The sequence below is a fragment of the Eublepharis macularius genome, chromosome 5, assembly GCF_028583425.1.
Source record: "Eublepharis macularius isolate TG4126 chromosome 5, MPM_Emac_v1.0, whole genome shotgun sequence".
NCBI lineage: Eukaryota > Metazoa > Chordata > Lepidosauria > Squamata > Eublepharidae > Eublepharis > Eublepharis macularius.
Genome location: NC_072794.1, coordinates 114360556 through 114432644, shown reverse-complemented (window position 1 = coordinate 114432644; position 72089 = coordinate 114360556). Strand labels below are relative to the sequence as shown.

The 72089-nt window shown below is 44.7% G+C and overlaps 1 protein-coding gene across 4 annotated transcripts; it reads left to right on the top strand.

Moving 5' to 3' along the window:
* Window positions 1-12494: 12494 nt before the first annotated feature.
* Window positions 12495-63871, top strand: KLHDC8A (kelch domain containing 8A). Of its 4 annotated transcripts, XM_054979238.1 has the most exons (8): window positions 12502-12551; window positions 35859-35904; window positions 49891-49943; window positions 50289-50704; window positions 53483-53647; window positions 60843-61058; window positions 61851-61952; window positions 62382-63871. In XM_054979238.1, the coding sequence occupies exons 4-8, from the start codon at window positions 50329-50331 to the stop codon at window positions 62573-62575; spliced, it is 1053 nt and encodes a 350-aa protein (XP_054835213.1). In that variant the 5' UTR covers window positions 12502-12551; window positions 35859-35904; window positions 49891-49943; window positions 50289-50328; the 3' UTR covers window positions 62576-63871. The 4 variants fall into 4 exon arrangements, with proteins under 4 accessions (XP_054835212.1, XP_054835213.1, XP_054835214.1 ...); XM_054979237.1 differs by lacking the exon at window positions 35859-35904 and having other exon boundaries at window positions 12495-12551; XM_054979239.1 differs by lacking the exon at window positions 12502-12551 and having other exon boundaries at window positions 35772-35900.
* The last annotated feature ends 8218 nt before the right edge of the window (window positions 63872-72089 follow it).

Genomic DNA, 72089 nt, shown 5'->3' with positions numbered 1-72089 from the left:
CCGGTACGGTCATGCTCCACACTAGTATGCAGTTCCTGCCCAAGGTGGTTTCAAAATTTCACCTGCGTCAAAAGGTGGTCCTTCCTTCCTTTTTTCCTACACCCTCTTCCCCAGAGGAACGTACTCTACACACATTGGATGTGAAACGTGCTTTATTGTTTTATTTACATCGCACCAAGTGTTTCAGGAAGTCTCCTGCCTTGTTTTTATGTTACTCTGGCCCTCGCAAGGGCTCGCCAGCTTCTGCCCAGTCCATCTCTCGCTGGATTGTGTCTGCAATTAAACTTTGTTATCAACATGCTGGAGTCCGGTGCCCGTTGTCGGTTACTGCTCATTCTACTCGAGCACAAGCTGCCTCTGCTGCCTTCCTGCGAGGAGTGCCACTCCAGGACGTCTGCCGAGCTGCAACGTGGTCTACCGCTGACACTTTCATTAAACATTATTCTGTAGACGTGAATGCACGCCGTGAATCCGCTGTTGGCACGGCTGTTCTGCATTCTTTGTTCACATAGACACTCACACCCGCCCCCATTGGTGAGATGCTAGCTATTCTCCCAATGTGGGGCTGCACAGAAGGACGACGACGATAAACAGGGTTTCTCACCTGTAACTGTTGATCGTCGAGTCTCTTCTGTGCAGACACACATTCCCTCCCGCCTGCCCCGCTGTGAGTGCTTGGTTTACTCCATTGTTTCTCCGGCGGCTCAGGTGAACTGAGGGAATGCCGGGGACGTTCGGGTACTTGTACTTCAAAATTGGCGGGAACACCGGCGCGCATGCGCGGTGGGCCCGAACGTCCCCGTCACATTTCTAGAAGCTAAAAGAATCTTCTCCGCGGCTGGCCTGCGCCTGCGCAGTCCCAATGTGTGTCTGCACAGAAGAGACTCGACGATCAACAGTTACAGGTGAGAAACCCTGTTTTTCCTACAGGTATTTTAAGGTATTCTGTTCCATTGCTTTTGTACACTAAGCAGAGAAGCTATGCCAAGTCAGTAAACTTTGTATGTATAACTGAATCTTTTGAGTTTATAACAGGAACTGTAAAATTGGATTAAATCCAAAATTGGGTTAAATTCTAATCTAAGGCCATTACTGGTTGGATCCAGCAGTCCATGGGTGCAAGGATCACCAGCCTTTCCCATTTGTTTATATATTTAGGGAATTTATATGCCACCTTTCCAGACACCTGCTCAATGTGTCTTACAAAGTAAAAAGAAAACAGAACAATCATAACTTTAGAATGATCAATATTAAAACATGGGATAAAAAATTTAGTAGCCTAAAATGATATTCATAAAATAGTCCTCAGGCTTGAAGCAGACCATAAAAACAGCTCAAAAGATGGGATTCCTCAGCTAAAAACCAGAGTTTTAAAAAAAGCGGGTTTGGTCTGGTGCTGAAAAGGCAGTAAAACTCTTCTGTTCATTGTCCATCTTCTGTGCAGTCTCACATGGTACTGTGCATGTGCAGGCCCGCTGACTGGTAGATTTTTCTAGCTAAGTCCACTAGGGGGCACTCACCTCACAGTGTGCATGAATGAGCTTTCCCGCCAAAACGGCACTAGGAGGTGATGTCCCCAACCCTCCAGTTCCTTTTTTGCCGCCGATCAGGAAGGTTCTAGTTTGTTCTGCTCGTGCTGAAAGGAAATTGCAAGACATCACAAATGAGCTCTTTTCTTACTAAGGCTGATATGGCTTTATTCAAGAAGTGTGCTACGTGTGTGACTAAAATGACAAAAACAGACAATCATTCCATTGGTCTGGAGTGCCTGGGGGAGGGACATAATGTCCAGGCCTGTGAGCATTGTAAGAACTTCACCCCCAAGGCCAGAACAGAGAGGACCAAACGACTTAAGGCGCAACTCTGGGAATACATTATGAAAGCTTCTGATGCCCCAAAGATTCTTTCCCCTTCTTCCTTGGGGATGGCAACTGCCTAGGCCCTGGATAGGGCCTCCTTGACACCTATTGACTCGATCCAGATCTGACACCCGTCTTGTCAGTCAACGGCTTCTTCGGATCCGTCTCAGCTGATCTCAACTCCAAGGATCAGAGTCGCAGAGTCTTTCGGAGGCAGCTCGAATCCACGCTCCTGTGAAGTCATCTATGGAGTTGGATCTTTTGGCATCGAGCACCCCTGAAAAGAAAAAGAGATGGTTAGACTTGGTTCATGGGGAACCTCGAGAGACTCTGAAGTCGGTGGCCTTGGAGCCGAAAAGACCTGGCTCCAGTAGTTTTGATCCGAAGAGAGTGGACCCAATGAAGTTGGACCTGAAGAGGTTGGATCAGAAGTGCTCAGATCCGAGAAGCTTGGATCTGAAGCGCCCGGATCCGAAGGAGTTGGATCAGAAGGAATCTACCCGCCCTTTGGAACCCCCTTGGGCTCTACATAAGAAGGCTAAGTGTAAGACCAAACATATTGAACCAGTTTGGGAGGACAGACTGTGTATACCCTCTCTACACTCAGGTTTGCCATCATACCATTCCTCAGCTGAGGAAGGTGAGTTACAAGAGGGATTTCTGTCAGATGAGCCTTGGCACTCCAAACCTGAGTATCGTCAGCATTATTCTTCGAGGTCTGAGTAGCCTCATCTAAGACTATCTCAGTATGGCTTGGACTTAGGAGAGTCTTGCCGCACACAGTCGATAGCCTCTGGGTTTGAGGCTTTTGAGGAACGCAGAGGCTCTAGATCTCCCTACGGGATTCCTGATTCTGCTACGTCCTATCAGCTATCGGACAGAAGTAGAGAACAGCGCCCCATCCCAGTATCTGACTCCTCTCCTAAGGAGATCATCATTGGATCCAGCCAGGTCTCTCCCAATGAAGACTACCACCTTTATACCGAGCAACTCCTATGGATGGCCCATTCGCTGGAGCTTGAAGTGGCAGCAGTTGATCCTAAACCTAAGGATAAAATCCTACAGCATATTTACTCGGGAAACCCTTCCACAGTGGTGCTCCCAATTATCGAAGGGTTCGTTGACATCATGAACGCCATCTGCGAGAGACCTGCTTCTGCTCAACTGACCTCTAAAAGGTCCAAGGGCCTCTATAAGATTAGGGAGGATATTTGCGCCTTTGGGTTCCAGCATCCTCCCCCATCCTCACTTGTGATGGAGGATATGCAGATGCACCAATGACAGGGCTCCTATCATACCCCATCTGACAAGGAGAGCCAAAAGCTCAACACTTTGGGGAAGAAATCCTCAATATGTTTATCGAGAGCAACAGCCCCAGCAGGGACAATTCCAGAGAAGATGGTCCAACAACCACAACTGGCAAAGTCAACAGCCCTCCTCCAACAAGGAGGTAGCCAGACAGAAACAATTCTGACTAGGGCTGGAGCAACCAATCATTTTTGGGAACAGATTGGCTAACTTTCTCCCCGCATGAGAGGAAATAACCTCTGACAGATGGGTTTTGCAAATCATTCAATTTGGTTATAAAATTGAGTTTGAATGTTATCTGACTCAAACTCTCCCTAATTTTGATGGTTGTTGTGGATTTTCTGGGCTGTGTAGCCGTGGTCTTGGCATTGTAGTTCAGGAACTACAATGCCAAGACCACAGCTATACAGCCCAGAAAATCCACAACAACCATCGTTCTCCAGCTGTGAAAGCCTTCTACAATACATCTCCCTAATTTTGTGTCACGTCCCTCTTTGGAGGGATTGCAAACAGAGATAGGAGAGCTACAAGCCAAGGAGGGGGGGGGGGTGATACAAGAAGTCCCCTCAGGGGAGCCACAATCGGGCTTCTATTTGAACATGTTCTTGGTAGAAAAAAAGGAGGGAGGTGTGAGACCCATTCTGGATCTCAGGCAGCTTAACAAACACATACTAAAGAAAAGGTTTAAGATGGTGACACTGAACATGGTGTTGCAGTTGCTACCTCAGGATGCTTGATTTGCAGTGTTAGACTTGAAAGACGCCTATTTCCACATCACAATACACCCCGCACATAGGTGATTTTTATGTTTTATATGCAATGGCAATTCATACCAGTACCAGATCTTACCCTTCAGCCTTTCCACAGCCTCTAGGGTATTTAATAAATGTATGGCCATAGTAGTTGCCCATCTGAGGAAGCAGGGTTGCTTTCTGTACTGCTTAGCTTCTAACTGCCTCATCTGGTGAGACCATACAAGAGTACATAGAATTAGTACTTGCTACCTGCAACAGATTGGGTTTGATTGTTAACTTCAAGAAGTCTTCCCTAACACCATCTAGAAGGATCTAATTTATTGGGGCAGTCTTAGATGGGACTGTAAATAGAGGTTTCCTTCTGGTAGACAGGGCAAGACATATCTGCTGCATGGTGAAGCGTTTTCAACAGTGCAGATTCCAATCCGCCTTGAAAGCCAGACATTATTGGGGTTGATGGCGGCTACCACCTTTGTGTCACCCCCTGGGCAAGGCTGCACATGCCTGAGCTTCAATTGTGGTTTCTATCTGTACATAACTTTGAGACTCAAGATTTGAGCAGAAGGTATTCTACCCCTAGGAGGGTGGCCAGTTCTCTGTCTTGGTGGATTGAGGATGAGAATTTGCTTAGGGGTGTAGAGTTTGGAACCACACAGATTGACGTGTCTATATCTACTGATGCCTCCACATCTGGGTAGCGGGTACACTGTGGGTCTCTGAATGTGCATGGGAGATGGCTGACTCATGAGAGTCAACTACACATTAATGTACTGGAACTACGTGCCATTCGTTATGCCCTTATGGCCTTTTCAGATATTATTCAACACAAAAGGATCCTGACAGACAATTGCACAGCCATGTTCTGTTTGAACAAACAAGGGGGTGCCACATCCAGGACACTGTGCAAAAGAATTCATGAGGATATGGGAGTTGGCCCTTGTGAGAGGCATTTCCTTACAGGCCATTCACGTTCCAGACACCGTGAATGTGACGGCAGACATGCTGAGCAGATTAAGATCAGAAAACCACGAATGGTCCTTAACAGACACTTATCTGGAGCCTGTGTTCAAGGAATGGGGCTATCTGGATGTGGATCTTTTTGCAAAAGAAGGGAATCAGAAGATATTAAATTTCTTTTCCGGGGGATAGGGCACAACTCCCTGGGAGATGCCTTCTAGATAACCTGGAGGGGACATCTTTTTTATGCGTTTCTCCTCTTTCTATTGATTGCTTGGGTGGTCAGCAAAATTCAGACAGACAGGCCACATATTATATTAATAACACCCTTTTGACCCATGCAACCCTGGTTCCAACATGTATTGCACCTGTCTCAGGGTCAATGTCATCATTTTGGATCGGAACCAGATCTACTGACACACAACGGGGTATGGTTTCATGACCTACCCAGACTGAGGTTTCCAATTCCTCCATAGAAGTTTATCTCACCCCAGGGTTGATGGGAGAACAGTTCTGTGCAGGCACACATACCTTCCCTCCTACCCTGCTTCTTCATTACTTACCTATTGGAACCGGCAGCTCAGCAGAACTGGAGGGTTGGGGGCATCGCCTCCCAGCTCATGTGCACTGAGAGGTGAGCGCATGCAGCAGACTTAGCTAGAAAAATCTACCGATCAGCAGGCCTGCGCATGCGCAGTCCCATATGTGTCTGCACAGAAGACATCAATGAACAGCAGTTACTGTAAGTGCAACTCTGTTTTGTCTTCTGCTCTTTTTGCTGTCACCACTAGCAACTATTAACTACATACTATCTGTAACCAAGCTATGCTTGGCTATTCATTCTGTCTGGTCAACCACTGATCAGTATGTCTCAAGCCCCCACAGTTCATTGGTTCTTAACTAAGGAACAATGAGAAATGATAGATTGTCCATTATTTGGCCACTTGTGGAGGATGAGCACATATGCCATCCATTTGTGGAGGTGATATGAGTGCATACGCTCCCTGTGATCGGGAATCTTTAGAAAGCAACATCACTCATCATGGCAATGAAGCATATATATACAAGCTTTCTCCATGTCTAGGCACAGTGGTGCTGAGGTGATCCCTCTCTGCTGATCACAAGGAGGTAGGGGAGCGAGCTGAAGGGCTCTTGGCCTGTGGCTCTTAGCCTGGGGATCTGCCTGGGGGACCCGAAACTCTGCTGAGAGTACTCTAGGTATATATTTGGAAGGCAATCATGTCTACTGAAGCCCCCTTTGCAGTCACCTGCATGGAGTGTGCCATGTTTGTTTTCCTCCCAGAAGAGAAGATGTTCACTTGCTAGAAGTGTAAGCTGGTCAGACTTTTGGAAGAAAAGATTCAGAGCCTGGAGGAGAGGATCACCACCCTTCAGGAGATCAAGGAGGGGGAGGATTTTATTGACGAGCCTGGAGGATCTGCACAGCCAAGAAGAGGAAAGTCAAGGAGAAGAAGAAAGAGTTGATCTCCCTTCTGAGCCTCCTCTCAGATCTATGGTACAAACCCAAAGATGTCAACGAAGAAGACGCTCTGGTCCACTTAACCTCAAGAATTGTTTTGAAGTGCTAGAGATGGTGACGGAGATGAGAGTGGAAGGAGAACCTCAAAGACCTGGAAGAGGGTGTGCAGAGGACATGGGGCCACACGGAAGTGGAAAAAAACGGAAGGTGGTAGTCGTCGGGGACTCTTTGCTCAGGGGTATGGAACACCATGTCTCTGGGCCAGATCCCCTATTCCGAGATGTGTTGCTTGCCAGGGGCCAGAATTCAGGATATTACCGACCGGCTGCCTAAACTCATCAAGCCTGCTGATACGTACCCATTTGTGCTGATTCATGTGGGAACAAATGACATGGCTACGAATACTGTTGCAAGAATTAAAGAGGATTATGAAGCTCTTGGAAGGCAGTTGAAGACATTGGGGGCTCAGGTGGTATTCTCTTCTATCCCAGTCACAGGAAGAGGAACGCGCAGAGAGCGGACCATACTTGAGGTGAATCATTGGCTGAGATGGTGGTGCCGGCAGGAGCGCTTTGGGTTCTGGGACCATGGGATAGGTTTTCTTAGAGAAGGCCTTCTAGCACATGATGGGCTTCACTTCTCAAGGGCAGGGAAGAAAACATTTGGCATGAACCTGGAGAACTTCATCAGGAGAGCTTTAAACTGATGCCGCAAGGGGAAGGGGATGATTGACATGGCGATTTCAATGACGAAGTGAAAACAGTGGGGACTCACCTGGGTAGGACAGGTCAAACAAAGGTACAAGGCTACAAGTGTCTATATAGCAATGCCCAAAGTATGGGTAATAAGAAAAAAGAGCTTGAGCTTCTATTGAAACAGAGGGCTACGATATAGTAGGAATTACTGAGACTTGGTGGGATGATTCCCATGACTGGAATGTGCTAGTGGATGGGTATGAGTTGTTCAAGAAAAACCGGAAGGGTAGAAGAGGAGGTGGAGTGGCGTTGTATGTGAGGAGAGGGCTTGATTGTCAAGAAGTTATGGAGAATGGGGTGGACAGCCCGGTGGAAAGCATATGGGTAGAAATAAGGGGAGGAAGGACAAAGGGTATTATTGTTGGAGTCTGCTACAGACCACCTGACCAGCGAGAAGAAACGGATGCTGCCCTCTTTGAACAGATTGGTAGAGTATCCAGACATCAGAACCTTGTAATTATGGGTGACTTCAACTTCCCTGATGTGTGCTGGGAGACAGGCTCAGCAAAGCGTCATGATTCACGCAATTTCCTGACCTGCCTGGCCGATAGCTTCCTTTTTCAAAAGATGGAGGAAGCTACAAGGGGCTTGGCCATACTAGACTTGATATTAACCAACAGGGAAGAATTGGTAGATGAGATGAAGGTGGTGGGGACCTTACGGGTAAGTGACCATGTCCTCCTTGAATTCCAGTTGCTGTGGGGGGCCAAGGAAGTTCGTAGCCAGACTCGTAGGTTAGATTTTCATAGGGCCAACTTCGATGAACTCAGAGGCTTGATGAGAGTCATTCTGTGGGGGAGTGTGCTGGAAGGGAAAGGAGCGAGTGAAGGGTGGGCCCTTCTCAAACACGAGCTTTTGCAAGCTCAAGCCCTCACCATCCCAGCAAGATGGAAACATGGCAAAGGCTCCAAGAAACCAATGTGGATGTACAGAGAGCTTCAGAATAAGCTAAGGGAGAAAAAGGAAATGTTCAGGAAATGGAGAGAAGGACAGACCTCTAAAGAGGAGTATATGAGGGTTACTAGGTACTGCAGATCAGCCATCAGAGAGGTCAAAGCTCAGTACGAGCTGGGTCTGGCCAGGAGGGCTCACTACAATAAGAAAAACTTCTACAGATATGTGAGAAGCAAACGCAAGGTAAAAGAGGCAATTGGACAGCTGTTGGGAGTAGATGGAGAAACTCTGATGCAGGACAGAGAAAAAGCAGACAGGCTTAATGACTTTTTGCCTCTGTTTTCTCCCTGAAGAACTCAGGCACATCTAGAGATAGTAGAAAATGTGGCAGGACACCTGAGCGACTAATTGACATTGACAGAGAGGTTGTGGAGAGGCATCTGGCTGCACTGGATGAATACAAATCCCCTGGGCTGGATGGGGTGCACCCAAGAGTGCTGCAAGAACTTTCTAGAGAACTTGCAGAACCCCATCATCTTCAAGGCCTCCTGGAGGACTGGGGATGTCCCACAAGATTGGAGAAGAGCAAATGTTATCCCAATCTTTAAGAAAGGGAAGAAGGATGACTCGGGAAACTACAGGCCGGTCATTCTGACTTCTGTTGCTGGGAAGATATTAGAACAGATTTTAAAGGGATCAATCTGTAAGCATCCGAAGGACCGCTCAGTGATTCGGGGAAGTCAGCATGGTTTTGTCCCTAACAGATCTTTCCAGACCAACCTGGTTTCCTTCTTTGATCAAGTGACCAGCTTACTGGATCAGGGGAACTCTGTTGACATGATTTATCTGGATTTCAGTAAAGCTTTTGATTAGGTCCCCCATGACATTCTGATGGGCAAACTGGAAGACTGTGGACTGGACTACAGGACAGTTCGGTGGATAGGGAACTGGTTAGAGGACCGCACCCAAAGAGTGGTGGTCAACAGCATTTCATCAGATTGGAGGGAGGTGTCCAGTGGGGTGCTACAGGGCTCAGTTTTGGGCCCAGTACTTTTCAATATTTTTATCAATGATCTGGATGAAGGAGTGGAAGGGCTGCTCATTAAATTTGCTGATGATACCAAATTGGGAGGAGTAGCAAACACCCAAGAAGACAGAATTAAAATTCAACAAGACCCGAATACTCTGGAAAAGTGGGCAGCTGTGAATAGGATGCAACAAAGAAAAGTGCACAGTATTACATCTGGGCCACAAAAATGGGAAGCACAAATACTGGATGGTGGATACACTTCTGGGCAGTAGTATATATGAAAGGGATCTTGGGGTAAGAGTGGACTGTAAACTAAATATGAGCAGTCAGTGTGATGTGGTGGCAAAAAAGTCTAATTCAATCTCGGGTTGTATCAAAGGGGCCATAGCGTTGAAATCGCAGGTCATAGCCCCTCTCTATACTGCCTTGGTCAGGCCACACCTGGAGTATTGTGTGCAGTTCTGGAGGCCTCATTTCAAAAAGGATGTGAACAAAATCGAGAGGGTGCAGAGGAGAGCGACGAGAATGATCAGGGGTCTGGAGACTGAGCCCTACGAGGATAGTCTGAGGACCTTGGGAATGTTTAGTTTGGAGAAGAGGAGATTGAGGGGGGGGCATGATTGCTCTCTTTAAATATTTGAAAGGCTATCATTTGGAGGAGGGCAAGGAGCTGTTCCAGTTGGCAGCAGAGGGTAGGACCCGAAGCAATGGGCTTAAATTACATGCAGAAAGGTACCGGCTGGATATTAGGAAAACTTTTTCATGGTCAGAGTAGTTCAAAAGTGGGATCAGCTGCCTAGGGAAGTGGTGAGCTCCCCTTCACTGGCAGTTTTCAAGAAGAGGCTGGATGAATATTTGTCAGAGATGCTTTATACTGATCCTGCACTGGGCAGGGGGTTGGACTAGGTGGTCTGTATGACCCCTTCCAACTCTATGATTCTATGACAAATGTGCTCCCACCCACTCTCTCTCTCCATGCATTTTTTGGGATTATATTTATATATTCAATAAAGTTCAGCAGAATTAACTAGCCAGAGAAGCATGAACTGAACATGCAGCAATCAGTCTTCAGGCAATTAAATGTAAAAAAAGAAAACTTACATTTATTGAGGTAGTTTCCAATTCACAACATTTCTTGGAGAAGAAAGAATTCTAGTCTAAAATAAACTTTCTGTATACACATGGCTGACTTGTCCAGCATCATGGATAAGCACATGGATGTATGTGGTCAAGCCTCCATGGCAGAAGAGGTGCATCTAGCATCTTTGGAAGCCATGAAAAGAGAGACAATCTCTTTCACAATGAGGAGAGGAGAAGTGAGAGAGACATTCCCACTTTAGACAAAGAGGTATCTTGCTCATCAAGCAAATAACACAGACACGTAGTCCCCCACTGCCATGATGTCCAAGCATGCTGAGTTGCCTATTCCAACAGCATTGACTAAACATGCAGAGGGGTCATGCACTCAGGGCTACTGAAAACCTCAGAGAGTGAGTCATTCCCTTGATCAATGAGGCCCCTCTCTGACTTAGAAGAAAGCCTAGAAAGACATAAAATGATATTGTCTTGTAAGTCTATCCTAAAAGCAAGACTGCCTCACATTTACCTCATAACCTCACTAATTCTTAACTGTAAACACCCTTTTCATACAAAAATATTATTTATGCATTTTATATATGTTTCATAAACTCTTATTCAAAGAATTTTAAGTTTTCTCCACAAGTAGTCCTAACAGCCTTAATGACTTTCAGCAATAAAAATTACTTTAGCCCCCCCGGGGGGGGAGTTTTGGTGGTGGTACTCACTACTAGTACTAAATACTGGCACCTTTGGTAGTTGTGGTGGCTTTCCCAAGTCTTGAGGGAAGAATTTTTGGAAATCAGTGCAACCTTATACATGTGTACAGCAGCTTAAAAAATAGCACTGCTCTAGCCCATTGCTTTTTTAAAAAAAACATAAGGCTAGGGTTTTTCCTCTGCCCTGTGGATATACCCAGCTATACCAGGATTATGTAGAACTCAGCATTAAAATAAATAAATAAAACTATGCACATAAGAAGTCCAGCTTCTATGATCTTTATCAATTATGCAATTGATCATATTTGAATAAGTCTTAGTTTGCAATGCATAATATATTCTATTATATACAGTATACTCTGGCTTGGTTAATCACTGAAAGAGATATTGAGCTCAAAATGTGTTGTAATTTATGTTTCAAAATTAATAAATTTGTCTCTCACTTGCACTTCCTGTATTATTGTTTTATAGTGCTGCTTGTATGGTGTGTTTTATTCACTTAAAATGCAGGCCTTTCCATGAGAAAATAATTATGACAATTACCATTTATCTATGTGGCACCTCAAGGGTTCGAAGCACTTCATATCTATTATTCAATAAGCCAGAATGCTCTAAATAAATAAATAATCAATTCTTCAGGAATTTAGCTGGAGTGGGGAACTTATGACTGTATATTAAATCCTGCCCATTAGTTAGCAGCAATTAAAAAGGGAAATAATTTTTTTGTCTGCCTCAATTTGTATTCTAGAAGCTAACTGTACTACTAAATACAACATGTTCTGTGGGGAAGAAATGTGCAGCAGTCAACCTATGTTTAAATTACAAGTCCAAAGAATTCTTCCATTCCTGTTCCCATGGAAACAGATGCTGGTCTGTAAAAATCCTTACAGTAGTCAGGTTTGCTCCAAATTAAATACACAGATATGAATCTCTAATTTAGCTTTATTTTCACAAATCCACAGCCTACTTTGCAGACATGAGCTAACAAGACTGCACAGCCCTTTTGGTGCTGCCATAGCATCTTGGGTTGTCACACATTCAGCTTCAAGCTCATTACGGAGCAAAGCCAATCTGTGAGACCCGAGTCACAGCTGGAGTCAACGGAGTCTGCCCTTTTAGCAGCACACGGCTTCTCTGATCATATTTCAGCTTAACAAGCAGCTATAGACAAACCTCTCCCCACCACATACTATATTCTCACTCTCTTTTTCTCTCATTTTCCTTTCCTTCAACAGTCTGGCTCCTTACATCTCTTTGATGAGTTTGTTTCCATGGTATTAACTGTGACTGTCTCTTTTTACACAAAGCATCCCCCCACCCACGCCCAGCGTTTACTGAAGGTACAGGAAGCTCTAGAGACTGTCATTTTGCTGTGAGTTTTTTAAAAAAGAATCTTTAGAAAAGGACCTGCTAGACAAACCCAACTTCTGCCTTTTTGTATTAAGAGCCTGATATTATATAAGCATGCCTCTTAAACAGCAATTGTTATCTAGCTTGTCAGCTCTGAGCCGACCGTCAATCCTGGACTATACACCTTGGATTTTGTATTGTGACTGAGATTATCGTCTTTCTCTGCACTGCAATTCTTTATCAGTACAATCCTCCTGCCTCCCCAGCACTGAGAGATCACTTCTTTTTCTTTTCTTTTTTTTCTTTCTTTCCCCCCCCCCACACCCCCAATTGATAATCAGAGGCTGTTATCTTCTGCTATGGCAAGGTAAGACCATTAAATGAATCTTCTAATAAATGGTTGCCCTGAACATGAATGCTTGGGAAATTACTTATATGTTTTAAATGGGTAAGCTATATGATTAGAAAGCCAAGGTACTAGATTTATTTTTGGTATCTATTAAAATTAGGTCACATGAGCAAACACACTGCAACTTTTCCCGACATGTGGCCTATAGCTGGAAATGCTGCAAAACTGGGCTTTGAGGAGCCACAAGCCTTTTTAAATACAAGGCACAGTGAAGCAATATTGTAACTATATTAATGCAAAGTACTAGTATGTAATTTTACTGACACTGATAATCTGCATTTATTCAGATTTCAGAGGGGTATCTCTATTAACCTTTGCAACCAAAAAAAAATGTTTTCCTTACAGGGACAGGCTTGTGTAGTTTCTCCATTGCTGCTGCCGCTGTCAATACAGAGCAGTGGGCATAAGTTTTCCATATGTTATGTTCCCCTGTTGTTCCTGCTTCAGTCCCTTGGTAGTGTGACCATTGACCCCTGCACCACCCGGGCTTTTAAGTTTAAAAAAAAATCAGCAGTTGAATATAATTATATCATTATAATGACATGACGTTCTGTGTGTCAGGTTCTCTGAATTCCCAACATTCTTTAAAAAAAACCCCTCCGGCCCCTTTTGGATATATACCTTTTTCTTCATATATCACAACAAAAGTATGTACAAGTATTTTCAAAAACAAAATGAATGTTGGGCATTTGAAGAACCTGATATAACAATCTGTGTATTGTGTATTGTTAAAACAACATGATATTCAATTACTGATTTTTTAAAAAATCCCACTGGTGGCAGGGAGGGAGGAAATTACCACCATGGGGAGAAGTATAGGGGAAATGGCTGTTGTATAGGCAGGACCCAGAAAATTTAAACTTTTTTACCCACAGGGCAGGCACCCAAGGCTTTGCTGCAATCTTTCACAAAACTTCATAGCAAAGCAGATTTGGGAAGGATCGGAAAAAGCTGGGGAATCCCAGGAGGTGCACAAATGCACCTGTGGGCTTTATACCAAGTATTCATAAACCTACAATACTGATCTGGACTCCAGATCAACAATGTCAGTTGGATACCCAGCAGTTTCCTTCTATGGAACAGGACCAATAGAGACAGAAAGGATCTACAATGTCTCCATCCTGAAAGACGGTCCTTCCCTTTCACAGGACTGTGTGTTAGTAGCAGCAATGACCTACCCTTGCTAACTAACAGCACAATTTGGGTCATTTACTTACCACCAACAATGAACTAGCTGCAGGAGCACAAACCTATGAATTATTCCTTGCAACAAACCCTGATATTATCTGCTTAAGCAATACCGGCACAGTGCCCAACAACACCAGCCATTCTATCAAGGTTATTTATGTTGGATAAAATAGGTTGTTTTTATGCAAAATAATACATGGACACACAGCAGATATTAAAAACAGAAGCGCCAGGAAACTGTGGGGAAAACTTTCAACCCCCTTGAGGTTGTCTAAGACATTCACTTACAGACTTGAAAGTTCCATACTTCAGCAAAAGAGTTTGAAGAGGAGAGACCAGAATTTTTATGTAGATTTAATATTAGGTCTACTTATGTAGACTTAGATACTAGGTCAAAGAAAGCAATTGTCTCTCTTTAGAGGCTCTGTACACTATTCAATGTATTTTGTCAGTTCATTAATAATTGGAAATGGCTCGCTTCTACTCTGATTGGATTGTTTACCTTTTTGATTGGATTTTGATTTCAGATGTGTTCACTGTGGGTTGATGGGTATATGTCTTCCATGGAGAATAATACTTCCTGTACCAGACATGCTGGGTTCTGGGTCACAAAAGCTTATCAAAATAAAGATATGGGTTTTCAAGTGCCCTAAGATGATGTATTGTTTTCATCCAGTCTCTCTGCTTACTTTCCAGTAATGTGAGTTTCCACCATCATCAACAGTCCTGGTGGCTGTATGAAAAGTGGGCTTCTGTTCATGGTAAATCATGGATCAGTATGGCTTTGTTTGTTTTTGCAAAGTGGCAAAAATTGGTGAGGTTCCTTATAGGCTAACCAATTTATTGTACCAATGTCCTACTTTGTCATATATATGAAATGGATGGATAAGGTGCTGGGGTGTATCTATACAGCTATAGGATAAGGTGCAGTCCTATGAAGAGCACCTTCATACACATGGAAGGCAAACCAAATAAAACGTGGTGACTACAGGAGAATGAGAGAATAAAAACACATCCCGACAACTTGTGTGGTTCAGACATTTCACTGTAGTGCAAATGGTGTTATATTTATCTTGCTTATGTGAGTCCAATAGGCTAGATCTGGTGGTGCATACTCTTTTTTTTCTTGGAAGATTGAATTAGATTTTTCCATTTTCCAATCATATCTCTGGAGACAGAAGCTCTGGACTCTAGGGTCATTTATTCTTTCAATAGTCGGCAGACTTTTCATATCTCAGTATGAATTCTGAGAGACAACTGCATGGTGTATCTACATACACTAGCAGTGCTTTTACAAATTATTATGAACCTGACAAGTCTTGGAGCTAGAGCAGCCTGGCATTGTCCTTTCCTATGCAGCATCTCTGTCTTTCTTGTTGTTAAAAGTCCATAAGCATTGGTTCATTTTGGGTCTTCCATGTAGTACAATATTGGCACATGCGTATGTTCAGACCTGCCACTTCAGAGAGAATTTTCTAGCTCTTTAAATCCTTGAGGGGAGGGAGGGGCTCCACCCTCAAGTGTGCAAAAAGACCATTTCCTGCTCAGTCATGTGCTCTGTGGGAGAAGCACGCCCCCTTCCCTCAGTTCTGTCTTAGCCTGACAAGAAGTACTTTCTCCTAACATTCTAATGTAGGTGTTCTTTCTCTTTGAGTTTCTGAAGGATCTAACTCCAGTTTTCTCAGTAAATCTTGATTGTTTCTCTGGGTCAAAATGTTGCAGAGAGCTTATTCAAAAAGTGCTCTCAACGCAGGACCAAAATTACCTAACTGGATGAGTACGAGCTCTGTATGTTCTACCTTGGTGAGGCTTACAATGTTGATGTGTGCTGAGCATGTGAACAATTTACACTGAAAGCCAAATATGAAAGACTCCTTTGGTTAAAGGCTTCTCTTTAGGAGAAGGTGTCATCCTCTGATTCATTGGCAGCAAAGAGATCTGCAGTGAAGGAGTCCCCTTCAAGGGCAGAATCTGTATCCTCAGTGTTGTCAGCACCAAGCTTTAATCCAACAGGCCACAAATCCCAATTTTGAGCCCTTTTTTATTTGTACTTAACTTGGCTGGTCTTGCAACCATAATAATCGATCGATCGATTGATCGATCGATCCCTCATTTGGGTCTAAGGAGGTCTTTGGAGCTGCCTGTCAAAAAGCATAAGAACATAAAACACATCAAGAAGTCTCATTCCAAATCCATCCTGTCTCACAGCCATTCTCCGGTTTCAGAGAGGTACACAACAGAACTGACTGAAGAAGACACTGCCATCATCTGGGATTGCTGGAACCTTCCATGTCAGATGGTGAAATACAAGCTGAGTTGTTGCCCTATGCTGGATCTCTCCTGCCTCTCTCGGTGAACCACGCCCAATGGCTGGTTCTGACAAGAGACATTCGGAACTGGGGCTGTCATCTCATCCAGAACCTGCTAAGGTTGCACCATCTGATCCAAGGTATAGATCCTACTGGATGCCTCCATGATCACTTGTGCCATGGCAGCAGTACCTATACAGCTTTCCCCCCAACCTATTCCTTGGAGTGGACAGAGGCTGTTGCAAGATCAAAGATGGAACCATGACCATTGACTTCAAGAGAGCAATACTGGCTCCCTCCACTATCACCCATATGTGTTCATTATCAGCTACATTCTGAATTCAAGGATGAGGAAGAGGTCAGTCCATCTGAGGTTGGATCCCAGATTGCTTTGGATCTGTCACCTGATGAATCCATCAGGGGCACAGCTCTATTTTGCCTAGTGAGGACCATCTCACTTATGCAGAACAGATGTTCAGGATGGAACAGGCCCTGGAGAGAAATGTCTCATCCTCGGATCCAAGACCAAAGGATAAGAGTTTCCGGAGAGTATATTCAAATGCTCCAACAGCAGTGGCATTCCCAGTGCTGAAGGGCCACAGGGGCAACATCAATGGTGTTTGGGATAGTCCTGTCCCTATCGCACCTACTGCCAGAAAGATAAAAGTCCATGTATAAGATCAAGTAGGACTCCTGCCCCTTTCTAGTGGCTCATCCACCTCCATTTTCCTTGGTTGCTGAAAAGGTGCAGTCCAGGCACAGAACTGGCTCACACTCCATCCCTAGCAACAAGGAAGAGAGAAAACTGGGTGCTTTAGGAAGGAGACAGTACTCCTCTGTAGCCTTTAACCTCTGCATCACAAATTATCAAATGATTATGGGAGGTTATCAGCTGTTCCTGTGGGGAAAGCTCTCTTCTTATATCCCAAACGACAAGAAAGCCTTGGTGAACTTCTTGCAGGCAGAAGCAGTCAACAGCAGATAAATGCATGGTGTGATGCTGCTGATTGCTCAACACTGTCAATGGCTTCTTTGATCATTCTCAGGAGTCGTTCCTGGTTGAGGTACCTGAAATAAAGAATGAAGTAGAGGACATACCCTTTGAGGGAGCATCCCTCTTTTCTGCTAAGACTGATGAGACTCTGGCTCAAAAGAAGCAGAAGAGGCAGACAGCAAAATCTCAAGGGGTATTCCTGCTGAGCATCAGCATTACAAGAAGAGGACCTGTCCCAGGCATCCGTGTGTTCCAAAAGGTACTTTCCATTGCAGTGGTACAGCACCCACAGAGGTAATTAACACCATCATTGCAGTTTCAGGGTAAGAGAAAGGTAGGAAAATGGGCTATAGATCTAAACCAGGCCAGCATCAGCACCCAAAGGATTGTCAAGGCCCTCAAAAACAGTTCTGATTCAAACAAGAGTCTACAATCAATTTCCAGGATAGCCTTGCCACCTATGCTACTGAATGGGAGTCTATCACATCTGACTCTTGGGTGCTGCTGACTATAATCAGAGAGGGCTATAAACTCAAGTTTAAAGAACTACCTATTTGTCGATCAGCCATCAGGGCAGTGGATAATACCCTCCCTGAGCTGGTGAGGGAAGCTCAAAGGGTTTTTTTTAATGTCTAAAGTGGTTGTTCAATCAATTATTAATGTTGAATGGATTATGGATTTTAGTCAAGATTTTTTTCTTGTTCCTAAGAAAGATGGGGACCTCAGGCCTATCCTAGACCTTTGTGGTTTAAATGAGTTTTTGAAAGTTTCAAAGTTCATTAAGGTTAATCTTGCTGCTGTTTTAAAATAGTTGGAAATAAATAATTGGTTTTCTTGTCTCAGATTTACAAATAATACCTGTGCAGTCAGTTCAATACATTGGGGCTGTTTTGAAAGCTACTTTAGGGAGGGCTGTATGGCCCACAGATTGTGTTTATGTTATCAGATCCATGATTTCCCCTTTTAAAAGAAAATGATTTCAGTCGGCCTGGGACATACAAAGGCTGTTTTGCTTAATGGCCTCAAGAATGACTGTGGTTCCATTGGCCAGGTTAAACATGCAGACCCTCCAAAACTGGTTCCTGAGAATGTTTAATCCATATATACACTCTCAGAACCACAAGATCGTCTTCGTCCTTCTGTGCAGCCCCACATTGGGACTGCGCAGGCGCAGGCCAGCCGCGGAAAAGATTTTTCTAGCTCTAAGAGATGTGAGGGGGACGTTCGGATCCACCGCGCATGCGCGCCGGTGTTCCCGCCAATTTTGAATGCATATATATCCGAACGTCCCCGGCATTCCCTCAGTTCCTTTTTCGCCGCCGTCGAAAAGGTTCTTATTGTCTAGCGTTCGTTTCCAGCGTCTCTTCGGAGTTTTGGATCGTTTCTTCTGCTGGTCGGTATTTTCCCCTTGTCATCTGTCGGGAGATACCGTTCATTATGCCGCAGACATCTTTGTTTAAAAAGTGTCATAAATGCGGCACTAAGATGACCCATTCGGACGGCCATGAGCTCTGCCTCATCTGCCTGGGCGAGGGGCATGTTGTCGAGCGCTGCTCCATTTGTATGTCCTTCACTCCGAAGGCAAGGAGTGATCGGAAGGCCAGGCTCCGTGCCTTCTTGTGGGATGCCAACCTTCTCCCCCCCAAGCCATCGGGCTCTTCGGGAGATAGGCCGCGCTCCGCAGCTCCGTCACCGGCGCCGTCTCGTAAGTCGCCAGAGCCGCTTCCCTCGGAACCGACGGGGCAACCCGTTCCGGAGGCCCGACCTGATTCCGGTTCCGGGGATCGTCCTTCGGGCCGGAAGGCCAAGAAGCGTTCCGCGCCCAAGCCGAAGTCCTCCTCCAAGCCTTCGGTTCCGGAGGCTGTTTCGGAGCCCCCGTCCAAGAAGGCCAAGGCGAAGTCGAGGGCCAAGGGCCGTGCATTGTCCCCAGCTCCGACTGTGCTGCCTGGTTCTCCGGCCGAACCAGTCCTGATACCCGACGATGTGGTGAGTCTCCACACCCCGTCGCCTCCTTGCACGCCTCCTCCGTCGGTTCCCGAGGAATTTATGCCGTTTCCGCCTTTCCCGGAACCGTTCCAATCTTTTGAGCGCTCCCTGCCGTCCGCCCCGGCGCCTTCAGAGGCCTCCGTTCCACTGCCGTCTACCTCGTCGGTTCCGATGCCTCTTCGCTGGCCTGCCCCGGTGCCTGCTCCTCTGCCCCCTTGCCAGCCGGTCGCGGGGGTTGGGAACATGACCTCCTGGCAGGATTTTGTGGCGTGGTTCCAGCAGTCGCTGCCCTTCCTGCAACATCCGTCGGTTCCGATGGTCTCCGTTCCGGCTCAGCCAGTCGGGCTCCCAGCACCCGCTCCTCCACCTCCGGGCTTGCCTCTGCGACCGCCGGTTCCTGCAACTTATCCGTCGGCCCCAACCGCTCACCGGTCTTCGGTTCCGACGCAAACCTCGCCGGAGTTTTCGGATTCCGAGGATGATGAAGGTCTGGCGTCACCGTCGGAGTGCTCTTCAGACGCGGCCTCGGATCCTTCCCCGGATGACACCGTGGGTGGGCCCCGCTCATCGTCCCCGAATGACGATTACAGGCTATTCTCCGAACAAATGGTGCGGATGGCCGCAGCGCTGGAGATAGACGTCTCCTCCACGACCTCCAAGCCCAAGAGTAAGCTGCTGGAGGCGCTGTATTCCGGGTCCCCCGCGTCGGTGGCGTTTCCCCCTGTGGAGGATTTTGTCGATAACGCTCTCGCGCTCTGGCAGACGCCGGCGTCCCTGTCCGCGACGGCAAAGAAGGTGGAACGGTACTACCGTTTAAAGCAAGATGATTGCCCGTACCTCTTCAATCACCCGAAACCCTCGTCGATCGTGGCTGAGGAGGGTCAGGCTCGGTTCCGTTCCGGTTCCTCGTCGGCCCCGGCGGACCGAGAAGGCAGAAAGCTGGATGGCGTGGGCAGGAAACTCTACTCATCCGCGTCTCTGGGATTCCGTATTGCCAACTTCCAGGCCATAATGGGATCCTATAATCTATTCCTGTGGAAGAGGCTGTCCTCTTACCTCTCCGACCTCCCGGAGGATCGCCGCCACCTGGTTAAGGCCCTCCAAGCCGAGGCCGTGAAGCTGTCAAAACAGCAAATGACAGCTGGCAAGGACGCCGCCGACTCTGCAGCGCGAGCGATGGCAACTTCGGTGGTCCTGCGTCGGCACGCCTGGCTCCGGTCCACGGCCCTGCCTCCAGAGAAGAAGGCGAAGGTGGAGGACTTCCCGTTCGAGGGGCCCCAGCTCTTCTCGGAGAAGACGGATGAGTCCCTCTCCCTGATGAAGAAGAATCAGCAGACGGCCAAGTCCCTCGGGGTCGCCCCCTCAGCCCAGTCGTCGGGTCCGAGGTATCGCTATGGTCGGTTCCGATCCTACCAGACCCCTTACCAGCCTTACCAGCAGCGTCAAGGGCGCTTCTTCTCGGGCCAGTCCTACGGTCACCGATCCTACTCTGCCCAGCAGCGTCACCCTTCCAGGCGCTCCGGCCGGTCCAAGGGCAGGCAACAGCCCTCTTCACCCAAGCCTTCGACCTCGGCGCAGAAGCCCTCGGTCTTCTGACTGCGCCTGAACGCTCCCCCGTTGGCCTCCGAGGGTGCTTCCCCTGCTGCCCAGTTTCTGGACAGGCTTCGACCTTTTTTGCCCTGTTGGCAACGTGTTACTTCTGACGCTTGGGTCCTGTCCATTGTGGCCCATGGTTACAAGTTGATGTTTACGGATGCACCCCCTCTTTCTCTCCCTCCCCGTTGTTCTCCATGTTGTGATGTTGTGTTACACAATAATGTTATGGAGTTGGTTACCAAAGGTGCTGTCCGGGTGGTCAATGTCTCTACTTCCCCATGGGGATTTTATTCCAGATACTTCCTTGTGGATAAGAAGGGTGGAGGTTCCCGGCCTATCTTAGACCTTCGAGGCCTCAATGGTTATTTGAAGGCTGAGAAGTTTCGCATGCTGACCCTGGCGCGAGTCATGGAACTCCTGGAGGTGGGCGTCTGGCTGGCCATTCTAGACCTGAAGGATGCCTACTTCCACATTTCTATATTTGAGGGCCACAGGAAATACCTGCGGTTTGTGTATGGGAATTCTGTGTATGAATATACAGTGTTGCCCTTCGGGCTAGCCTCTGCACCCAGAGTGTTCACAAAGTGCATGGCCACCGTAGTGGCATACCTGCGGTCCCAGGGTTGCTTTATCTACCCGTACCTGGATGACTGGCTCCTGGTGGGACCCTCGCCTGACTCTCTCCAGGCCCATATTGCCCTCACTTTGTCCATGCTGGCTAGGCTGGGCTTGGTGGTTAATGGGGATAAGTCTATCCTGACCCCGGGCATGGCCATTAGGTTTATTGGGGTCCATTTCAATTCCCTGCTGGGTAGAGCCTACCTGCCCCCAGACCGGTTGGCCAGGCTTTCCGCTTTGGCCCGGCATTTTATGCATTGCCGGTATCAGACTGCCCTTTTGGTTCAGACTCTGTTGGGCCTTATGGCCTCCACCACAGGGGTGGTTTTCTTTGCACGCCTGCGTATGAGGCCTCTGCAAAACTGGTTTGTCCGGAGGTACAACCCCCTCACCATGGGTCAGCACCAGAGGTTTTCCATCCCCAGGGTGGTGCTGCGCTCTCTGGCCTGGTGGACTGTCCCTGGGAACCTGTCTGAAGGTTGTCCTTTCGGCCCCTTCCTAGCTGAGGTCACGGTTTATACCGATGCCTCCAACTTGGGATGGGGAGGGCGCTGTGGACAGCTTTCGGCTCAGGGCATCTGGTCCCCATCTGAGGCATCCATGCATATCAACCTTCTTGAGCTTAGGGCGATCCGTTACTCCCTCGCTTCTTTTGCAGATGCCATTCGGAACAGGAGGGTTCAGGTCCTGTCGGACAATACCACGGCCTGCTACTACCTCAACAAGCAGGGAGGGACGGTCTCGCTCAAGCTCTGCAAGGAGGCAACGACTCTATGGAATTGGGCCATGGTCAACAACGTCCTTCCCAGAGCCGTGCACATTGCCGGGGATCTCAACACCTCGGCGGATGCGCTGAGCAGGGTGTTTTTGCCTCAGCACGAGTGGTCCCTAAACAGGGTTTACCTCGACCAGGTTTTCCGCACATGGGGCACGCCGTTGGTCGACCTTTTCGCCACTGCCCGCAACAAACAGGCCCCGCTGTTCTGCTCCCGGGCCGGCATTGGCCGCCACTCCCTAGGGGAGGCCTTCCAAATACCTTGGTCCCCAGGGCTCTTTTATGCCTTCCCGCCCTTCCCGCTCCTGTACAAGGTTCTTTCCAGGGTCAGGGCCTTCCGAACCCACTGTATCCTCGTTGCCCCTCGGTGGCCTCGCCAGGATTGGTTCCCCCTTTTACTTTCCCTGTCCCAGGGGCGATGCCTCCCCCTGCCTCACGCCCCGGACCTCTTAACCAGGGACGGGGTGTGGCATCACGATGTGGCTGTACTGAATCTGACTGCCTGGCTTCTGGGCACCCGGGAGTGAGCCTCTCTTCTGGAGTGCTTGGGGTGATCTTGAATGCCCGGAAACCGTCCACCAGGTTGTCCTATCAGAGGAAGTGGTCACGTTTTTCCCGGTGGTTGGCCCTGAAGGGGGTTTCTCCCTTTAGTTGCCCGCTTCCTGTCATCCTGGACTACCTCCTGGAACTCTGCTCCCAGGGCCTTGCGTTTTCCAGTGTTAAGGTCCACATGGCTGCAATCTCTGCCTTCCATGAGCAGATTGATGGGAAGACAGTTTTTACTCACTGGCTTTCCAAGCAGTTCCTGAAGGGCCTGTTCAAGACCTTCCCTCCTAGGGCCCATCCCATTCCGCAATGGAGTCTCTCCCTGGTTCTCTCCCGGCTGATGCTCCAGCCCTTTGAGCCTCTATCTTCTTGTCCCCTACCTTTGCTCACTCAGAAGGTGGCTTTCCTGGTAGCAATCACGTCCTCTAGGCGTGTTGGGGAGCTGTCTGCCCTGCGGTGTGACCCTCCCTTCCTGCAGTTTTTCCCTGGTACGGTCATGCTCCACACTAGCATGGAGTTCCTACCCAAGGTGATCTCCAAATTTCACCTGCAGCAAAAGGTGATCCTCCCTTCCTTTTTTCCCACACCTTCATCCCCAGGGGAACGAGCACTACACACATTGGATGTAAAGCGTGCTTTATTGTTTTATTTGCACCGCACCAAATGTTTCAGGAAGTCTCCTGCCCTGTTTGTGTGTTACTCTGGCCCTCGCAAGGGCTCACCTGCTTCTGCCCAGTCCATCTCTCGCTGGATTGTGTCTACGATTAAACTTTGCTATCAGCATGCTGGAGTCCAGTGTCCCTTGTTGGTTACCGCTCATTCCACTCGAGCGCAAGCTGCTTCTGCTGCCTTCCTGCGAGGAGTGCCGCTCCAGGACGTCTGCCAAGCTGCGACATGGTCCTCTGCAGACACTTTCATCAAGCACTATTCTGTGGATGTGCATGCACGACGTGACTCGGCTGTGGGCACAGCTGTCCTGCAGTCCTTGTTCAAGTAGACACTCACACCCGCCCCCATTGGTGAGATGCTAGTTACTCTCCCAATGTGGGGCTGCACAGAAGGACGAAGACGATAAACAGGGTTTCTCACCTGTAACTGTTGATCGTCGAGTCTCTTCTGTGCAGACACACATTCCCTCCCGCCTGCCCCGCTGTGAGTGCTTGGTTTCTTCCATTGTTTCTCCGGCGGCTCAGGTGAACTGAGGGAATGCCGGGGACGTTCGGATATATATGCATTCAAAATTGGCGGGAACACCGGCGCGCATGCGCGGTGGATCCGAACGTCCCCCTCACATCTCTTAGAGCTAGAAAAATCTTTTCCGCGGCTGGCCTGCGCCTGCGCAGTCCCAATGTGTGTCTGCACAGAAGAGACTCGACGATCAACAGTTACAGGTGAGAAACCCTGTTTTTCTTCTTTCTTTGCAAGGTCCTCGTGTTTGGGGATTCTGCAACCTGAGATAACTCTCACTGCTGATGCTTCCTTGGAGGGATGGGGTGTCTGTTGCTGTAATATTTCCACACAGAATGTGTGGCTGTCAGCTGAAAGGGTCTACATATTAATGCATTAGAACTCAGGACCATATGCTATACTGTTATGTCTTTTAAAGAGAAGTAGCACAGCCTCCTTGACACTGTGCAGGAGGCTGGAACTGGGCTGTTTACCACAACACTGTGCTGCAAGCAATCCTCATAGCTGGCTCAGACAAACCCAGACGTGTTGAGCAGGGTTTTATGCTCCCATCATGAGTGGTCTATTGGGGATTCATATATCCAATCTGTATTCCAACACTGGGGTTCCCCACAGGCAGATGTTTGCAACAGCCAAGAATACCAACAACCAAAACAATTCATCATCAATGTGCAGATGACACCCAGCTCTATATCCCTCTAACCAAATCCTCTAGTGATGTAGTAGAGGCCCTCAGTCACTGCCTGACAGCTGTGGTCCATTGGCTGAAAGCAAACAATTGAAACTGAACCCAGACAAGACAGAAGTGATGCTGGCTGGGAAGGCAGAGATATTAAAGACTTTGTGCTTCCAACCTTTGATATGGTTCAGTTGACTCTTGCAGACCCTAGAGAACATACTAAACCCGTAATGCAGCTAGAAAAGCAACACAGCTGAAAAAGTGCCTTGTACAAACCCAGTCTAGCCTGGAAGATGGCCCCCTACCTCGAAACAGCCAATCTGGCCACCTGGAGCCACAGTATGGTAACATTGAGAGTTGACTACTGTGATGCGCTCTACGTAGGTCTCCCCTCAAAATCAACTCAGAGATTCAAGTAGGTGCAGAACACTGCAGCTTGGATATAATCTGGAGCTAGATGAAGCATGCATATTACTCCTATTCTGCATTTACTCCATTGGCTACCTATCAGTTACCGGGCTTATTTCAAGGTTTTGATTCCCGCATGCGACGCCCTTCATGGCATTGGTCCCTCAGATTGCCTTTCTCCCTATTCTCTGCCATAGCAACTTCACTCATCCAAACAGGGCATTCTGCAGGTGCCATCCTGCAGCTGGGCAAAATCAACAGCTACCTGTATACATGCATTCTCTGTAGTGGCCTCCACCTTATGGAACAGCCTGCCTAAAGAAGTCAGGAAACATCCTCCTCTCCTCCTCGCTGTATGTAAGTATATGTGTATATGTGTGTGTGTGTATATATATAAGTGTATGTGTATGTAAGTGGTTCAGACAAACGTAATGTTCCCGTGTTTAAAGCCTGTTGCTGCAAGTATACTACTGGATAGATTCTATGCTGTTAATATGTCATATAAATGTATGTCATATGAATTTATTTCAGCATTTTCCAGCTCTGTATCAGATTTCTGCTTGTTTCCAAATTTCTATAATCCTATTTTATTGTTTACTGAATATCCCAGTCTATGATTGTATTGATTTATACAGTGTAATCTGCCTTGAGTCTCAGTGAAAAAGGTGGACTATAAATAACATAAAATAAAAAATCACTTCACATTTTAGATGTAAAGAGGTCATTATCCTTTTATGTACATAGAACCGGCTTGTTTTGAACAGATCCCCATCTCTGTGTGTGTCATTCCAGTCCTAATAAGGGCAGGCCTGCTTCTTCATAGACATTATCTAGGTGAATTGTTGCTACTATAAGCCTGGCTTATCAATATACTGGGGCGTTGTGTCCGTGTAATGTTCAAACATACTTGACAAGGGCCAAAGCATCTTATATAGCTTTTCTCCAAGGAGTGCCCCTTCCAACTACGTGGTTGTCTGCTGCAGAGCAGCTACATGGTTATCTGCTGGTACCTTTGTGAGGCACAATGCTGTGGACATTCATTTCAGGAAAGAACCAACAATTGGCAAAACTATTCTTCATTCTCAGTTTTCCTTTTTAAAATGTCAAGGGTTTTTTGTGAATTTGAAGATATGGTTATATCATTTAATAAAAATATCATTTCCTTGAGAGTTTCACCCCACCTCCTTTGTCAGTAGCTTGCTAATCTCCCAATGTGGAACTGCACAAAAGACCAAAGATGAAAATGGAGTTGTGCTTATCTGTAACTGTTGTTCATCCAGTTGTCTCCTGTGCAGGCACACATTCCCTCTCTCCTGCCCTGCTGTGAACTCTCTGGTGTGACCTAGTTTGAGCTCATGGTGTCTCAGCAGAACTGAGGGAAGCGGACGCTTCTCCCACACAGCGCAGGAAATGGTCTTCCCATGAGCTTGAAGGAGGAGTGCCCCTCTTCAAGGCTTTAAAGAGCTAGAAATTCTTTCCAAAGCAGCAGGCTTGTGCATGTGCAGTTCCAATGTGTGCCTGAACAGAAGACAACTTGATGACAAACAGTTTAAGATAAGTGATACCCCATTATTTCAATGGCTGAAGCATATCCCACTCTAAGGCTGATTCCGCACACGTTGGATAATGCACTTTCAATGCACTTTATCAATTGTTTGAGGTGGATTATTTGTTCTGCACATGAAAAAATCCATTCCAAATGATCTATAAAGAGGATTGGAAGTGCATTATCCAATGTGTGTGGAATTACTCTAAGATGAGTTACACTAGCAGCTCCATCAACATTTTGTTTTAACTTCTTTTAAGAAGACAGGAACATTAATGGGAGAGTTGGTGAGTCTGAGAAATAGAAGGGGAAGAATTCATATTTCAGATTAAAAAATTAAAAATAAGCCCTAAAATCCCGTTGAGGAGTTCCTGGCATAGTCTGTAGGAGCTGTCTTTTCTAGAGAAAAGAGAGCTTAGAATTTAAATAAATAGATACAATTATATTTGATAAAGTGAGTTTTTGCCAAACCTGGTTGATGTTTACTTAATCTAATATTCTGTTTGCTAGTGTGGAGGCTGTAAGGTATACATTGCTTCCTTGACCATAAGGGCTTGTCTATTAACTTCAGTATGAAAGGGGAGTTGTGTCTTCAGGCTCTCTGTGGACTCCCAGGGATTAACCTATAAGAATCTGACTCCTAGTACAGGTATGCCTGTATAAACCTGTAGAGGATTCTACCCTAATTGTGTGATAATATCAAATCACTATAACCTACTGGGCCCAAATGCAGCTAGTTTTTTATTTATTTATAAAGTGGAAAATGCAACTTTAATTAGCATTTTAGCATTAGATTGGTCCAGTTCTTAAACACTCTATTTATATGCAAATTAAATAATCCCTTTGTATAGCTAAAGGAGATTAAAATAGCTGTTAGGAGATGAGAAGTTGACCTGATTTGAAGCCACTATAGCCGTCTTGTTTAATTGACTTCTACATTTTTCATGACTTGTTTTGCTTTTAAAAACAGAGCTGCTTTCTTGAACTGCCCCAAATATCTGCTTAACCACTCTGAATGGAAGCAGAAGACAGTAAATTTTGTGTTAGCTCTTCAAAAATTTACCTGGTAACTGTCCAGTTTGTTACAGACAAAATAACAAAGAATCTTATTGTTGTATAAGTCTTTGTGGAAAAACACACTCTGGCTCACAAAAGCTGTGCTACAATACATTTACTAGTTTATCTTTCTTGCTATCTTTTACCCCATTGAGCCAAATCTTAGGGCAAGTGTATTTCTCCCCGTTCACTTGTGCTCCACTCAATCCACTTGCCATTCAAGTGTCATTTGTCACTTGTAGCTTGGCCCTTAGATATCCACCCTGGCTACAGGAAGGACTAGGGGTGGAGCTATTAGATGGATGGGGGGGGGCTTTCACAGGGTATATAAAATGGAGGCTGCTTTGGTTTTTACTCCTTTGGGGAATTTCTGTGGCTTTGTTTTTATGGGAGCTGAACAAAAAGTATCAGAATGGATTCAGTTTTTCATGTAATTTGAATATCTGTTCCACATACACGCACAAAATCCTCCTTGTTGAACAGGCACATTTCAATATGAACACTGAAACTCAACTATTCTGCTCAGCCTTATTGTGTTACTGCAAGGAAGTTCAAATCTGATCATCAAACAAGGGTATGTTAGCTCAGTTTGAAATCATAATGAGCTTAATTGTGATTGTTGGTTGTTGGGGGTTTTCCGGGCTGTCTTGCCGTGGTCTTAGCATTGTAGTTCCTGACGTTTCGCCAGCAGCTGTGGCTGGCATCTTCAGAGGTGTAGCACCAAAAGACAGAGATCTCTCAGTGTCACAGTGTGGAAAAGATGTAGGTCATTTGTATCTACTCAGGAGGGGTGGGGTTGAGCTGAGTCATTCTGTAAGAGTTTCCCAGGGTGTGGAATGCTAATGGCAGGAGGCTTCATTGTATCCTGAGGAGGTTCTTTTGCATATGGATTGGTGCTTGATGTGCTAATCTTCTCTGCAGGGCTATTGTCGGGTGTGGAGTGTTTTGTTGGCCTGGTGTTTTTCAGAACTGGAGCCCATGCTCTGTTCATTCTTAAGGTTTCTTCTTTCCTGTTGAAGTTTTGCTTATGCTTGTGAATTTCAATGGCTTCCCTGTGCAGTCTGACAATGTAGTTGGAAGTGTTGTCCAGTATTTTGGTGTCCTGGAATAAGATACTGTGCCCTGTTTGAGTTAGGCTATGTTCAGCCACTGCTGATTTTTCAGGCTGTCCAAGTCTGCAGTGTCTTTCATGTTCTTTTATTCTTGTCTGGATGCTACGCTTTGTGGTCCCGATGTAAACTTGTCCACAGCTGCAGGGTATACGGTATACTCCTGCAGAGGTGAGGGGGTCTCTGCTGTCTTTTGCTGATCGTAGCATCTGTTGTATTTTTCGGGTGGGTCTGAATACTGCTTGAAGGTTATGCTTTTTCATAAGCTTTCCCATCTGATCAGTAATTCCTTTGATATATGGCAAAAACACTTTCCCTGTAGGTGACTGTTTTTCCTTGGTTGTTTGATTCATCCTGGGTTTGATTGCTCTTCGGATTTCATTTCTGGAGTAGCCATTTGCCTGAAGTGCGTGGTTTAGATGATTAATTTCCTCATTGAGAAAGCGCGGCTCACATATCCGTCTTGCACGATCCACTAATGTTTTCATTATGCCTCTTTTCTGTCGGGGGTGGTGATTGGAGTTTTTGTGTAAGTACCGATCAGTGTGAGTTGGTTTCCTGTAGACCTTGTGACCTAACTGAAAGTTTGCTTTGCGGATGACCAAGGTATCCAGGAATGCGAGTTTTCCCTCACTTTCTTTCTCCATTGTGAATTGTATGTTCAGGTGGATGTTGTTGAGATGATTCAAAAACTCCATCAATTCTTCCTCCCCATGGCTCCAAATGATGAATGTATCATCCACAAACCGGAACCATACACTGGGTTTGTGGGGTGCTGATTCTAGAGCTGTTTTTTCAAAATGTTCCATGTAGAAGTTAATTGTGATTGTTTGTCTAAATTCATAGAACAACCCATCATGGAGAAAGGATGGGGTTAGGTCTGGGTTAAGATACAAGATTAACACTCAGAGTATCTGAGTGCCATTTCAAGTTTATCCAATGACTTCTTGTAGGTTGTTGGATGAACTAATTTTTCAAATGGAAACATCTCATTTGCAGAGTTAGCTCTGTCTGTGGATACAGGGTAGGTGCCGCTATTTACAGGATTTGTCATAACTGAATTGTTTTAATTTTAATTTTACTTCATCTGTATCCAACCTTTCTCCCCAATGGGGACCCAAAGTGGGTTTCATCATGCTCCTCTCCTCCATTTCCACCCTCACAACAAACCTGTGAGGTAGGTTAGGCTAAGAGTATGTGACTGGTCTATTGTCACTCAGCAAGCTTCCATGGCAGAGCAGGAAACTGAACTTGGGTCTCCCAGATCCTAGTCCATCACTCTAGCCCCTACTCCATACTGGAGCTCAGAATAAAGTCCCAAGTTTTGTTACTATATGTGATGAGACTGCTCTCACAAGTCCAGAATAGCAAGAGGGTGCAATTTAAGGATTATCAAGAAAGAACACAGACTTTATTAACACCAGAATATATGACATCTTTCCAGGAAGACTATCTCCACAGAGCAAGCTATCAGTCTCTAGTGGCTTGCGATAATAATATACATTGAAATAAATTATTTTAAAAATGCTTCACATATATTATTGCAATAAACCTTATATTAACCCTGTTAGCATTATTATTCCCTATATTACAGATGAGATGGAACTGAGAGATAGTGTCTTTCCTGATCCAAAGGCTGTCTACCAGAATTTAAATCAAGGACTTCCTATTCTTGGGTCCATATGTGATGAGATGATAGCTGCATGTACTTATTCATGAGCCTCCCCATTCATGGGTAAAGCAGAGGGTGGGGGCTGTATTTTTTACATGAAAAAATGTTCATAAGTGGAGGGAGCCAGAGGTTCCCTTTGTTACCCTAGAGTGCTCTGTTGTTTGAAGTACTTTCCTCCACCTACTTGGTTCTCTTTTTGCATTGGAGTTAAACTGAGATGAAAGCGCTCAAAAGCAATGAAGTTTAGAAAGGTGGGAAGGAGGTCTAGCCCCACTCACCCATCATGCAGGTCTTTTCATGTAAAACAATAGATCCCCATCCTGACTTTATACATCAATAAATACATATTGCTGTCCCCGTTCAGCCCTTAAATAGTTCAGCCCTTTAATAGTAACCTCTCTAGCAAATATAACTACATTGCAAATAACATGTGGAAAATTATCTATTCTGCGAGGCATCCTTTACATGACTTGCCGCAGATGTAAATTGTGTAGCAGCATTTCTGTATACACTAGCCCCAAAGAGTTAACACAGCTATGAAATCTATTTGCATTTTGTAAGAACTATTTGAATGTAATGACACATCTTTTAAAAGCTGGCTGAACATAACTCCCTGAATAAGAGGCTTGCTGTAATATTTTTGTAAAATATGATTCAACGTTTTCCCATTATCTTCTAAATGCTAACTACTGCATGAATAATTTGCATAAGTGCCATGAAATCTTTACTATCAATCAATCACTTATTATGAATAACTTTTTATTATTCCGTTATTTCCGCCAATTGCAGCAGATAATGCCTGCTGCTGATTAGGAGGGAAGTGTCCCAGTTAATAGTATTCCTTCCATCTAGCAATACACAACTTCAAGTTTAACTGAAGCACACAAGGAGAGCCAGTGTGGTGTAGTACCAGACTAGGACTGAGGGGACCAGGGTTCAAATTCCCACTTGGCCATGAAGTTCACTGGGTGAATTTAGCCAGTCACATTTCCTCTCACAGCAACCTATCTCTGTGTTGGTAAGAGAATAGAATGGATGAGGGTAAAGCGATGTACAGGGTGGTGGAACGGTATAGTATAGCACTGGTCTCATAAGATCTCAGAAGCTAAGCAGGGTTGATACTTGGATGGGAGACCATCAAGGAAGACTCTGCAGAGGAAGGCAATGGCAAACCACCTCTGCTTCTCACCTGACTTTAAAGCCCCTTGCTGGGGTCACCATAAGTCAGTTGCAACTTGATGGCACACACAAAGTGGAAATACATGTTGCAAAGTACCTGGGTACACTCAAGTGCAGGATTTTATGTGTGGTCCTCAATTCACATGCAGGCTGTCTCTTGCTTGACACACATGCATGCCGTTTTCACTGGAGCTTCCTTTGTGTGATTGCATTTGCATGTGAGTTGGGAAGGCAGAGCACCAATTCAGCTCTGTCTTCACAGCAAGAACTCTCAGGGATGGACATTGTAGAGCAAGTATTGTATGCTCCTGACTTGCCAATTTACATTTCTTTAAGGTGTGAGAAAGTGTCAAGATCTGCATTTCAATGAATGGATGTGGGAGGTAGGGGAAACTGAGAATTTGGCAGTTTTAAACAGAATTTCCTTGTCAAAGATTAACTACAGGGGCAGCAAAGAAAGACATAGATCTATTTCTTTATAGAAATGTAATGCAACAGTTTGCATCCATTTCAAACCACATTATTATTGGAAGGGAAAAATGGAAACCACTGGCACCGCACAATAATTAAAAAAAAAAACAGCAACAGAGTCTGGGATACTTTCAGCAGTTGAGGAGGAGCTGAGAGTGAACATGTGAATGCGCTCACATGGAGCAAACTGAACTGTGACTGTGCAAACGAGTGCATGGGAAGTTGAAGGAGGAACATATGAAATGAAATTCACTTGAGCATCCCTAGGTACTTTATAACATGTATTTCCAACCTCAGACACACAAAGCTATGTATGCTGGCCTGAGCTCCTGTGAAGGAGGATAAGATAAAAATGTGAGCGATATATTGAAAGAGGGGTTGGAATCTCTTTAGTGCAATTAGCCAATAATCTGGGTATACTGATAAAGAAGCTTGGCCAAGAATCCAGATCATGTTCAAAAATTAGTTCAATGAAGGAATAACTTTTTCCAATATGTAGTCCATATCATAATCCTTTGCTAATAATACAGGTTTCATGTTGGTGCAGGTGCCATTTCCCCCTTTCTGAGACCTATGTTATTCTGCCTTTCTTATTGTTCCCTTAGATTTTTGCTTTCACCAAAGACTCTTGCCTTAGTTCTCTCTGTTTAACATATAGTATAGGAAGGCTTAGTTATAGATGGTAGAATGATAGAATGGTCAGTGTGTTGGGGGTGGGTGTGAAGTAATAACTCCCTTATACTAGATAAAATAGATGTTTTACTTAATCAGAAATAGTTTATAAATACATATGTGTAATGTTTTCAGAATAATTCATAAGTGTATTGGTTTCAGAATTGTTCATGAGTGTGATGGGTTCAAGATAGGTACAGATCTTCAGACATTTATACACAGATTCAGTCACAAAGGATAATTCTCTCCACAGTTGCCACTTAGGCTAAAAGGAAAGAACACAGAGACTTAGAAGCAGAGTTCCACTCACTGTTTTACCGAGCATTTCCCCTCCAGAATTGCTCACCAAAACTTGCAGCTCAGAGCCAAACTACAAGTGACATCTTACACAGGTTGGACACTAGTCGGCTTCCCTCAAGTTTTGATCGGAAATGTAGGCGCCCTGGTTTTACAGCTTGGCTCTCCATTACAGCTGCAAGACCAGGATGCCTACATTTCCCATCAAAACTTGAGGGAAGCCGACTAGTGTCCAACCTGTGTAAGACGTCACTTGTAGTTTGGCTCTCAGAGAGAAACTATATGAGATGCCTTGCACATGTTCTTCATGTGTTGGGTTCCTTCAAGTTTCCCTGGGAAGTGTAGTCTGACAAAGAATGGCTGCTCACTGCAATTGTCTGCCGGGAAGAATCACCAGGGTAGAAATTCTCTCTAGGGGCTGGCCAGCTGCTCTCCCCCACCTCTCCCTCCCTTGCTCTTTGCAGTCGCTCCACACTTGCACTTCATGGGGCAAATTGAGCTTGCTTTTTTTGTTGATTTAAAGATGCATCTCAGCAGATAGTTGGGGGGCGTTCCTCCTCCTTCTTATCCCCCTTTCCCTTCTAAGGGTACTGTAATCACTTTGCCAGCTTTGCAAGAGAGAGAAGGGGGGGAAAGCAGGCACTGCAGCACCGGGGACATGGGACACCCCCCTCCCCCGTTGTGCCGCAGGTCACCTTTCCCCCCTAGTCCAGTTCAGGGCAATTCCCACTTTTCATTTTCTGGTAGGCAGCATGGAGAAGGAAAAAAAGAGTGAAAGTAAGCCTGTATTGGAACTCTGGCTTATATGGTAAAAGATCAACTCTACTTCCCAAAATGGCTGAATCCATCTTGGAGATTAAGAGCTTGAGTTGGGAGAGAACTCCAAGAGGTGGTTGATAAGCAGAGATACCCTGTGCAATGCCACATAGTGGCAATAGCTGTCACTCACTTCGCTTGCAAGGCCTGGAGACCCCTGCAAGGTCAGAACTGCAATTTCCATCAGGTGCAAACTGAGGAGTAAGACTGGAAGGCCGTTGAGAGAGTGCAGCAGGCCTACCCTGATTCTACATGGATAGCCTATCATTATTATACATGGTTTCTGGATCCTACCTGTTGTTTCTGTGGTGATCAGCAAGCATGAGAACATTGGGAGGGAGGAATAGCAGTGCTAGCAAGGAAGCCTTGAGGTGTGCTGAACAGTTCACTCAGTGCAGATAAAGAGTGATGACAGGAACACATTAGTGGCCTATCAGTCATTCAAGCTGATGGTCACTAGCCAGATACATTCTGGGCCTAAGGGCTGTGTGCTGAAACTGAAGAAGTAGAGACCAAGGGTTTCTTGGGGAAGGACTTGCTCTTGGTAGAGCTGATAGTTCTTTGACCCTAATGCCTCTATTTTTTTAAAAGCAAGCTAATAAAGTGCCTCATCATATGTAGAATATTACATCTTGCATACAGGGACAGGTGAGCTTTACAATTGAATAGATAGTGTGTCCTTTGGGCACAGAGTTGGCATAATGGTTGCAGAGTACTAGGAGGAGGGCTGGAGATATCAGGAGTAGACATGGGCACGAACGGAAAAAAACTGAACACGCTGTTTGTTGTTGGTTGCCATCCACGAACAACGAACATTGACAAACCTGACCTGTTCTGAACATGTTCATTGTTCATTGTTCGTGGCCCTTTAAAGTTCCCTTTAAACCATCAGCTAGCAGGCAGCAGGGGGGATTCCCCCCTGCCAGCTGATAGTTTAAAGGGCCCTGTCCTGCCACTTACAAGCAGCAGGGCCCTTTAAACACCCCACAACCCCGAGCCCTGCCCCTGCCCCACCCCAGCACTGCCGGGCTGCTGCTGCCCAGTGCGAGGGGGACGGGGAGATTCTCCCCATTACTCTTGCACCGGGAGAGCGGGTGCTGCTGGGCTGCTACAGACGGGCGAGACGGGCAGGGAGATTCTCTCCGTCCCTCTCGCACCGGGAGAGCCGGCGGCGTCAGGCTGCTGCTGCCCGGTGCGAGATGGGCAGGGAGATTCTTCCCATCCCGTCAGGCTGCTGCTGCCCGGTGCGAGATGGGCAGGGAGATTCTTCCCATCCCTCTCACTTCGAAAGCCAGCAGCTCCAGGCTGCTGCGGCCAGGTGCGTGAGGGGCGGGGAGAATCTCCATGGGATCCCTTTCCTGTCATTTTCTTTTCACAGTGGAAAAAACTGGGCTGTCTGCCGGAAGCTACTTTGAGGGGTTAATTTACAAGCCAGAAGGAAATCCAGAAGGAGTTCAGAGTTCAGATAGTCCATACCTATGTTGCCAGGGGAATTGATTGAAAGGTGCCAGACTATCTGGCTTGACGAATGTCTGACGAATGCAAACAAGGCTTGCAAGGACCACCTGTTCGTTTAGAATGGGGCCTCATGAACAGCTTGTTCGGGAACAGCAGATTGGGTTGTTCGTGGCTTTTTTTGTTCATATTGCTGTTCGTGCCCATCTCTAATCAGGAGTGGGTTCCAGTAATGGTAGCTAATAAAAACTGATATTAACACATCAGCACTGAGGTTACTCTACAGCTGCACACAGCCCACAGCACTTTGAAATTCAATGCAATTATTTGTTCATCAGTATCTTTCATTTTCACCCTTCCCTGCCTTCTCTTCCCTTTGGAATTCTCCTCACCAATTTGCCATATGAGATCCTATTGCAAAACTTCCTGTGCAGCCATGGGAGCCATAAAAAGGCTTATTCTGGCTCCTGTAATCCAGTGCATAGAAACACACACACACGCTTTTCTAGCTGACTCTAGGCACCGAGCGAATAGAGGTCACCAAAGCAGATGGGGATTCCTCCGCATGTAATTTCTTCCAGTTCCTGTAACGAAAAGTGAAGATTATAAGAGCTGGATTTGTGCAGCTCGATGATCCTTTCCCCCTGCTCCTGTTCTACTAACATACAATCTGCATTTCTTTCGGTTTGCCTCCTATTTACCAAGGACTGCAGTCTCCCAGAACAAGGCAAGATCACATCACAGATTGTATGTGAGTAATTATGCACACATTCTGGTGGGGGGCGGGCGGGGGGTAGAGCAGAGAAATTCCAGACTTCCAGTGCCTAGGAATTTGGAGTTTCTTGTGTTAAATTTGCAGTTTATTCTAAAGAAAGAGTCTGATTTTGTGAGAACATATACAGCTGCTTCTTGAAAACTGTAAATGCACAAGCCTCTTGAAGCATTCCCTGGCAGCTGAGCAAAAATTCCATGCTTCTTAGAGGTCATTAGGTTGTGTGTGTGCGTGCATGTGTATTAGTATATGCTTTGCAGGTTCTTTCCCTCCAGCACAGCCTTTAAAATGCCATCTGAAATTAATAAAATGCTACTGAGAAGAAAAAACGTGAGACATTTTGGTAAATTGTTATTTGTTGATAAAGCTTAATATTTGATAAGGTCAAAGCTTAAGGTTGTGCTGCACTACAAATTGTCGGATGTTCTTTTACTTGTTCAAGTCTTCATGAACTTGTTTGTGGGTCTGCATGCCATGTCACATTTCATGATCCCAAAGCACGATGCATTTCCTTCTTTTCTGAATGTGGTTGCTTGGTTGACATGTCATTTGGCAAACAGAACTGTTTTTACTTATGAAAACAGAGTGCTTATCCCGTACTAGATGCTTTTTAAATCCCAAAGAATGGGATGTGATATATGAACATGGTATCTAGAAGATCCCCAAAGTGTATTTTGCATGTGGTTGATTCTAGGCAAAATGCAATCTTTTTACAGTGCATAAAACATCTGTACTATCAGGAGAATGGAAGAAACTCAAGAGGTAGAAACTCAAGTAAAATTAGGCAGAGTTGATGTGAAATAATTTTGTTTTTCTTCTGTGGGGGCATCCATATTTCAAGACTCTTAATCTGACAGGAATTTAACAAGCTGTTAAAAAAGCAAGGCAGGGAGCTTCCTGGGCTTCTGAACGTGTGGACACATAAAGGTTGCCTCAGTCAAGTCTGCTGGCACATTTACCACAACAACATGCACTCTGACTGCCCCCCCCGCCCCCCATCTCACAGGACTCCCCTCATGCTTGCGTACGATATATATTTTAGCATAGTTATTTTTAAACACCAACCTACCATCTTTTAGGAAATCCAGAAGTTTTTTAAGTTCATCTAAAGAAAAAAATATATGAATATGGTAAATTAGTGCAAAATGCCCCACAGACCAGGACGACCATGCTCAGGTTCTTCAGACGGTTATGACAGCAAGAACTAACAAGGCATGAGCAGTAATAATTTCTGCCTGCATCTATACCTCTCTAATTAGTCCAAACAGGAAACTAGTTCTTGGTGTTAACCCGACGTCTGAAATCGTTAGTTGTCCCCTGCCTGGAACTGTGCAGACTCTGGGCTCCTTCTCTCCCATCCTTTAGGCTTCAAAAATAATAGCAGTTATCTTGTGAAATATAAATAATTAAAACATACATATCATATTTGTCAAGTACACTTTCAAAGTGATTTACAATAAAATACAAAATTACAGTTTAAAATGTTATTAGAGCAACTAGCAGAATAAAAAATAAGTTAGTAGAAAATAATCCAAAAACAGTCAACACACAGCAACCCCCTTCCCATCACCCCCATTAATTCAACCAAAAGCATATTGAAAGAGGATGTAAGCCAGAGGCATTTGTTCTGATTTGTATATTATAAAGATAAACCAAATTCATGTATTGCAAAACTATCTAAACATAATTTGTTCTGTTCTTTGTTTTCGTTGACAATGTTACAATATTCTTGTTATCAGTTTGATTATATCTCTTTCCATGTTCCTCTGGATAAAAAGTTTTACAATTGCTATCAGAATAATCTTTTTGGTAAATTATTACTCAGTCAGGAGGTAATTGTTCTGTGTTTTGTTTTGATGTGCTGTTTTAAAATTATGATAAAGTATGTGCGGCGGGTAGGGAGTGTCTGCCTTGTAAAAAACCATGATAATGGCCCAAATATATATGCAAGGAAAAGAATTTGAAAGGCTTGGTGATGCCACTGAGAAAGCTCTGTCGTAGATGACACCTACCAAATATCTGATGGTGGTAGTAGGAGCTCTCCAGCTAACTTCAGTGGGATTGGTAGGACCATGTGAGAAATGGTGGTCCTAGTTGACCTTGAACCAAAAAAGATTTTGGGTCTTTAAAGTTCAAAAACAGCACTTTGAATTTTATTTATTTGCTTCTAGTCTGCCTTTTTCACTGAGACTCAGGGTGGATTACTCAGTGTAAGTCAATGTACATCAGTAGGATGAGGCATCGAATGCAACAAGACTAGGATTACAAAGCAAAGAGTATTAGAGACGATATGTCACACAATGCAGAAAATGGTATTAAATGTAAAAAACAGTGCAGTAAGAGCAGGATAATGCACAGTGAAATGGTCTACAGTCCTGTTCCTTTTATAAAAGCACCTTCCTGAACTGTTCATAATATAGCTCTATTACTTTTTATAAAAGTGCTCACCTGACAACTCTGTTTTGAGGGTTCCCAACTCTGGGTTGGGAAATTCCTGGAGATTTGGGGGTTGATCCTGGGGAGGGTGGGCTTTGGCGAGGGGTAAAATGCCATAGACTCCACCCTCCGTAACTGCTATTTTGTCCAGGGGAACTGACCTCTGCAGTCTGGAGATCAGTTGTAATTCTGGGTGATCCCCAGACCCCATCTGGAGACTGGCAACCTTTTGCTGTTAGAAGAATGACAGATGTGTGGGCCCAAGAAATACACTGAAAGTCAGCACAGCTGAATCAAAGCTGGAGTGATATAATCAAATCAGCTTTTCCCTCATAAACAATCTGGTAGCTCCCCTTAGAATCAACGAAAGTACATGGACATACTCTGCAATTGACTGGAGCGATAATGGTTGGGGACAATCAACTTTTCTTATAACAGAGTGATAGCAATAATCCAATGAAACAAGATGACTGTGATGAACAGGACATTCAAAAACACCAGGGCTGTAGCTGAATGCACTCTAATTGAGTAGTCTGGCAAGATTTCCTTGAACAATTTCTAGAAAGATGCATAATGCAGAGAATTAAATAATCCTCCTCTTGCTGCAATCTAGTTTATTTAATAGAAACAAAAACAGCAAAACACAATAGCCTGCAATCCTCTTCCCTAGACATTTCCCTTTATGTGGGTTTTTTAGGATAATCATGGCACCAGTTACATGTATAAGAAGCCCCCTTGACAGCCATTTTTAACATGAATCACAGTTTTGAATAGGGATATTTTCAGCAGGGGTGCTTAAAACTTTTCCTGCTGTGTCTTTTTCTGCTCAGCATTGACTTATTGCTACCTGCCCATGTGGTTCTAGTGTACCTTTTGGAGGGTAAACCATCTCAGTCCCTTGGAGGGGGATGCAGGGGAAAACGATTTTGTGCAGAAAAATAGCAGGCGGGGAAAGGGTTTAAGTACCCCTCTCCCTGTTGCTGCTGCTTCACTCACAATAGTCCTGTTCTAGATTTATTTATTTATTTCATTTATACCCCACCTTTCTCCCCAGTGGAGACCCAAAGGGGCTTACATTGTTTTTCTCTCCTCCATTTTATTTTCACTGCAAGCCTGTAAGGTATGTTAGGTTGTGTGATTGGCCCAAGGTCACCCAGCAAGATTCCACAACAGAGTAAGCATGTGAACCTGGGTCTCCCAGATCCTAGTCTAATACTGTAACCACTATACCACACTGGCTCTCTGCCAGTTCACCCTTTCAATGTTAAATAATAGGCTTCCTTTACTGTGAACGTACTGTAGCTTTTCTGAAAGATTCTGATATTAAAATCTCTGTAGTTGTTGATCCCAGGACTGTTAATCCTGATTATGTGAACATGAACTTCTAGAGTTTTTCAGTCATTCCCTCTTCAGTACTATCTCCATTTATTGCTTCCCTCATTCTTGCCTTGAGTGTTTAGCAGTCCCTCTTCCAATTACTTCTGTTTTACTGCAGTTGGGTTTTACAGCCAGCCATTGTCAGGACTCAGTTTGCTAATCATCTCATCCCTCTTTGGTCCCACGTTAGGAAGGCAGCAAATGAGATACAGCTGGACATCAACTGCTCTTTCCCCCTAAAGCGCCGCATTTATCTTCACAAACCTGTGCAATTCATTCCTTAAAATGTCTGGTTTAATGAAGCTGAGAAAAGCATGGCACTGTATGACTGTTGAAAGAAAAAATATGGGTGCAGAATGAGCATGGAGGACATAGAATCATAACTACAGATGTTGAAGAAGGATGGAGTAGACTTAGACAAATGGTGGTCCTCTACTCTCTACGGTTGCCAACTTCCAAGTGGCACCTGGGATTCTCTCAGAATTATAACTGATGTCCAGACAATAGAGATCAGTTCCCCTGGATGAAATGGCAGCTTCGAAGGGTGAGCTGTATGTTATCACATCCCTGCTGAACTCCTGACCTTCCCAGGCACTGCTCCAAAATCTCCATAAATTCTTAAGCCAGAGTTGGCAAGGAAACACTACTCTTTGTTTTGAAGTATTACCCAATACATTAAAAGATGCTCTTCTCCTCAAATCCTGTCTACATTTTTGTTCTCAGACTGGGAAGGAGACATGCCCATAATTTTGTTTACATTTTTTTGGACATGTAATTACTATAACTGTTACAGAATCCAGGGTAGCATAGTGGTTAAAGTGGTCAATTAGAAATGCAATGTCGCAGGTTCAAATCCTTGCTCAACCATAAAGTTTACTGGGCCAGTCACTCTCTCTCAGCCTGATTGACCTCATAAGGGTTTTGTGAGTCTAAAATAGCTGAAAAGGGAAATAAGTACGCTGCCTTGACCTCCTTGGAGAAATGATGGGATGATAAAAATATTACTGATAGATAATTGGCCTGCTTGGCTGAAGTCATGAGGAAATGAGCAAGAATCTTGTCGCATCCTACCCAGGAAAAACTTGTTTAAAAGCACAAGGCAAAGTACAGCCAAGATCTCAGCAAAGAGTTCTGGAGAAAATAGGATGGAATGCAGCCTGGTGAACATCAGCTATGCATAGGGTTGCCAACAGCATGAAGGAAAAGAAATGTTCTGCTTCATTAATGGAGGCTTAAGAGGATGTTCTTTACCAAGTTGTGTTATTTATCTCCATGCCATAAAAAGCTTCAGCTGCCCATTTTCACACATTGTCCCTATTAAAGGTAGATGATTTTTTCCCCCTATACAGTGTGGGGAAGTCTATGAACCATGCTACTAGCATGGATCTGTAAGAGATACTCTACTTCCATGGAACCAAAATAGAAAATCCTAGCAGGATCCTATGTTTTGATAGGCTATAGATAGGCTATAGAAAACATGACCCCCCCCATCCTAAACTAATTTAGATGGAATTAAGAGCCACTGTTGTAGCACAGTGGTTACGTAGTTTGGCTGCAAATCAGCATCCTAGTGGTTCAAATCCCACTACTGCCATGAACTCAGTAGGTGGCCTTGGGTAAGCCACTCCTCTCAGCCCAGCTCCCCAGCTGTATTGTGGGGATAATAACACTAACTTGTTCACCGCTCTGGGTGAGGCACTAATCTGTCTAGAAGAACAGTATATAAGCACAGTTATTAAATCTGCATTGGATCACAGTCCATAAGTAAGATATGAGAGTACAGTTTGGGTTAGGACATTTCAAGACTATCATCCTTGTACAAGCAGGTTGCAGTTATAATAAAATGTTTACACTACTCATATTGAAATTGGAGAAGTGCTCAAGGTCTATGCTTTGGAGGTGGAGGCTATTAAGAAACAGCAGGCAGTGAGCCCCTCAATGATAAAGAGAGACAAGAAAGAGACTAACTTTCCTGTGCAAATATGTTAGGGTTTTTTTCATACATCTCAAGCTGTAATGAGGAAATTCCTCAAGCTTCTGAACAGTCTATTTTAATTTATTTCTTCCTACGCTTGAAGCATTTGTTTTACCCACACAGTATTCCAGATGAAAAAAATCTGGTCCATTTTTCTTTCTGTAGTAGTGGTTGCCATGGCAAGGAAACTGTTCAAATTAGATGTGAGGTCAGCAAATGCCAGACACATACATTTGAAATCAGACTGCATCTGATGCTAAAGAGAAACAATGCCAGTGCCAGAGTCCCAGTTTTCAGTGGGATGTGAAGCTGTTTCAGCTGTGGCATGGTCTGCGCGGTGGGTTTTCTTCAGGTCAGTGCTGGTTTAGATACAAGCTAATGCATTGCATATACCATCAACATTGGGAGTATTCAGAAGTGTTGGTTTTGACAGCTCCTAGCAGCTACAGACCAGGGTGTGTAAAGGACTACCTACTCCCATATGAACCTGCCCTTCACAGAAATCATCTGAGGTCCAACGCCTGTTTCAAGGGATCAGAGGAGGGGGCTTTTTCAGGGTTTCCCCCCATTTGTAGAATAGCTTCCCAAGAGTTAATTGTATGGAACTGATACTCTGTTTTTGGTGCTACTGCCAACTTAAAACAGTTTTATTTGCCCACGCCTTTGCTAGACAATGTGAGTTTGCTGCTTCTTGTCTGGTTGAAAGGATTTTATGCAGGTTTGAGTTAGGGTTTGGAATTTTATGCTTAACTGTTTTTAATCTTTGTGAGCTGCCTTGAAAGTTTATTTAAACAGAAAGGCAGAATGTAAACATTTTTGAATGAATATATCTGATACTTTTAAAATACGAAAACAATCCATGAAGATGTACCTATCAGGATAAGAACCAAAATCTTCACATCTAAGATAGTTTTTTAAAGTAGGATACTATTCTACTTTTGTTTGGTATAGTGTGTAATTCTTACAATGCATATGAAATGTTAATGGATTTACTCAGAAGTAAGCCACACTTAGTTCAATGGCATTTACTGTCTAATCAAGGCTGATTACTGATTTGAATGGGCCCTTGGATATCTTTGTTTCTTCTATGCTAGCTCCCTTCTCCCTCCCCCCAGTTGTGGTCATTCCTCCACACAATTGTGGCTATGCTGGAAGGAGCAGAATGACTACCTAATATTCCTTATAGACCTATCTATACCAGGGGAATTAAAAGGGATGCGGGGTGGGTGGGAATGCTGCTCTTCTTCCTCTAGTAATTCCCCTTCCAGGAAACAGGAGATTGTCCTATGAGCCCTGCAACATCACAGGGACCTCTGAACTCGTCAGGAGGAATGCCTAGAAAGGGTCGGTGAATGTACTCTGCTTTCTCCACCACTTCCAAATGGAAGATCAAAACAGCATCTGTAGTTGGGGGTGGGCCTTCGGCTAGGCTGTGGTCCTTGGCAGACAGCTAGGCACGACAACCCCTTATGCCTAGTAGTTAGCACACTTCCAGCTGCATCCTTAGGGTGGAACAACATTTTATGCCAGCAAATGCAGATTTCCTAAACAGGATAAAATGGAGAAGAGAAGAATGGCGTAAGCAACTTTGGGTTCCCATTGTGGAGAAAGGCAGGGGTACAAATTAAATACATTTATGCAGGGGAGTATTGCCAAAGAAAAAGCAATGAGAGAATCATGGAACAAGAAGTCACAGGGATACAGAGTATAACCGTGGACACTTACTAGTATTACCAGGCAGGAAAGGGATCTTTACCATTCCAATGATTGCATATTTTGTCCTGCAGATGCCTGTAGCTGTGATCGATTTGGTCTTGGGCAGTAGCTGTGGGCAAAGCAGTTTAAAATATGATGAAGGAGACGTTTGCAGGGAGGAATCAGGAGGGGAAGGGTTAAGCAAAAGCATTCCCCTCTCACCTACAAGTTCTTCCCCTGCAAACTCCCCTCATGCTCATATGATTATTACAAGGAGATGCATTACTCTTTGTTAGGAGCCCCATTTCCCCCTCAAAATAAGTATTTCTATCATCAGAGAATTATGCAGCTGAGTGTCTTCAAAGCCAAAGAAAATTCACTTAACTCAGATTCAAGATGAGCAGCTGCATTACAGAAGAGCAAGCAATTACTGGGAGGAAACATGTTGTAGTACATCTACTCTTTTGGGGATAGTGCCAATGTTATCTAAACTAGGCCATAACTTTAGCCTTAAATACACTTTATTAATTAACAATTAAGGGGCTCTTAAATCCCACAGAAATGATGCTTTTCCACAAAGGAATATAGTCTGGTCTGGTATCCCTGGTTTTCAAGTATGGTTGCCAGGCTCGCACCTGTGATCCGTGGATGCTGTTTGGGGACAGAGCTTGGGATGGAGGAGGGTCACTGATGCTTTGATGTCACATCTGGATGAAGACCAGAAAGTCATCTAACTGTCCCCCAAGTGATGCTTAAGGAATCCCCCTATCTCTATGGTAAATATCATAGAGATTGGGTCAATTCCTAGAGAGTTGCAGGGGAGAGGTTCTGTGATGTCACTTCCAGGTCTTCACCCTGCCAAAAGTGACATCAGAGTGTCAGCAATGCCCCCCCCACACACACACACCCCATTTTCTCCTGTTCTTCACTGAATTTAGGGCAGGCAAGAGGGCAGGGTTGGTGGAGTTGCAGTTCACTGTCACCCATGGTAGGCAACTGGCAACTCTATCTTCAACTTTTCCAGGCCTAGGTCCCAGAGAGTGGGCGGCACATGACTAGAAGAGTAAGGGATAAGAGTTATAACCCCACCAGTATCAAAATCAGAACTGTGTGGGCAGCAGACCAGCAGAGTCAGGAACAAGAAACACAAGCCAAGCTCCAGGAAAAGTTCCATAGTGAGGAGCAAACCATGAAAGAACCCTCTCTACCTTTGGTTTTGCCTCACCATTGTGCTGCTCCTCTGAGAGTACATGCAAAGAAAGGCTGGAGGCATGGCACCTTTGCTTTCTAGTCTTCCAAAAGGTAGTTCCGTAGTGGCTCACATTTTACCAAATGAGGCTCTGAGGGTCCCAGCTCATAGGATGAAAATAACATTCAAATTGTGAAGGTGTTATATGAGTATCTGCCAGTCATTCAAGTTGCCACATACATATTGATTCTGGCAAATAAAAACAGCAGTATTAGGGTTGCCAAGTCCCCCATCATCCCAAAAGACTTATGGGGTATGAATATCACATTGAATAACTATACTAATAGCAGTACTCCCACACACGACTAGCAATTGTATCATGATGTGTGTAGTTAGAATCAAGAGACTGAAGAAATGCACAATTTACCACACACTCAAAAAGAAAAACACCAATGAAATTAACTATGCAATAAATTAATGCCAGATGCTTTACATTTCCAATTTACAGTGGAGCAATAGTTAGAACACACAGGCATGCACAAAAGTCTTAAAAGAAGCCACCAAGAGTACAAGCTAATTGAGGGCTGTTAGATTTCAGTTTGCTGCCCTGAGAGTAAATTCTAAACCTTAGTTTCAAGGCCAAAGCCTGACCTTGCAATCCTCCCTACACCCCCTTTTCAAACTATTTCCCATGTTCCACCAAGAAGAAACAAAAACCATGGTTTCCATACCATGACATTCTGTACCACATAATGGGAAGGTCTAGATTTTCTTCTTACTTGTATATGTATGTAACCATTTGATAAAACAGGTATCTGTAATGTTCCACATACTGAGAAGACTTTTAACAATTTCCCCATATTTCTATTCAGTTATGAGTTACACTAACTAACCCCTGATAAATAGCCACTGAATTTACCAAGTGTAACTTGTGAACATGCTGTTATGAAAATCAGATTTCCAACTGTTTCCACTTTTTAGATTGTACTGCTGTTGTCCCTGCTGCCATTACAGTGTTTTCCAGTAACTTGTCACTTGCTGTGAGATGAAAATGTGCCCAGGGATCTGGGGACACTGCACAGCTAGAAGCTGTTGTTGTATTTACTTGTTCCTAGATAATAACAGCCAAGGTAGCATCAGCATTGGTGCAGTAGCAAGAAACTCATTCCTAGCTGAAAAAACAATCACTATATGCAGTTTGGATTTAAGATTGCCATTTGTGTGTAGTGTGTGTATGTGTTTCTTCCATATTCTATCTATTTTTCAGTTTAGAAACACTGGACTATATATAGAACTATATATAAAATTTTATAATGTGTTTGATCCTGTGAGCTACCTTGAGTTATCTCATGAGGAAGAGGCAAGGATATAAATTCAAAGAATGAATGAACAAATGAATGAATGAAATAGCAATCAGATTCCAACAGCATTAAGACCACAACAAATATAAAACAAAAAAAATTATACTACAGAAACTGGAGCCAAATTCTCCTGGACATCGGTGTTTTTTTGAATAATAATAATAATAATAATAATGGCCTTTTCCTAACCTCACAAGTCGTTCATACAAGTAGGGACCTGTAACAAAATATTGCGGGTTGTTTTCAGTTTGCCTATGATTTGCTGCAAAGGTAAGAACAGTCCCAGCTTTACAGTCATCCTACAGCAAGCAAAAATCAATCTGTTCTCCGCTTTCCAGGCAAGGAGCTCTGAGCAGGACTACTCTAGAGCAATCCCTTCCGGTACTGTTGCACAATCTATGGAAAGGCTGGAAAGGGGAGGGGGCCCTGTCCAACCCTTTTCAGGAATCCTTGTACCTCTGGCATAATGCTTGTTGGGACAGTCCCAGTGGGTGTGCTCTCAGAGCTCCAAGAACAGGTGGCAATGGGTTGTATGGTCTCCTCTTTCCAGAGATCCTTAGGTATGTGAGAGCTCCAAGCGTCACCTGACTGGCATGGGTGGCTTGCAGCAAAACCCACAAAGGATGCAATCCTTATGATCCAAGCCCCCCACCCCCACCCCAAGCTGGGCTCCAAGCCCAGAGACCCTAGATCCCCAATCATCTAGCTGCCTGGAGGACAGAGGGTCTCACTACATGAGACAAAATATACTCGAATTACACAGGTAATTCAAGTGTATTTTGTAATTTGAGTGTATTCGAGTGTAATACGAGTGTATTTTGTCTCATGTGGTTTGACCCAGAGTTTTGGAGCAGAAAGAGCATCCTGCACACTTTCTGCTGCAAGCTATAATGCCCCAAGCCTGCTCATGGGAAGAAGAGGAGGGGAAGCACATCATACCTAGAAACCCCTTGATCACCTGGACAATTGAGGCTGGCAGCACACAGGTTATGTGTTCTACTCCAAGCCTCCCCACCCGCACTACCACTCCATAGGTTTTTGCTGAGATCTCATAAGATCTTGTTCAGTTTTTTTTAAATAGTGATTTCTGCACTTGCACAGATATTGCTTCTCTGTTTTTTTGGGGGGGGGCTCTTTAGCCTTGTGTGTGTGTATGTTTTGGCATTTTTCTGTAAACCAGGAGGTTTTCCCGGGTTTGTAGTAAAATCCCACCCACCCCCAATACATGGCCTCCCTGGGTGGTTTTTTTGGTCTGCATTCTGGAGCCATGTTCAGAATTAAATATAGAAATTCCTAATGAGGGATAATTTATTTATTTTAAAAAGTTTATATGCTTTTTCTCCAGAGACATGCTCATGGTGACTCATCACAAAGCTTTAAAAGTCCCGGTAAAATCATAACAACCTAAGAATTACCAAAATTAAAACAAGGCATGAAAAGAAGTCAGGGACACAAAACAATGTTCAGCAGCTTAAAAAAATATTCATAAAATAGTTCTCAGGCTAAAAGCAGACCATAAAAGCACCTTGTAAAAAACTTGACACCTCAGTTTAAAGCCTGGGTTCAAAATGTTCTGGTCTGCCACCTAAAGGGCAGTAAGGTAGGTGCAGGGCAAGCCTCCCGTAGGAGAACATTCCACAGGTGAAGTGACACCTCTTTAATTGTTCTGACTCTGGAAGTCTCTCTCTCTCTCTCTCTAGTAAAGAGTCCAGTAGCACCTTTAAGACTAACCAACTTTACTGTAGCATAAGCTTTTGAGAACCACAGTTCTCTTTGTCAGCTTTCGAGAACCACAGTTCTCTTCGTCAGATGCATCTGACAAAGAGAACTATGGTTCTCGAAAGCTTATGCTGCAGTAAAGTTGGTTAGTCTTAAAGGTGTTACTGGACTCTTTACTATTTTGCTACTACAGACTAACTCGTCTAACTCTTCTGGATCTCTCTCTCTCTCTCTCTCTCTCTCTCTCTCTCTCTGCCCCAGCTTTGCAGGCTAAGGTACAAAGAGCAGGTCTTGGGAAGAGGATCTTATGTCAGATATATCTTCTTTCTTCAAAATTTAAAGAGTAAGATAATTGCCATCTATTCCCCTTGTAAGGTCATTAATGGGACAGGAGTCTTAAACTCCCTCCTGATCCTTTCCAATAGCCAAAGAGAAGGGCTTACTGTACCTCCTGTTGAATGCCATCATCCTGAACTAGGGATGCGTATGTATGTTCAGATAATAACAGAATCAAAATGCAACCCAAATCACATCTTTTTTAAAAATTAGTTAATTAATCTGCTTTCAGTAACTTCCAGCATTCAATAACAATCAGGAATTTTCAGATCTGACCATTATTCTGGCACCTCACTGTCTGGTTTCATTTTTCTGGGCAGTCAGAGGAGAGAGCAACACAGCATATATGTGCCTGACAGGGACATCTTTCAACTAGAAAAGTTTGCCAATGTTTCTGTTATTCAAAATTGTCCTAATTCATCTTCTTATGCCAATCATATCCCTATTTCTGTGCCACATTCTGCCAATTATCACACCGTTTCAACAGCTTTAAGACACCTTCCTGATATCTGGTTTCTCTTTGCATGAACATCCATGCCTTTTCCACAATGTAAAATAACCTTCTCTCATAACTACTCTAAGCCACAACGGGGGCGGGGGGGAGGGCGGAATGGACAAGTCATCTGTTCACATGTAAAGAAAGCAGGAACCTACTAGGTCTAATTTCATCCAAAATCAGAGGACATGGAGGGGGAAGTTTGCCAACTCTGGGGTGGGGAAATTCAGCAGAGTATAATGCCACAGAGTCCACTCTCTAAAGTAGCTATTTTCTTCAGGGGAACTGATACCTGTAGTTTAGAGATCAATTGTTTACTTAGGGAAATTCACAAGCCTCCCCTGCAGCCTGGTGGTAACCCTGGGGAGGGAAGCTGTGAATGAAATCAATTTGTATTTTAAAAATCCTCTCTCATTTCCTGCCCAATATAAACAAATAAATTGATTTAGCATAAGAACACAACACCCTGTAGTATCCCTCTGAAGAAGACTTGGGTCAGATGTGTTGAGAAAATGTTTGAGATCTTGGGAAGACCTGAAGATCCACTTCAACTCTTCGTACTATAAACAAATCTTAGGACTCCTCCCATTCCCACTCCTCCTGCTTTCAGCTCAGAAGGAGAAGCTGGCAGTGGTTCTCACCAGCAGTGTCCCCAGGACTTAAGAGATAGGGAGTGGACTGTTCCTCTCCCCTCCTGGACTGCTTGCAGATGATCACATATTTAGAAGCAAGCTTCAGAAAGTTATATTTTGCAGGCACTCTCACTGCAGCATTACATGAGTAAGGAGTTTTTTTGTAGCATGCCTGAGGTGTATCAGTTAAATTAAATTAGTGGCTAGAGTGGTAGGTTCAGGAAACAGAAGAGACAAACAAAAGCATGCCCTTTAAGGCACAATTTGCAACACTAGCTTCCTAATGAGGCCCAAGGCTTCTACCTGCATTCGCCTGAAGCTTAGGGACAGAGGGAGCAGCTGCCTCTCGCTATGCACATCTCTCCATCTTCCTAAATTTATTCCTCTCATATACATACTTGTCAGCTGTTCAAAGCAAGAGAGCAAAAATAATCCCTTGGCTTGTGATAGGAGCTTGTGACTCTGCCTGTGTTCTAACTAATGGGCTGTTCTCTCGCACTACCTCACAGCTCAGCACTGCTGCTGCATGAGGGGATGGGTGCTGGGATGGATGTTTCTGTAGCTGCTTCAGGAAGACAATGAAGGGCTTATCAAGAGAGACTTTGGGGAGGATTGCAGAAAGAATCTTTAGAGTAGGAGAAAATCTGATATGTCTGTCAGTTTTAGGGAACAGAGAGGGTGAGGAAACAAGTAAGTAAATCAAGCCTGTTTGTACTGTTGTTATTATTAAATTTATTTATTTATTTTAGGGACATGCTCCAGAAGATGTAGAAATGGAGGATTAACACAAGCTCAGTGGAAGGTATGGAAGCTGTCTGCATCTGTGGTGTCATTAGTAATTGTTGAGCTGGGGGAACAGAGACACATTGAGCGATTTGGATACTCTGATTTGGGTCCCCTAGAACATTATCAAAGACAGGAGGATTTCTACCCACAGAGTTCAACTTTGCTGTTGCAGTCCACAATGCTGCTCCTGGGGGCATAAACAGAACTGAGGGGCATTTTGGGCTGCAGTGGGAAGAGGAGGGGAGAAAGTCATACTCTGCAGCCAAAAATCAACCATAGGAATTCTCCAGCAGATCCAAAAATCTGTTTCTGATTAGCTTTTTCCTGTGCAAATGGCCTTGTTCTCTTTGTCTTTTTGCAGAATAAGTGGACTATCTGACAGGTGACAACTTGCCCCTGAGATGGAAGTGCCAAGCATCAAAGACTTCCAATGGAAAACTCTAGCTCCTTTGCCCAGCCCAAGGGTTTATTGCTCCCTGGTGGAGGCTGGTGGGCAAGTCTTTGCTATTGGGGGTTGTGATGACAATGGAACACCCATGGACTGTTTCGAGGTCTACTCTCCTGAAGCTAACCAGTGGAATTCTCTTCCCCCAATGCCCACTGCCAGGGCTGGAGTTGCTGTAGCTACCTTGGGCAAGAGGATAATGGTGATTGGAGGAGTTGGAGCTAACCAGATGCCCTTGAAGATTGTGGAGATGTACAACATAGATGAGGGCAAGTGGAAGAAGAGGAACTCCTTGAGGGAATCCTCTATGGGAATCTCCGTGTCTGTAAAAGGTAAGAAAGATCCTCCGGCTACTGGAAATTGTGGTAAAATAACAGTGGAGATTAGAGAAGATCTCCCCACTCCCCCGTTTCTTTTAATTAATTTGATTGGCAAGGCAGAGTGATTTTTCTTTTTCCTCAGAGACAGATATGGTCAATGGGGAGCTATAAAGTAATTTCTGCTATACTGTGAATACGTCCTGGCTCTGACCTCTCTTAGGCCTGAATTATTGGAATGACCAACTTTGACTTGCTCATTGTAAGATCAGGAGCTTTTCAACAATCTGGCCTAGAACGAGCTGTGATATTTGTGTTGTAATTGGAGTGCACCATCTGTTCTTATGACCTGCTCGTTGCTTGTTAAAAACAACTGTCAGGCATGTTATGTATTCCTGCCAAATACAGCATGGCCTGTTTTCTGCAGAATTGCTTGTATAGTTCTTGAAGGATAAATAATCCCAACAAAAAGTAACTTCTGGTGCATGGGATAAACTCAAAAGTTATTTTTTCCGGAGCAGCACATGAGGAACATACGGCCATTGTTCTGAAAGCTGTGTGTCAAGCTGTGGTTGCTTAGCAGAGCCTCCAACTTCCTTTATTTGCCATCTAACAGTGGCTCCATGCCTCAGTCACCAAGCTACGGTTGAGAACCTGAGAAGTTTGTTTGCGATGCAATAAGATCAACTGTTGTTAGAAAAAAGAAAACCAGAGTTTCCACTTTACTCAAGGAAGCCTTTGACTGCCTAAATGGGACCTATGGGTCTTGGCTGAAATAGGAGAGAGGCATCAGTTGGAACTGAGCCAGGGTCACCAGGTGCGCACTGTTCACTGCTGTCCTTTACTTGTGAAAATTTATATGGATGATGTAGGCCAATACATAGTGGGAGGGACTGCTATGGAGAAGTTCTGGCCTTACAATAGGAATGGAAGTAAATTACCTATAGGATCCTTTGTAGCCATACAAATGAATAAGTATTTCTGTGTAATATGAAGCTATCATGAGATGCACACTGGACGTGGCAAAGATTGGTTTCTTTTAAAATTGGACTGTAATAGAAATATAAAATGTACACTCTCGTCTATATGAACAACAATCACACTGGCATAAGAAAAAAGCATTCATTAATTTTGTGTGTGAAGATTGTCTAAGAGCCATTTTGGTTTCTGATTTCTGGGTAAAAAGTTCAAAAATGGAATCGCCAGTTCAAAAAGAGAGGCTTAGCAAGAGTAACAGTGCAGTCCTAAACGGAGGCACTGTTCTAAGCCCATTGACTCGAATGGACTCAGAATGGTGTAACTCTATTTAGGACTGCACGGTGAGTCAAGGAAAACCCAAGCCAAGACTGAGCAGCGTGTCTCTGATCAGGATGGAGCTTTACAAACAATATGTTGGACTGGACTATCCAGTCTTTTCATCAAAACTGTGGTGCATTCGGCTCTGCAAAGGGCCAGGACAGAAAACTATTGTACAATCTCTGGCCACTTCTGGGCTATACATATGCACCCTCTACAGCAGTGGTGCCTGTGGGGCACAATTGTGCCCACCAGCACTGCCAAGTATTCTTAGAAAGTGGGTGGACTAGGAATACCAATCCCCTGCTAGGGAAGGGGGATCCCCCACTCTCACCCTTTGCCCCCTGCCACTGATTACCTGGCCAGTGGGGGGAGGGGGAGACAGTGGAATGCACCTCCCAGGGTGCACTTCCAGGCAGCGCAACACACTGCCCTGGAAACACTCCTTCACTGAACTGATTTGGGCCCCAAACGGGTGCTCGGGTATACACAAAGCATGTGCGCACTCCTGGGCTGTGTGATGTCATCACGTCCTGGAAATGACATCATCACAAACGACAATAAAGGTGTGTGCTGGGTGTGCTATCTCTGGCCAGGACGTTAAGGGGACCTGGCAACCCTAGGGTGAGCCTGTGGGGAGGGGGTGTTTTTGAAAGCATGGCTTCTGATTAGCCATTGGAGTATTGATTGACTGTGCAGATTTTTTAAAACATTGCTTTGGCAGAAACTGCTTCCACAGTAGAAGGATCTTCACTGTGTGACTGAAGGTAAGCTGTAGCAGCTATTTTGTGGCTACCTCCCTCTCTTGCAGGAGCTATTTTGTGGCAGCCATATTGTTGCGGTAGCCAGCCACCACACTGGACCAGAATTCCAAATTTGCCCGCCAGGTCAAAAAGGTTGCGGCCCCCTGCTTTACAGTCCTGTAAGGATACTGTATAGCAGGGATCCCCAACAAGGTGATTACAGCTGCTTATATCTCCCACAGCACATCAGACCTGGCAGAGACCAAACAGGGTCTGTCACATTTTTATCATGCTTTTCCTCCATGGAATTTAGGAAGTCCTTATCTCTATGATATCCTCACAGCAACCCTGTGAGGTATGGCAGAGTATTCCTGACCCAAGGTCACTCAGCAGGCTTCATGGCTAAACAGCTATTTGAACCTTGGTATCTCCAATATTAGCCCAACATCCTAACCATTCTACTACACAGGCTCTGAGTGTGCCAGGATGGGACAGCTCATACATAGAAAGCAAAGGCCACTAAGAGGATCTGGTAATATGGACAAAATGATGGGTTTCATTTTTGGGATATAAAGTGTGGATCCTGAGTTTATAAGGGTTAACTTGGGGGTTGGGAATTTGGCAGGGTTACTTATTTCTGCTATCATCTATTTTTAGCTGTGGAGAGGTGAAACAACTTCTTCAAGGACTGCCGATATAAGCCAGAAGCCATATTTTTTCTTTTGACTCTTCTGCCTTTTGTGGTTTTGTTCAGATTACAGGATCTATGCAGCAGGTGGAATGGGAGTGGATCTGCGCCCTCACAATTACATGCAGCATTATGACATGCTGAAGGACATTTGGGTGTCGCTAGCAAACATGCCCACACCCAGGTATGCTGCCACCTCCTTCTTGCGGGGCACAAAGATTTATGTACTAGGTAAGAAACAAGCCTCTCCTCTTACTTATTGAATAGGATTATCACACTCCATGTACTTATTTGTCTAGAGCTTTAGAAAATCTATTCCACATTGCCTTTCCATATCAGTGTTGTTATTTCTGTCAAGAATTTTGGGAAAACTGTAAAGAATAATGGATAAGAGAGAAACTTGGCAGCTGAGGTTACTGTAATACATGGACCTTTGAAGACTGTAGAAAACACCAGTTTGTTCAAAATGCAGTGGCCAGGTTCTTGTTGGTGATAGCATACAAGGGTTGTATCTCCCCTGTGCCAAAAGATCTGCACTAGCTGTCTATCTGTTATCACACAATTTGAAGTAGTGGTTAAGGCCCTAAATGGTTTAGGACCAGGGTACCTAAGAGACACCCTCCTTCTATATTTTTGATAAATAAATCATTATGTAGGCCCCAGAAACCTAATTAAAGGATTCCATGTTTGGGCCGTCAGCAGAGTCTATCGTTAAGCATAGGTAAAAGTAAAGGTAGTTCCCTGTGCAAGCACCGAGTCATTACTGGCCCACAGGGGGACGTTGCATCACGACGTTTTCTTGGCAGACTTTTTACGGGGTGGTTTGCCATTGCCTTCTCCAGTCATCTACACTTTACTCCCAGGAACCTGGCTACTCATTTTACCGACCTCGGAAGGATAAAAGGCTGAGTCAACCTTGAGCTGGCTACTTGAATCTGGCTTCTGCCAGGATCGAATTCAGGTCGTGAGTAGAGATGGGCACGAACAGGAAAAAAACGAACATGATGTTCGTTGTTCGTTGCCATCCATGAACAGGGACTCAAGAACAACCACAAACACGGCCCTGTTCACGAGCATGTTCGTGGTTGGCTGTTTGTGGGGGCCAGCAGGCTCTCCTCCAGCCATCATCCAAGTTAAGATCCCTACTGCACCACTCCCAGAAACCTGACCTGAGCAGGCACCAGGAAAGGTACCAATAATAAATAATAGCTTGGCCCAGAGCCTGGCAGCAGCCCTGGAACTTGAAGGGGTAGCCCTGGAACTTGAAGGGGTAGATCCCTTCCGCACCACTCCCAGAAACCTTACCTGATCAGGCAGCAGGAAAGGTACCAATAATAAATAATAGCTTGGCCCAGAGCCTGGCAGCAGCCCTGGAACTTGAAGGAGTAGATTCCTATCTCACCACACACAAAGAAAATTCAAGCTTCAATGCACTCTCTCTATCAAAATGCCAACAGCAACTCTATCCCTCTCCACTGTCTGCAAACTAAGCCAGAGCTGGGATCCTCCCTCCCCCCTGCTCTTTGCTCCCTTGTAACAAATTTGGAGCTCCACACTTGAAAGGAAGACTTGTCTATCAAGCTAAATTGGACTTAGGTTGGGATTTCCAGGGCAACAGCAGGAGTTCAAACAGAGTTCAGACAATCCCTGCCTATGTTGCCAGGGAATTGATTGCAGGTGCCAGACTGTCTGGCTTGACGAACAGCAATGAAAGAGGCTTGCAACGACCATCTGTTTGTTTAGAATGGGGCCTCATGAACAGCTTGTTTGCGAACAGCTGATTCGGCTGTTCATGGCTTTTTTTTTTGTTCGTATTGCTGTTCGCGCCCATTTCTAGTGAGTAGTACTGCAGCTTACCACTCTGTGCCACGGGGCTCTTCCATCGTTAGGCATGTTAGGAAGTGTGATTATAGGGGGTCGTGAACTGGTTATGCTGGGTTGGTGTGTGCACAGGAGAGAAAATAATAAAAGCATACACTTGGTTTATATTTAGAAAAGAAACAAGAGTCCTTTTATTGAAGGAACTCCATACTGTGATAGGAAAGGAGGAGAGACAGATCCTAACTACCTATCTAGTCTAAGGATGGATATGGATTGCAGGGCAAGGCCTGCATCCATGCTGCCAAGATGGAGGGAGGAGAAGGCAAGAGATGTTGCCTGGAACAAAACCAGGAAGAGAAGGGGAGAGAGGGAGGAAGTCAGGAGGAGGAAATCCTGAGAATAGCAATCTGCATATTAAAGTACAGTCACAGCAGTAAACAATAGTAAACAGTAAACAGAGTGCCCTGACCTCTATCTTTCTAACTCTTTGGTTTGTCCCCCTCTGAAACCTGAGGAGAGAGACAGTGCTGGATCCTCCTCTTCCAACAATTTTCAGCTCACTAGTTAAGGTTCTTATTTCAAACATTTACTCCTGGTACCTCTACCCACATAACTAAGGCAGCTGGAGATGTGGCCTTCTCAGTGGTGGTGCCTCACATGTGCCTACCCTTTGAAGCTTTGCTAAGGTTGCTAATAACCTAGAGAAAAAAATCAAGAGTCCAGTAACACCTATAAGAATAACAAAATTTGTGGTAGGGTATGAGGTTTCATGAGTCTCACAGCTCTTTTCTTCAGATGCAGCTAGAACGTGAGTCCATCTGTCCTTATATCTTAGAGAGTGGTGTTATTACAGGAGCCGAATGGCAATAGCCAATGAACGACAATAGCAGGCGTGATTGGATAGGATGGAGTAAGCAGAGGGGTAGTGGGTGTGGAGAAATCAGCATTGGTAATTAGATAGGAAACCTAGGTCTCGATTCAGTCCAGGTGGATGCATTGTCTTGAGCTTCATTATCATTGCGCCCACTGGCAGCTGTGTCTCATGAAAGCTCATACCCTACCACAAATTTTGTTAGTCTTATAGGTGCTACAGGACTCTTGCTCTTTTCTACTGCTACAGACAGACTAACGCAGTTTCAAACAGCAAAACTGAATACAAGTTTTCTATTGAAATTGCCCTTCTTGCCTTCTTTTCCTGTAGGGTGACCAGATGCTAAATCTGGGAAGAGTTTCCCATATTGCCTGCCCTGTCTGTATGGGGGGTAACAGCCTTCCCCTTCCCCTGCCATGGAAGATTCCAGAGCAATAAATTATTTATGTGGCTAGGATTTTTAGTATAAATGTGTGATATTTTATTGCTAGCAGAAAGTCATTTGCTAGGAAGAATTTGTTTTTGTGACAATCAGTGGTGGCATCTAGCACACTTGACAACACTTTTTTATTGTGGTCTTTTTTTAAAAAGCCTCTTCTGATCTGCAGTTTTTCCCCCTTGATGAACATGTAGATGCCATTTGTGTTCTGCAAGTGAATATTTGCAAGTTTGCTGCAGAGCCCTTTATTAAATTTTTTACAGCTCTAGGCCCCACAGAGTTCTCTGAAATCTTCAGGCCTGAAGTTATGAACTGGAAGCAGGTGAAGAAATATTTTAGTTTCATGTATAAAATAATGCGTGGCATTTTGTTGCCATTAAAGCCCAACTCTGTCCTTTACTCACTGTTGAGTTCCTGGCCATATGTTGCTGGGCATCAGCAAAATAAACAAAATGCATAGTGAAGTAAAGTGACATCATGAACAGGAAAACCGGAGACCCGCTTAGCCACATGGGTATCATTCCCTGATACCTCTGTGTTTGAGTTCCTAGCTATCTTAAGCAAATAAGCAGACACACAAGAAATGTTAAAAGATAATCAGAATGCCTAATTCAGTCCAGTTTCATAATATTGGCTGTTAGGGGATGTGCAATTCAGTATATCCAGTCTGAATATTAGAAGTTGCCAGGTCTTCTTACCCTCCCAGCGGGCCAATTTGAGCCCAATTCAGCCTGCTGCAAAGCGCAGGAGCGCTTTTGGAATAGTGTGATGATGATCATGCGCCATCCTAGGAGTGCACCTGGGAGGCCCATTTCTGAGCTTTTACCCCCTGCTGACCAGATGATAGAGGGTGGAGGGTGGGAGCACAGGATCTGCATGGAACTGCATGTTAGTGAGAGCCGCAGCGCTATCCGTCCAACTATTTGGTCTAGTTTTCTTTAAAAATAGATCCTCCAGACCCATGGAAAGTCTCCCCCATAGGGGATAATGCAACCAAATATACTGGGCTTCCTGAAAAAAAGTATTTTTGGACTCAAATATCAGAAATCCTTGTAAGATGTAAAAAAACATTTAAAAAAGACTGGGCTACATTAAAATTCAGAGCAGATTAGAAATGCTCCCCAATTTATTTTCACCTATCCTATCAGAAAATGTTTGAACTGGCTGAATATTTTTTCTACTTAACAGTTCCAAAATATCGACGTTCTTTTATGTTACTCAGATGCAATGCATAATCTTCCGCTAAGACGAAGGGTCATTTTAGTAAAATGCCCCCTGAGAAGTGCTATTGTATCCGTTGTTCGGATCAAGTTGATTTAACTGCCCATATCCTTTTTAACTGCCCCTGTTACAATCTGCTCCACAACCAACATATTACTCCCTGGACTGACCGTCTACAGAATATTTCTGAACAACAGAAACTAAAGATCTTGCTGTCAGGCAAGATAAGAAAATGCACATGTGATCTAGCCATATTTATCCATGGAGTCATAAATTATTTATAAAATACCTGACATATGGCTTGTGGTCTGTTAAGTTACAGGGAAAGGGGGAAAAACTCTCTTTATGTTCTCATGGAATTTTTGTGTTTATTTACAAAATTTGTTTTGTTTCCAAAATGGTGTACAAGATGCTAAAGCAAACAAAAGGTATTACAAAATGTTAAAGTTGCAATAATAAAACCAACATCAAAAAAAACCAAGGCAAGAAGGGTCAGGAAGTTATGTTGGAACAAAAATAGTTTCCACTTTCTGTGGAACACCCACAGAGATGGAGGTCAGTGAAATGCTCAAAAGAAGGGTGTTCCAAGACACCAGGGCAGCAGTAAAAAAGGCTGAGCTTTATGCAGTTGTTAAATAAATTGGTACCTGAATGAGAGGTTCATTTTTAGATCAAGGGGAGATTCACACAGAATTAGGAATTTCCTGAGATATCCAGGACTGAGACCATTTGGGCTCTTTAGGTCAAAGCCAACAACTTGAATGATACAGAACCATTTAAAAACATATTATTTAGTTTTATGTATCTCCTGTCTTATCCCAAGGTAACTAAGATTGCCAGCTGGCCCTGCTTCTGTGCTTTAATAGCATTTGGACACCCAGAAATGTATCAGGTGAAGCTTTGTCTAGCATATGTCCATGCCAGGAAATGGTTCACCTGCTAAATTTGTGTTTATCACACTAGAACATTACATGCATTACAGAGATGTCACCTAAAACTATATCTCTGCGTTGAGTTCTACCCTTCTCTGCTTCATATATAAGGATACTCACATCATGTTGTGCATTTCCCCACTTTTGCCTCTTGTAGGGGTGGAAAAACTCCAGTAGTGTTGCTCTTAAATAATGGGATGAATGTTCCCACAAGTTACAGAGAAAAGGATGACAAACTGGATATCAAGAATGCTGTTTTGGTGTTTTGTTTCAGTGGTATGAGTAGTTTGGTTGTTTCTTTATTTTCCTGTTCTCCCGTCCTCTCAGTATTATAGTAACAAAGTTACTGGAGAGCTAAGGCCTGAGAAAGCATAACAGTGTCAAACAGGTTTCTTGTATGACTGATTCAGACATATCATGGAACAGAAAGGCTTTACATTGTTTTTGACAGGAAAAGCACCCCAACTCTACTTATCTTCAAAATACCTAAAGTCCCTAGTGGACTCCCTGGCTAACCAGCAGACCACCTAATCCTCCCACCAGGACCAGCGCGTCTGTGGAGGCGGGTCCAGCAGCCACCTCGAGCGCTGAAGTGCTGGTGGGGGCGCGCACCGCAGAGCTGGTGGTGACAGCACTGGCAGCTGAGCAGGAGGGCTGGGAAGCTGCCCAGGTGACGCCCTGGCCGCCTGCTGCACCTGGTCCACAGCTGCTGCGCTCATCCAGGAGCGCGTGCTGGCAGCGGCAGTGCGGGCCAGTCTGAGCAGGCAGCCTCCCAGCCCTCCTGCTCAGTTGCCCCACGCTGCTGCCGCCACCTGCACACAGCTGCGCGCCAGGCACAGCAGGTGGCCAGGGTGGCGCGGGGCAACTGAGGGGGAGGGCTGGGAGGCCACCCGCGCGCCATCCCAGCTGCCTGCCATGCCAATGGGGCCAGCTTGCAGAGGCATGCTGTGTGATGATGTCATATGCAGTGACATCATCATGCAGTCTGGGTGTGCACGCATGGGGGAGGCAACAGCCCTGAAGCTGCCCCTGGCCTCAGGCGCCAGAAACTCTGGCACCGGCCCTGCCTCCCACCCAAACCAAACAACTCTCAACTCTGTCAGCTGGCCAGTATTTAAACTGTCAAGCCCACCCCGCTGCCCCCGCCATTCCAAGCCTCTGTTTAAAAGCGAATGACTGAGGCTCTGGGAGGGCAGAACTTGAAACCATCCTTCACAACGTGATGGCAGCCAATATTCTCTTGCTCTTCACATGGATATGCAACATACTGTAGGCATGAGTCTCGAGCTAAGAAGTCAAGTTCCAGCTGGATCTTTAAAATCCATCTGCTTCCATATGACTCCTTCTGACCTCCTGCATCATGGACTCTCCCATATACTGCAAGCTTGATAAAGACTGTTTCTGCATACTACTCTATGGCAGCCATGAATGATGTAAAGAATACTTCAGTGATCAAGTATTTTACTTCAAGGAAACTTGTCCAGTGGGACTAGAGAGGGAATGAAATGTGCTGATCAAGATGGACAGCTATAGTTATTAAGAAAGAAACGGACAAGACAAGCTTTCTATAGAAACACTTTGCAAGAAATGATACTCTATAAATGTACCTTACATTTTGTATGAAAAGCACCCTTACAACTAAAATCAAAAGATCTGTCTGTTAGATAAAGAGAACGTTATGCTATTCAAGCCACTATGGCCTTGGAGTAGGACTGAATTCTATTAGTACCTATGTCAAAGCCATCAGTATTGTTAAAGTGCTGTGGAGGACCTTAGTTTTTAGTGATTATCTCCTATCAAGGCTGCTTAGTCCAGAGAGAGCCAATTTCTATGTTCTCATGGCCACCCTGTACTCCAAATGAACTACAGAATTTTCTGTATGACTGAACTTCTTCATAAATGGGGAGACTGTAATAAAGTTGCCACCACTTAAGCAGTAATAACTGCAGAATAACTGAGCAGTCTTCTAGTGGCAATGATTGACTTCTTATGGGCCTCCTTTACCTTCCTTTGCACTCTCCACAAGTCCCATCTCACCTCCTCTTGCCAAATCATCTCCAGATCCAGACCCAAATTTTGCTGTAGGTCGGTGGATGATTCAAGCAACATTGACTCTTCACTTTACTCCTTTCTTCATTCCAGGTGGAAGGCAATCCAAATATGCTGTGAATGCCTTTGAAGTCTTTGACATCGAGACTAGATCATGGACCAAATTCCCCAGCATCCCCAGCAAAAGGGCTTTCTCGAGCTTTGTGTGCACAGATGACAACATCTTCAGCATCGGGGGACTGCGACAAGGCCGATTATACCGTCAGCCCAAATTTATGAAGAATGTAGATGTGTTTGATATTGAGCAAGGTGCATTCTGCTTGGATCTTTACCTGTTTTCCATTATGCGTAACTAAGAATAATATACGCAAGGCAAAGGTGGGCATATTAGTATTTTTTGGCTTCATGCTAAGTTGGGGCAACATACAGATTCTAAAATGTTAATGAAATCCATCCACCAAAGAATGACTTCAGTTTGCTGTGAGCATGCTATAAACCCCTGGGTTGTTTATCTCTGTACTGAAAACTGATGAATGGGAGACCGATCCTGGCACTACTCATCAGTGTAATGGCTGTTATGTTTTCAGAGCAAAATTCACAAGTTGTGGATGTTTTTCTGAGTGCAGAGTCAAATCTTGAGCTCTATCCTAAGCTGTCCTGCCTCTAAATAAATCAACAGGAAGAGGGGACATGGCATTCTGTGAAACCTTTGAACCCAGGTGTCTGGTTTAGCCACATGAAAGACCTCAGTTGAAGTATAAGACAAAGTGTTTTCTCAGCTGCTCCATGGATATTTCACTGAACAACAAACTGAGGCCATGACCTCTCCTGGAGAATAAATGCTTTAGCCTTAGACATATCAGGGTGTCTATGTATCTGCCCATCCCAATAGCATTTATAAGATTGCCTCAAATTCCAAATTGTAGAGCTGACTTTCTATCACCTTGATAGATCATGCCCAGTGGTTGTAGGAAAACGCATAGATCAATCCTCTTGTATTTTGTGATCTTAGAGCTATAGAGATCTCTCAGTTTCTCTCAAGTAAACAGCTTCAATCAATCATGGAAAATCTTGATTAATGGATAATCTGGTTAATTCCAGGGGGTTGGGTGAAGATTGAGCGGTCTTCCTTCCTGAAGAAGCGGCGAGCAGATTTCGTAGCTGGCTACTTGAAAGGAAGAATTGTCATAGCAGGAGGACTAGGTGAGGATAGTTCCATTCCAAGTGAAATCATTGTAGAGTTTACAGGGAGATATTTTCCCAAAATTACTACTACTGCTGCACTCAGTGCCCTCCAATAGCTCTTACGGAGTTGCTTTCCATGTGCAAATATACAGGAAGTGCTGTGGTGCACTTACGTGGTTTACTGAGGCATAAACAGGTAGGCAAAAATTCCTGTTTCATCAGATTCATGAAATGAACTGAAAAGGAGCTGGGATACATGGGCTGAGGAATAATGGAGGACAGCTTAACTTTAAAATGGGAAAACTAGAGAAAACTAGAATGTACAAACCCACCAAATCTTCATAAGCTACATTCACTTTGAAACTGTTTTAAATATGTAGTGTAGAATGTTTCTATTTGAATGTCACACACATACATATATATAGCACATCCTCTCTCTCTTTCTAGGAAATCAGCCAGATGTACTGGAGTCAGCTGAGGCCTTTCATCCTGGGAAGAACAAATGGGAGAGCCTACCACCTATGCCAACCCCGCGGTGTGCCTGCTCCAGCATTGTGGTGAAAAACTGCCTTCTGGCTGTAGGTGGAGTGAATCAGGGCCTCAGTGATGCTGTGGAAGCACTGTATGTGTCTGACTCCTAGCTGGTTCTTCTCAGCTCCCTCCCCACAAAGAGGGACCTACATTAAGCACTCAAGAAAGTGGTCGCTCTGCAGCTCAGTGTGTGGAGCCAGTACACACCGCTCAACATAGGAGGAGTTGGCACTGTTCTCTTAGCCTGCCTCCCCCTTGGCTACTTTTCTGTAACCCCTTCACTGTGTATTTGGGAAGGACGATGAGTAGCTCCTTGCTCCCATACAGCTGCACAATTTTGTAGCTCTGTTTAATTAGCACAGCTCTTTTATGTGATGAAGTCACCTATGCTGTTGAGCTCTACTTCCTAAGGAACCAATAGCCACCTCCCACTGTCAACCTTGAATGGCTAAGGAACATGCTACCAGTAAACTTCCATAGCATAAGATGGGATGCTTCAGCCAAGGATTAGCCAAGAGCATCCTCTATCCACTGAAAAACGTGTTTGCCTTCCTCTGAAATACGCTCTATGCAGTAGTTGATTGGGTTCTTTCAAGTATTATTCGTGGGTTAACTATTTGGGAGCAAACAGAGAACTGAATCCCATGGAGTTACAGCTTGCATAGCCCAGTACTCTTTGAAAAGCCCCAGTGGTGTTGGTGGATTTTAATGGGGTTTTTTCGGTAAGAACCAGCTGCAATGCACTGCTCCAAAGATCCCCTGCTGTGACCTAAGTCCTCAAGGCATGCAGAGTTTAATGCATCCTGATTGAATTTTCAGGGAGCATCTTGTCTGTAAGAGAGCAACAAATGCTATGCTTTGATTTGTAGTCCCTGCTATTAGAGCACACATTGCTTTTGTCAGAGGGCTGAAGGCTAAAAGGCAGCAACTCGGAGATCTGTTTATGCAGGGGAATGCCTCCGCACCAGGGATGAAGACTGCACTCCTTGCAGTGCATATTGTCTCTCACTTATACTCACTCACTCACTCACTCACTCACTGTCTTTCTCTCTCTCTCTCTCTCTCTCTCTCACACACACTCACTCACTCACTCACTCACTCACTGAGAGTTCATATCCAGTGTTTATTTGCACACAAAGGACCATTTGTAAAACCTTGATTCAGATTAATATGCCTAGCATTTATGGAGCAAGAATATTGCAGGCTCAGCTCATAATAGCTTTTCATATGTCCCCCAGCAACAACAAAGCTTGGGTGCAGCCTTGCCTATTGTTTCTATTTGGTACATTGTTGCATATATAGTTTCATATATTCTTCTTTAATTTGGCTCTAAGGTTGAAATTGTCACTGTGTCATCCAAATGATGTATAATAGAACATTTGCAGTACTAGTAGTAAGTAGCACAATTAAACTCTATATTAAAGTGGGATCTTACAGAAAATTAACTCCTGCTTTGTATCATACACATAGTGGGACAGTGGAGGGAGTGTTCAGCCTAAACAAAACCAGAGTTTGTTAGGGTATCTGATGAAGGTAGCTTTTACTCAAAGTATCATACCCTGGAAATCTAGTTGGTCTTTAAGGTGCTACTGGATTGGAATCTTGCTCTTCTACTACGGAGGAACATGGCTACCCACCTAAAACTAAAACATGTTACATAACCAGATTCCCTACACAAAAGATGCCAAGGAGTACACATGGGCGCGAACCAAAAAAATGTAATGAACCAGCGGTTCGCAGTTCGGTGCCGCTGCCGATCCTGAGATCGCGAACCGCAACAAACATTTTCCATTACTGAACCGGTTCGCGGTTCACAGTTCGTTGGGTGCGGAACGGCCCACGTGGCACTTAGAGAGCCCATATTCCTGGGGAGTGTTTTGCAGGCTCTCCTACAGCCATCACCCAAGTTTGGACAAGATTGCAAAAGGGATCTTGGAGTTATACCCTCTCCAATCCAAGGCCCCTAGGAAACTCCCACAAGAATCCAAGCTCAATTATACTCTTAGAGCCAAGCTACAAGTGACGCCTTACACAGGTTGGACACTTGTCAGCTTCCCTCAAGTTTTGATGGGAAATGTAGGTGTCCTGGCTTTACAGCTTGGCTCTCCATTACAGCTGCAAGACCAGGATGCCTACATTTCCCATCAAAACTTGAGGGAAGCTGACAAGTGTCCAACCTGTGTAAGGCGTCACTTGTAGCTTGGCTCTCAGTCTCTCTCCCCAAAGGCTAGCAAGTGGCAAGCAAGAGCTCTGTCCCACTCCACTGCTCGCTGAAAGTGAAACCCAGTCTGGGAGACCACAGCTATTTATAAGCACAGGTCCCATTGAGCAATGCAGGAGGTCTGTGTTTGGCCATCAGAGCTGCCTATCAGGGTTTGCAGGGATGAGATTGGAGTGCCCGTGGCTACAGGACACCCCCTTCCCCCTCCCTCCCCTGGGTGTCTTCTCCCAACTTTTAACTGCTTTGCAGCTCCGTGGTTGGAAGGAAGACCTGCCAATCAAGGTAAGCTGGGCTTCCATTCAGGTTTCCAGGGTAACAGAAGGAGCGCAGACAGAGTTCAGGCATTCCCCCGGCTCCGTTTCCAGGGGAATTGATTGCTGGCGCCGGACTGTCTGGCTTCCCAAACCGTGGCTGAACGCACTGAACCAGGCCTTTCCCGAACGCTGGTTCGTTGGCCGTGGCCAATCATGAACCGCTGGATCACGATCACACGATCACCATTTTCGTGGGTTTTTGAAGTTCGTAATGCGGTTCATGCCCATCTCTACCCAGGAGTCTCTGAAAAATATTGATTCCACATGAATTCAATAGCAAACCATCAATTTCACCCCCATTCAAACATTTGCCTTAGTTACATCTTGGTGATCCTTCAAAAAATTGTTTTCACGTTCAACAAGGCAGAGATGCATGTCAGTCTCTTTCAATCACTGATAAGCTGGTTTATTTGCCTTACTGAGGGCACTGATTTCCTAAGACTGCAGTTAGATTCCTAAGACTGCAGGTAGAATTTACAGTGTGAGATGATGCATTAGTTTATTATGGAATCTGGTATGTTTGAAAAAGATGTTATCTAAGAAAACTGAGATATCAACAACAACAATTGATTTATATACCACCCTTCAGGACAACTTGACTCCCACTCAGAGTGGTTTATAAAGTATGTTGTTATTATCCCCACAACAATCACCCTGTGAGGTGGATGGGGCTGAGAGAGCTCCAGAGTAGAGATGGGCATGAACAGCAATACGAACAAAAAAAAAAGCCACGAACAGCCCAATCCGCTGTTCATGAGCAAGCTGTTCGTGAGGCCCCATTCCCAGCAAACGTGTTCGTTCCAAGCCCTCTTTGTGGCATTCGTTAGCCATTCGTAAAGCCAGACAGTCTGGTGCCTTTCAATCAGTTCCCCTGGCAACATAGGCATGGACTGTCTGAACTCCTTCTGGCTTGTAACCCCTCAAAGTAGCTTCCAGCAGACAGTCCAGTTTTTGCTACTGTAAACAGAAAATGGCATGAAAGGGGAAGACCTATGGATCATGCCTTTCCAAGGGAGCAATCTCTCTGAAACTTGGAGGGTCTTCAGAGGACAGTGAGGATTATGAAAATTTGGTGGGTATTGGACATTGGGAAGATCAGTTTGTAACCCCTCAAAGTAGCTTCCAGCAGACAGTCCAGTGGAAGGATCTGCTGCAGATTCTTCTGCTGTCGCTGTGGCCGAAGCTTCACCGATGCTGCCGCTTTCTCCAGAGCAGCTCCCCAGGAGCAGGCAGCCTGCAGGATGTCCTGGGAGAAAGTAGCAGCTGCCCGCCCTCAAGTGAAGCCCTCTTGTGGCTCTTCAGGCAGCGATTCTAACAGAGAGGGGAAGGACCACTCAGACTTCACTTCCCAGGTAACTTTGCGAGAAAAATCTAGTGTTCTCCACGTGAAGAAAGTCACTTGTAGCTTTGCTCATAGATACAGTGGGCTGTGTGCCAAACACAGAAATGATAAAGCAGCCATAACAACAAGTCAAGTGTTTTCAACTTCCATTGATCCCAATAGCAGAGTGAAGCATGTTTGTTCGTACAAAACACAGGCTTAAATCTTGCCCACTGAAATAAATGGGACTTACTAACTGCTGGCTGGATGAGGCCATGGTATAATGATGAAGCCTGGATTCCCTAGAAAGTGGTTTTAATGGATAAGAAAGTTAAATAAAATACATCTTCATCCCTCATGCTGGTATGGGAATAATGGCCATGCTTTCTTAGGTAGTGACATTCATGTACATTTGTTAATTGAGTCCCTGGAAAGAAAATAGGATTTATCATATCATAATCACAGACATGTTGTGCAGAACACGGTTTTGGGGACGCAGAATGGGTGAAGGAAGCTGTATAGCAGCTTAGTGAGAATCAGTCTGGGGTGTAAACAGCATAAGCCTCTTTCCTTCTTTTGGAAAGCCACTTGCTGTTTCTAATGTGGTATACAAAGGCAGACTTTTCTCTGGCTGGCTGATAGAGCTGTCTGAACTAATCCTCTACCCATACTGAGCTGGCAGATTCAGTGTATGACGCAAATACTGGCAGAGGGAGCCTCTGAAATCCCATTTCCGTGCCGTGTACCACCCATCAGGCAAAACATCCTTCTACTTTCCTACAGCGAGTCAGTAGCACATGCATCAGAGGGAAAGACACCTGAGGAGACACAAAGAAGAAAATGGGCATATTTAGCCTACAGAAAGAAGATGAAGGGCTGCTTTATACTCATGACATTTCCTTGAGCAGAATCTTATGAGAAATATCTGTGTGAAGATGGCTATTTTGTCTTTTCCCACTTGCTGTAGAAATCCACTGGTTGCCATGTCTTCTCAATGTGTGATTGTCATATGTGACTGTCTCTGGGGTGTTCACACATCCAGTTATACTTTTGTAGTGGAACCATTTTGCTTAAATTGACCTTAATAGGAGAAAGTGATGGGTGTCTTCAAATATTTAGATTGACAGTAATGCAGAATAGGCAAACAGTAGTTTTTTCTTCCACTGCCACTGAGGCAATTAGAAGGAAGTAATAAGTTTCAGAGTATTTTTACACTGAAATAGGCTCTAGGACAGCTCAACACGAGGCCTGTCTGAGCCTGTTTTCTGCCCCACAAAGAGTTGCTTAATATCCCTTATTTTAACAGCTTGTTCCTAGTTCCATAGAATCATATTGAAGACCCTTTACGCAACATTTTATAGCTACATAAACTGTGATGGATATTCATCTTTTTCCAGACACCAAAGCTCTGGAGAATCCCTCATTTCTAGTGCTTGGATCTAACAGTCCTACCAGTGCATGTAATGATCTTGTGGCATCACAGCTGTGGGCAGAGATCAGCAAAACATTATACCAGAAAGAAAACGCATTTATAAATTGTGTATGGACTTGAAAACAAATGGGGGAAATGTTGACAGGGTCCTGGTAGCAATGAGCAAGTATATCCATTGGGTGCAGAAAAGGGGAGAAAGAATATGGGACTTGATGAGGGCTGAGCCTAGAGTATAAGGCCTATCAGGAATCCTCAGAGGCACAGGGGCCTGCCGGCCCCAAACACTAGTCTTTCTTCATTTCAAATAATATTAAGTATAACTTAATCAAGAAATGGATGCAAGAACATAGAGGTATAAGAAATTCCCGCATGCAGCTTCCAGAGATTAACGCCTTTCTTTCTGTCATGGCGAGTCCTTGCTGCTTTACTCCAACATTGTGTATTGTGTTGGATTTTAATCTTCTGGTACTGTGAAGTAGTTTGCTGAGAGTTTTCCTTCTCTGAGTCCAACAGGGCTATGACAGTACAGTCCTAAGATAATTTTCCTGGAAGCAAGCCCCACTGACTAGACCCGAGTAAGATTCTGAGTAGACTGCTTAGGATTGCTCTCTGAGTTGTTTATACTTCTGAAGCATTCTGGAGGTATCAAAATACTTTCTTAGCCAATTTCAGGTGATAAGGTCTGCTGTCTCCTCTCAAGCAGGGTTCTACAACACGATGCCCAAGGGTCACTCACCAATACTTCCCATGGCACTTGGAAAGCTTTTGAAAAAGTGGGCCGGGCCATTGTAAAACAGAGCTTGTTATTGGCTGCCATCATTCAAATAAAACAGTTCTCCACAGCAGTGATAGCAGCTGCTGAAGATTCAGGAGGACTGGTAAGCATTCGCCCCTTCAGGTTTTCTTTCTTTTTATTCCCCTTCTTTTATGAAGCAAGGAGGAAGGTATTGGTTGACTACACCTCCTGTGGCAGCCATTCTGGGGCAGTGCTCATCATACCCTCTCAACTTTCCCAGTTGCCCACAGGGTTAAAAGGTTGGGGACAAGTTATTTCTGGTGTGACACGGAAGTTATGAGTCACACTGGGGGCCAATTTCTCTAAAAATCAAGCTCACATTCTACATTTTAGGCTGATTTTTAGAGAATCAATCCACTGCATGACCCATCTCTTCTGTGTCATGAAGGCAATTATGTCATTTTCCAGTGATACAGGAACACTTGGGAGTGAGCTAGGGCTGCCAGACTCCCGGTGGGGGCGGGGATCCCCCGCCCCCACCCTCCCTCCCCACCCCCACTTACCTGGTCAGTGGGGGGGCGCACACCTTCCATGCGCGCGCCCCTGCAGTGCTGCGTGCCCCCGTGCACAGCAGCCCCAGGATCAGGCCTGTTTTGGCCTGGATTGGGGCCCCTGTGGAGCGCAGGAGCGTTCCTGTGTTCCGCAGGGGCCCACAACGGGCCCAATCTGTGCAAAAATGGGCCCAATCCGCACCAGTTTTGGCACGGATAGGGTCTGTTTTGGTGCGGATTGGGCCCGTTGTGGGCCCCTGCGGAGTGCAGGAACGCTCCCATGCTCCACAGAGGTCCAAAATGGGCCCAATCCACATCAAAATGGACCCGATCCGTGCCCAAACGGGTGCGGATTGGGCCCGTTTTGGTGCATATTGGGCCCCTGTGGGGCGTGGGAGTGTTCCTGCGCTCTGCAGGGGCCCACAACGGGCCCGATCAGCGCCCAAACAGGGGCTGCGTGATGACGTCACTCCCACAAGTGACATCATCACGCTTGCAGGAGCACGCTCACGCTCGCACACAAGCTCCTCCAAGGTAAGAGACAGGCCCCAGTCTCCCGCTGGGAGATTGAGGGGGCCTGGCAACCCTAGAGTGAGCGTACACTTCACATGCACCCTGTCCCCTCATTTGGCCCCCAGGGGACCTGGCAATCCTGGTACTAGAAGAAGTAGGCCTATTTATGTTTGCAGAGTAAAATATAATTTTGTTTGCCTTACTACATTGTATAGTGGAATACTTTCATGTGCCAACATCACTTACTAGGGACAAGAGCCATATTCTATGATAGTATGAACACAAATACACATTTTTTAAAAAAAGAAATTTCCTCTGAGCAAGAGACAGGGGCAAGTTTCAATTAGTTCTAAGGAGAAAGCAATATTTGGTGAGGAGCGCAAGAGCTATCAAGTAGCCTATTAGCTCACAATTGGGGGGGGGTGCGTATGAATCTGCTCTGTACAACTACTTTTTAATCAGCCTGTGCTCTTCTCCACAGTGTTTAATCCCCATGTTGCAAGTGCTCACTGCATTTAGATATTTTTGGGCTCTGCACAGCCAGTCAAATGAGGTAACCTATACAGCCAGGCTCTATAGAATTTTTTTTTATCCTGCTTTTTAAAACATGTCTTGGTTATCCAGCCAGTCACACAAACTGAAATGCCACTTCGGCCTGTTCTTTTAGCTTTGCAAACCAAACACCCTTTGCCAAACCCACTGCTGGATTTTTGAGCCAACGGGTTGATGAAAATGAGCCAAAATCCACTTGTAATATTTATTTATTTACTTCATGGCCTGCCTTTCTTGCTGAAACTCTAATTGGATTATAGAATATAAATCAGCAAAATCAGATAACATAAGACAACCAGCATACAATGCAATAGGTCTAAGACTGTTTGCATTGCAAACAATGCAAGCAACAGACTTCCTGAGGCAAGGTATACTGTAGGCAATACAGAAAGTAGAATTACAAGGTATAAGACAATGCAGAAAAAGCAAGGTGACCCCTACAACAATTGCAGTAGACTACAATCCCATTGTCGTCCTGGAGTGCTCCATGCTACTACAGTTCTAATCCCTTTATTGATTTCTTAAATTTAATTATTAAACCATTTTTACCCGCGATTCCTCATAGTTCATAAAAATGCACTCCTGAACATTTCTGTTTTGCACATTCTGCAGAATGATGTAACTGTGTGAGCCCTCCTCACCTCCTCAGGCAGACCATTCCACAAGGTGAAGCCACTACTGAGAACGCACATGAACAGGCAGTTAACAATATTATCTGTTTGCAGAAAGGCAGTTTCAGAAGGCTTTGTTCAGATGAACATGGCAGAGTATGGTGGGAGAGGGGATCCTGCAGGTATGTGAGTCTAAGACCATTAAGGGCTTTTTGTAGGTGAGTACTTGGAACTGAATCCAGTGACTGATTGGTAACTAATGGAATGAGTGCAGGATAGGTGTGAGATGCGTATACTGCCTAATGCCCAATAGCAACCGGACTGTGCTGCTCAATACAAACTGGAGTTACCAAATTTACTTCAAGAGCAGCACTACAATAATTTCATTTGCTGCCTTGAGCAGGTCTCTGGAGAGATGGCATATACAGTTTCTACATGAAAAAATAAAATCTGGCTTATTACCAACTCTTTTCTCATAATCTTTCCCCCTCAATAGCATTCATTTTAGTTGCTTAAACTACATTGTCTTCATACCCCAGATATTGTCCCACTATTTTCATTCTCTCTGTCTTAACAATACACCTATACTGCAACATCATTAACTTCCTCGAGTAAACCAGGATATGATAGTCCCAATATTTTGTCCCTGTAAAGAGGACTGAGACATATTTATTTATTTTATTACACTTGTAGACTGCCCTCCGCGTCAAACAGGCTCAGGGCAGTGTAACAACATACGATTTTTACATAGTTTCTCCCCCTAATAGTTCCTCCTGTAGGTAGTCAAATATGGCTGTGACTTACAGTAGTGTAAATTATGTAGTAGATTCCTGACTTAGAAAAAAATTAAAAGCAGCTACAGAAGTCTGCCAATAGAAACTGAGGAAAGGTACAGGTGGGGGTTGCCTAACCCTTCCCCCTCTACTGAGGTTTGCCAGCCTCAAGGTTGGGCCTGGAAATTTTCCAGAATTACAACTAATCTCCAGACAACAGAGATCAGGTTCCTTGAAGAAAATAATTGCTTTGGAGCATGGCATTACACCCTACCCCACTAAAGACCAACCCCCGTTTTCTTCAAATCTCCCCACATTTCCCAAACAGGAGTTGGCAACCCTACCTCTGCCTGTTTTTCTCACAGCCCGTATGTTGCTGTTCCACTTATAAGGATTGTTGTTAGAAAAGTTACTGGGGGGTGGTTTTGAGCAGGAAAAAATGGCTGGAAGCCATTTTCCTTCCCCAAAGCATGCCTCTTCTCCAAATCATAGTTTTCTTTAGCTACAATATGAATCCAATCACAGCTTCCTTCAGCATTTTAAAAATCTTGCTGGAAGACTTACATATGCTGGCTCTATATGGCTTAGAAAATGTGGGGA

Bases quoted from the DNA above. Each gene is read 5' to 3' on its own strand.
- KLHDC8A (XM_054979237.1), top strand. From the start codon at position 50,329: ATGGAAGTGCCAAGCATCAAAGACTTCCAATGGAAAACTCTAGCTCCT. The intron at 53,648-60,842 runs GTAAGAAACAAG...TCTTCATTCCAG, and splicing joins CACAAAGATTTATGTACTAG to GTGGAAGGCAATCCAAATAT. The intron at 61,953-62,381 runs GTGAGGATAGTT...CTCTCTTTCTAG, and splicing joins TGTCATAGCAGGAGGACTAG to GAAATCAGCCAGATGTACTG.